Source organism: Gastrolobium bilobum, unplaced genomic scaffold, assembly GCF_033153095.1.
Source record: "Gastrolobium bilobum isolate Gb01-03AN ecotype WA unplaced genomic scaffold, APGP_CSIRO_Gbil_v1 utg9870, whole genome shotgun sequence".
Classification (NCBI taxonomy): domain Eukaryota; kingdom Viridiplantae; phylum Streptophyta; class Magnoliopsida; order Fabales; family Fabaceae; genus Gastrolobium; species Gastrolobium bilobum.
In genome coordinates, this window is record NW_026896550.1 from 19135 (window position 1) to 91223 (window position 72089).

The following is a 72089-nucleotide window of genomic DNA, read 5'->3' on the forward strand; positions in this document are numbered from 1 at the left end:
GGATACAAGGAAACATTTTTTGGGAAAAAATTTTTATTTCTGGTATTTGCCAGCGCTTAAATCTCAAAAAGTTACGTAAAATAAAAAAACAAAAATCACCTAATTCAGACAATTTTATCAAAAGTTATGATCTTTTAAAATTTTATGATAGAATTTTTAAATTTATGCCACATTTTATGAAATGATAGGCCATCATAATCATTGTCAATTGCAGTGAGTTTAGGCTAAACTCGCTGCCATTGATAGTGGTTTTGGTGACTTAAGGAAACGTGTTATGTGCCAAACCATACTCGCTATAATTGACAATAGGTTTGACGCCATGGCAGTTTGGCAAATTTTCTTAATAACACGACATTCTGGTATATTTTTTTGGAACCGTGGCACAGTGATCAAATTCCCTATAGTATTGTGTATTTGCCTAATCAGTTTCAAATTATATCCTTCAAGTTAAGAGACTTTTTTATTTATTTATTTAATGAACCTTATACTGATATTTATTAACTCTCTCTTACGTGAGCATTGTTTCATTTATGAATGCATCCTTTTGAAGTTTCGCAGCATCTTGTTTGGAATTCAACTCAATATATTACTCCTTTCATGGTTTGGATACTTTGAATGCTTTGAATTCTTAGAAAGGACTAGGAAATATGGCAATCTTTTCCGGACAATTTGTTGACTTTTACTGGAGAAAGGACAAAACAAGTGCACATGATTTTCATTTTTCAGCTATGACTTCATGTTGGTGTAACTAGTGTTACTAAGGGCTTAAGGGTTGATAGTATAAGTTTATATTATATGTTATGACATTTTCAGTTATTTGGTGTGACCATCGTATAGTATAAGCTTTATACAGCATAATTCCTTAATACATCAAAATGATGTATAACTTAATCCGGCTTAAGGAGGGTGGATTAGGCCTGATAAGGGATTGATGTATTAATATTGCTTACAATTACAATTTTCAAGAACTAATATATCATTTCAATATTAATATATTAAAATATTTTTTTTTAATATATTAATTTTTAAAATATTAAAGAATATTATCTTATACAATATCATACTAAACGCTGGATAGTATTAAAATTTAATCAGATCTTATACAATCAAATCTTATACTATCAGGCCTTATCCTATACTATGCACCAAACATGCCCTGATCAGCTAGATTAGCTGAACCAAAAAATCTAATCATTAATCGGTTTGGATAAATTAATTCATCGGTCATACATGCAACCCGGTCAAAAATCATTAAATAGGATTCAACAGTGGTAACCCGAAACTTGTTTTTGATACTTGTGGCAAAGTATCCACCATAATTGCACTCCTGAGATTTAAACTTGTTCACCTAAGAAAAGGAAAGTGAAATGCTAATCACTAAGTCATCATTTTGATTACATATTACTTCTTTTTTTTGGAGTTACCTAATCCTAATTATCTCTTTGAGACGAGTTGGCTCCCTCCGGTATCCCCACGAGCTTCGACTCTTTGAGCCGGCTATGGAACTAATCTGAAGCATGGGAGAACAGTGATGGCTAAAGATTCAGCCCCCTCCCCAAGACATATTACTTCTATTTATATATTAATTATATATCTTTGTTTAGACGATTCAACAAGTGACTCATTGATTAAACTCATTGACTCAATATCCCAAACAAATTGTTGACAGTTTCGGTAACATCGCGTGTTACTAGTTTTGTAAGTACTTTGTTAAAACAATCACAACTATATTTGAGGGTATGGTTACTCACCAACTTTCTTTTATTTAAAACTGATTAGAGATTTTTCTTTTATTGTTAAAAATAAGACAAAATGCTATTTTAACTAAATAACTTGATTCACTTTAGAATCACATTTTCCATATTTAAGTGAATTCCAGCAACATTTCTTAAAAATAATTATAGTAATAGTAGTAATAAAAGAACTTACCAACAAAATAAAATAACACTGTTCTTAAATAAAATTCAAAGTGCATAAAAAATAATAGGTTAAGCATAATGTAGTTTTCATCAAAAGGGAGAAAAGCACTATAACAGCACAACACTACCAGATCATCACATCAGAAAAAACACAGCTACTGAAATTCCCAAAGTGACCCAAAACTGCTGCTGCTTTTTTGTCATAATAGTAATTCTGGACCTGAGAAATATGCAAACCCTTCCTTCACTTTAAAATTCCATGCACGATTCTTTGCACACTGTAACCCTGGTCACCATCTCTCTGAAACCATAAGTTAGTGGTATATTTGAATAGGGAGAGAGCTAGGCATCTAAACATGAAGAAAAATAATAGTGAAATAGATTTAGCACTTCCTCAGCAGTAAAAGTGAGAGCCACCTTGATCTCTCCCACAATATTCTTGGTCCTTCACAACATTGAAAGCAGTCTCTAGAAGGCTACCCTCTTCAAACACTGCATCTAAAGGAATACTGCAGATAGAAATGAATGCATATTTAGTATGCCAAAAGTGCAAATGCCCCATTCTAACTAAAGAATTACTCATGGCACATGCAAATGCAAAATGAAAAATCAAATTAGCAACTAGCAAGGAAGAAAATTGCAACATTTTTTGGTCCATCAGAAATTCAGAATTAGGAACATTACTCTCCTCTCTTGAATTCCATCCTATCTTCAATGAAATTTGAATGGAAAAGCAAAATCTGTCCAAGCAAAATGTGCAAATTAAAGAAGAATTTAGAAAACTCTTTACTAAACCTGTCGTTATCCATTTTCCTTAGATTAAGTTCAGAACCACTGTCAGAAACAGTGAAAAGAAATCTCTCATTCCATTGTGGGTTGGATCCAGCACCAGGTATTCATAATACAGTAATCAAGCCACAGGAGAGAAAATGGTAAACGAGCAAATATAAAGTTAAGTTGGCCAGAAATGCACCTTGCACAGATCTACAGGCAAACTCAACCATTGCAGCAGAAGGTTGCCACCCATTCACCCAGCATAGCATTGTCCAGTGCTGTATTTCGAAAGTTGATGACATAATCAACTTTGAGATGGAAGAGTTTGGTGCTTCAATGGTGGAGCTCCTACAGGTACACAGCAAGTAGCTCCTACTCTCTTGCTAATTTTATAGGAAGGACCATATGACAATTTTAACACATACTAAAACTTGCTTAGTCAAAAATGTGAAGGACTAAAAATTAATGTTAAAAAGTTATGGAAACATACAATAACTGGTCATATCATCCTGAAACATAAAAGTTGAGATTCGAAAATTTGAATTTGAGTTCAGATAATACGATGTAGTAGTCTTTTTCGACAATACAATTTATAGCAACACCAGTAACCTTGACTTCTTGCATTTGCAAATATAACTAAACAAGTTTTGTTTTATGTAACCTGAAAGATGATTAATTTTGCATTGAACACTATTAGATTGCCATAACCATTTGAACATCAGACATCTGGAAACAAATTTCTAAACCCATTTTAACTCTCTAAGGTGATTCTCTCGGTGCAAATTAGGAGCAGTGGTGTTACTCATTGTTAAAGAATAATATAAACCATTAAAAAAGCTCTCACCCAACACCTTAAAGTTTTGGGTTGAAGTGGTTCTTTACATGGTATCAAAGCCTCAGTGACCACAAGGTCACGAGTTCGATCCTCACCGTCCTCCATTTGTGGAATTAATAAGCATAAGATAAACCAAAAATTGGGCTTATGCAATAATCCACGCTTCAAGCCTAAAGGGCTTTTACGTGAGGGTGTGTGTTAAAGAATAATATAAACCATTAAAAAGGCCCTTACCCAACACCTTAAGATTTTGGGTTGAAGTAATTCTTTACACTCATGAACCCCACAATGTGGAATTAAAGCCCAAAATTCAATTGCAGCCAAGCAAGTGAAGTGAGTGATTCAGCAACAACTGAACAATATCTCTAGGAATTGCCAATGAAATTATGAATGCTTTCTCAATAGGAGATACCCTAAATTCACAATGTCATAGGCACAGCAAAAGAATCACATTTTTAAAATTCAGAAGACATCCGTAAACAGTGTCTCCAGCCACCGATAAAGAAGTAATATATAATTTAACATCAATCCCTAAATTCATAGACATGTTAATTTGAGACACTTCTCCTTATAAGCTAAGTCTTAACAACCTCAAAACCTTCAAAATTATTACCCAAAGAAAATCTACAGACTCGGGCTATGAGTTCCCAAAGAAAACATCCAAGAATTTTCCCAATCTGCTAGCCCCAAAATTATTGTTGGAAAGATTCACAATGTAGGTGGTTTGGCAATTCAATATACAGTTTTCTTGAAATTTTTCCTCATCATCCTTCCTCAATCATGCTGATGAAAAAATATCAGGCCTTTTGTTCTTGTTCATTTCTATCACAACAAGATGGACCTTGCCTAGGCTAAGAATGGATCAATTATTAAATCTTGGAAAAGGACAAAGCAGGGCCCAGGTCAAAGAAGAGAACTATCAATGTTAACATTTCAATAGCTTCACAGTTACCCAAGTTTACTCTCAAGTCTCAACCATTAAAAAGCTTCAAAATTCAAATCATAACACCTTATGCTAGAAAATGCTCCATTTCAATCATGAAGAAAGTAATTGAATTAGGCGTGTAAAAAATGTTAAAGTTCTCAATTTTCTGTTCCAATATCCAGACCTGCAAGCTGTCTCCTCTCCATATATTCTAAATCAGGCTGCTATGAATGTTCATTACAAGAACAAAGAGCAATGAAGAGAAAAGTTTACCAAACTGAAAACCACTGAGGCCACCAAGAACTATTAGTCGCCAGTCACCAAAAAATGAAGCATAAATATCCTGTTCTCAAGATAATTAACTCCACTGTATCACATTATTGTTAACAGAAAATAATCTTGACTAACGTATTCTCTGCTTTCTGATCTAATGGAAGGACCGATGACAGATAATGGACTCCTCTTGAAGAGAAGTCCTCAGATAACCATGAATAATTTACCAAAAATCTCCACAAGAGCAAACACCATCTTTGAAATGGTGAAATCTATTTGTGTCTCTTACATAAATTTCTCTTCCTTCTAATCTGCTTATAAAATTTATAACAGCATGGCAATCATCACATATTCTTAAATTCTTAATCACTTGAAGAGGCTGTCCTGGACTTGTATTGAGTAGTCCTAATACTACTGCCAACTTCTCACTATGCCCACACAGTATCTGTTCCTTATCTTGCTCCTCCACATCTTGCAACACAAAGTTAGTCTTGGGGAAGTGACCAGACTTCTTCATCTCAATACTCAATTTATCCAACTTCTCCAAAACCTCTTTCATTTGTGGATGTGATTTGTCACCAGCAAGAAGCATGTGCACTTTGTGTCCAATCTCAATCCAACTACAGCCAGGGTTTTTCCTCAATCCCTTACCCTTCATCACATCACGTATTCTATTTACTTCATCCCACATGCCCTTTGAAGCATAGATATTGGACAGAAGAATGTAGTTCCCAGGGTTGTCTGGTTCTAACAGGAAAAGCTTCTCTGCAGCAATCTCACCTAAACTCAAATTATGGTGAACTCTACAAGAACTTAGCAAGGCTCCCCATATACAAGCATCAGGTTCAAATGGCATTTCCTTGATGATAGAATAAGCTTTTTCAAGTTTTCCTACACGACTGAGAAGTGTCACCATGCAAGCATAGTGTTCCATTGTAGCTTCAATGCCATGTTCTTTGGACATGCTATTAAAATAATGTGATCCCTCTTCTGTTAAGCCATTTTGGGTGCACGCAGATAACACACATGTAAAGGTAATCGAGTCAGGCTTCTGGCCACTTTGCTGCATCATATGAAACATCTCAATTGTTTCCTTAGCCTTTCCATGCATTGCATATCCCTTCATAACTGCATTCCAAGAAACCAAATTTGGGGCTAACATTTTGTCAAAACAATGCCGAGCTAAATGGATTCTTCCGCACTTGGCATACATATCTATCAATGCACTACCTACATACACATCATCAAAAATTCCCTTTCTAAGAGAAAAACAATGGATTTCCTTTCCATGCGTTAATGCTGAAATATTTCCACAAGCAGGAATCAAGCTTGGGATTGTTACAGCATTAGGCTCCACCCCATCAGCCTGCATATCTCTAAAAAGCTCCATAGCTTCCATGTCTTTCCCATTCTGGGAGCAGCTGGCTATTATTGATGTCCATGTCACAACATTCAATTCAATTTCTTGGGCCTTGAACTTCTTGAACACCTCCACTGCAGTGTCAACCTGACCATTACGTGATAAACCAGTAAGAAAAGCATTTAAAGAACCTATTTCCGTTTGATCAACTTCATCAAACACCCGAGACATCTCTGAAGCACAGCCACATTTTCCATACATGTCAAGCAGTGCACTGACCACAAACCTATCTAATCCCAGGCCCTGCTTGATAACATAACCATGAACCTGGGCGCCCATTACCACATCCTCCAAGTTCCCTATAGCAGGAAGAACACAAGAGACAGTAGACCCATCAGGCCAAAAGCCTTCTGAGAACATCATCTGAAACATCATCACTGCCTCAACATGTGACCCGTTATAACTGAACCCAGCAATCATACCATTCCATGACACCAAATTCGGTTCCACACCCTCATTTCTCATCTCAGAAAAGAGTTCTTTAGCCTTATCAACAAGCCCAAGGCGCGAGTAACCAGAGATCATAGCACTCCAAACAACCACATCCCTCTCCGGCATACTATCAAACAGCTTGTGGGCATCCTCAATTCGGTCACATTTCAAGTACATATGCACCAAAGAAGACATCACAATGGAATCAGAAGCAAACCCAGAAACAGAAACAAACCCATGAACCTGTCGCCCAGGTTTCAAAGCCTTCAACCCAGCACAAGCTTTGATAGCACTGGGGAGAAGAAACCCATCAGGGACCAGACCCCGAGAACCCATTTGAGAGAAAGCACCGAGAACGTGGTGGAATTGGTAGGATCTTGCAAAAGCGTGGATGACGGTGGAGAAAGAGAACAAGTTGGGTTGAGGGAGGGAAGAGAGTACGAGGTTGACTTCGGGGAAGCATAGGTTGTTTGCGTAGAGAGAAAGGAGCCTTGTGGTGAGGTGGGTATCGCCAAAGAGACCAAATTTGAGGATGTGGGCATGGGCTTGTCGTGCTTGTAACAGAGAAGCAGTGGTTGAGTTGAGGCATTGGGAGATGCTATGGTATATGGCGTGGAACATAGGTTTTCTCTTTCAATGCTGACTGTTACAATTTGAAGAACTCTGAAGTGTCTGTGTTGAAGAGGCAATTCTGCTATATGCCTTCACTTCACTTCATGCCTTATGTCTTGTATAGATGTTACATTAAGTGATTCAGAATTTTCTATTAGTTGTGTTAAAAAAAAAAAAAAAAATTCTATTAGTTGCTTGTAATTTTAACTTTATCTTAATTATAAATTTACATTTTTGAAATTATTATGTTTACAAAACAAAAAAGAAGAAGAAGAAAGAATCATGTTAGCAAGAAAGAAAGGATTGTTTTAACCGCTAACATGCAAGAGTGTGTGACATTTTAAAAGATGTAAAGTTATATTATTTTGAGAGAGAGATAAAAAAAGAAAGAAAGTTGACAAAAAAATAAAAAATATAAATTATGTCATTAAAAAGATAAATACTTTTCCCTTGATTTATTATAGAGAAATTAGTATTATTAAACTCATATCGATATGGATTCGGCCGGATACTACATAGGTTACTGATTTAGATTATTTATTTAACCATTTCAATTAAATTTATATAAATTTATATAATAATTGTAATAGTATAAACACTTTAACAAACACCTAGAGATAAGTGTTACATGTTTCCATAGTTAGATCCGAGTGTTACAAAAATAGTAAATCGAACCTCCAACCAATACGGTTTAGGTATTAGACTGATTATATATTTCATCCAGCATGAAATTGGCGAACCGGTTCTAAACCAAGTTCAATCGATATTAAATCAGCATCGATTTTTTTATTAAAAAAATAATTTTGTGAAATATTTGACAAAAATACTTGAAAAATATCACTAATAATAATTCAAACATAAAACATATAAATTATAACTTATAGCATTTATTATTAATCCAACTCTAATTATTAGTTAAAATGCTTCTAGTTTTATATTTATTGTATTTTATTATATATATTTAATTCATGCGATTGAACTAACAACTCACTGATTTACCGATCGAGTTAATGACCGGTTCAAATTTAATAATATTGTTACGTCGTCAATTTATTCCCATATGCATATTTTAAAATATTTTGGGCAACATTTCAAAAACTGACTCAATTGGAAAAATTCGAGCTGATTTAATATTGATTTGACCATGGTTGACAGGCGAATGCACAAAGAAGAGAGTGAGATGGATCAGGTTCATAAGAAGAAGAAGAAGAAAGTATAGGTGGTTTGAAAAAGAAAAAGCGGAGAGGATTGAAGAAAATATTAGACTACATAAAAGAGTTTAAAATAATATATATTGTTCAGTAAGGTAAGCTAATTTTTAGAGTAAATATCATTTTAGGTCCTTAACAAAAAATACAGTTTTCATTTTAGTCCTTTATAAAAAAAAATTAGTCAGTTGGTCTTTATAAAATTCAAAGTCAACCCATTTTAGTCTTTTTGAGGGACTAATATGGGTCTTTTTTGAATTTGTGAGGGACCACGATTTCAACTAAATGGGTCCACTTTGAATTTGTTAGGGACCTCGAGACTAGTTTTTTTTGTAAGGGACTAAAATGGGACCGTGTTTTTTGTTAGGGACCAAAAAAGGTATTTACTCTAATTTTTATGATCATTGGTTCTCTCAGTCAAAGCTTCAACGATTTTTATTAATATTGTTCATAGGGGCATTTGGTAAAGGATTTTTATTTTTTAGATTTCTGAAAAACTGATATTGGAAATCTTATTTAGCATAAGCATTGTAAATTTTTTTTTTAGAAAAAAAAAATTATCAGGAATTTATTTTGTGAAGGAAAATGTCATCCAAAAATACCGCCATAAGTCGGTATTCTTGGATTCCCAAGAGGTGAAATTTTTTTCATATTTTTTCAGACAAAAATACCTCTGCTCTACTCTCTTCATTCCAGATTTTTCAAACATTCTCGAATTTCTCTCTCTCTCTCCTTCATTCATGGCATTCCTTCTTCATCAAGTACCCCATTCTGGAACCAAAGCAGAGGATCTAACCACGTCTTTGTCGCTTCTGAAATGTATTCCTTCATTCTTGCTTTTGGGCGTTACTATGTGGGTAGTGTTCATGATTATTTCTAGTTTCCTTTTGCTCGAGATCTCTCACTTTTTTTATTTTCTCTCATCTCCGTTTTTCTTTCTTCAATTTGGTTTTTTATTTTAAATATTTTCATTTTGTGTATTTCTTACTTATCTGTTTTCTCTGTCCCTTTGTTGAATAACTTATTGTGGATAACTCTGCAGTTCATGTACTTTACAATCACCCTCTAAATTTTTTGTTTGAAATCCTCTCTTATGTGTCACATATTATCATATCACGTTGCTTTACATTTAAGTAATGCAAATATTTATTTTTTGATTCTCTTTTTTAGGATTTGGGTCTTCTGGAGGTGATTTATATGTAATTTGGGATTGGAATTCTTGCTCATGTTTTATGCCTTTTGTTAATTCCCTTTGGTTATATCTGCTTCTTGATTATTGCTTTTGTTCGCATGTTTTTTTTATGGTTAGTTTTGTAAAATCAGCCCACATTCCCAGGAATAATTGACAATCATCTTAAAAAATTAAAGTTAACTTCAGGTTATAATGGAGAAGGAGAAGGAGAGAAGAGAAAGGTCTAGGGATGGTTTATCGATTGAGGAAGAGGACCTGAGAGAGCGGAGTATTAAGAAACCAAAGGGTGTCCCCTTGGATGATGCCCTTATGGATGACTCTATGCAAGACAAGACCCAGGAAGAACAGGCGGTAAACCTGCCGAGTTTCCAGAAGAAAGGATTGAACTTCAAGGCTGTCGTCACAGGAGCTAGCAGAAGAGTTGTCTCCTACAAAGACAAACTACTTGTTCTCAATGGAGAGGGGAATGCCTCAGATACCAAGGATGAAGACTGAAGGACCATTCAAAGAAGGGAAGAAGAGGAGGATGACCCTATTGAGGAGGAAAACCAGGGAGAAGAAGATGACCCACTGTGTCCCACCTACCACTACTCCAAAGCAGACCAAAAAGAGGACGATAAGAAATGGAAATCAACCCTCATTGTCAAGCTGTTGGGACGTAAGATTAGCTCCAGATTCTTAGTGACGAGATTGCTTAAGATATGGAGACCTACGGGCACCTACGAAAGTATCGAGCTAGACAATGGATTTATTCTTTTCAAGTTTCATGATCAGAAGGACTACAACCATGTCCTCCATGAGGGCCCCTGGGTTATTGTGGATCACTATGTCATGGTTCAAAGGTGGAGGCTCCTCTTTGATCCTTATGATGAAACTTTCAAGAAAATGGCGGTATGGATCCGGATACCAGGTCTCTCCATCGAATTGTACTCCTCTAGACACTTATGGATGATAGATAGCATCTTTGGGAGACCGCTAACACTGGACCGCAACTCTTTACGAAAATCAAACGATGGTGAAGGAGAAACTACTGATAAAGCAAAATTTGCAAGGTTATGTGTTAAGATTGACTTAAGGAAAAGTCTGGTATCAAAGTTCAAGTTAGGGGGTAGAACCTTCTCATTAGGGTATGAACTATGAAGGGCTTCACTTGGTGTGCTTTGCATGCGGCCAATATGGCCACAGACAGGATAGGTGCATTGGTGGAGTCAGACAGGCAGAGAGCAAGGAAGCAAAGGAACATGGGACGAATGGAGTCACGGTTAGTAAGAAACAAGAGATGCCCCCTTCAAAGAAAAGGGAGGAGGAAGCCTTTGGTGGCTGGATGATGGTACAACGGTACCCCAAAGGACGGAAGACAAAGATTATCCCAGCGAAACCTGTGGAGGAAGAGAAGCTCCAGCTACCGGAGGCGCAACCGGATATGGTGGGGTCTGGTACGACGAGGACCATCGGTCAACCGAAATCCATCAGGCCTGACAACTTGGGAAGAGCGAAAGGAACTAGGAATCAAAAAGGAGCTTATGATATTCCTAGGTTTAGCCACCTGCCTAAAGTGAACCAGAAAAAGGATGTGTCAGGGAAAGGCAAAAAGGAGGGTAGCAAGTTTACTTTGGGGAATACGACAAAGGAGGGGCAGCACAGTGTAATACCCCTTGTATACCCGGTTTGTTAACATGTCATTGTATTAAACAACGCTTAATAAAAATGCGGAATAACTTTTTCTTTCCAATTATGACTTCATTAATATTACCAAGTTGATTACTTAATCCTTTTTCAAAAAACATCGTCTGTATGTAAATTGCAATAAAGCTAAATACACTGAATAACCTCAATATATAAATAAATGTGAGTATCTAAGTCACGGAACTACAACACATAGTCCAGACCATAATCCTGATACATTTATACGACTCAATACTAAAAATCAGACATAGTCAATCAATGTGGCATGGACAACCTCCATGCTCACCAAATAAGGCAACAAAGCCCAACAAGAGTCTCAACAACAACAACAACAAGATGATAATAAATATAAAGCAGGTCAGCATCCAAGCATAATCCAATCATATCATCATAACGCATAAATATCAACTCAGCTCTGGCCTCCTGCCGACCGAGGTCTCAACCCCCGAGTTACCTGAACCTGAAATATGTGCCCCAAACGTGGGGTGAGATCTCTAAAAAGAAATCTCAGTAAGACAAGGGATCCTCAAGAACTCTTCCTCCCCAAGCTCACTTACAAGTATAATATAAGTTCAAAAACAGTAATTTCAATGCATGTTCATGTTAAAGCATATATATCATGACAGTATAATCTTTTGCTCGACGAACTACTATAACTCATTAATCATGTGATGTATGCAAGTGCGGTTCAACTGGCCAGGGAACATGAAAGGGTTTATACTCGTCTGTTTCCTACCAACATGAGGGATGCCACCTCATGACTTGCACACCAGGGTTGCTACCTGATCGTACAAGTACTAACATCACATCCATACATTACATCAACAGGTATATTACACACCAGGGTTACTGCCTGATCGTGTAAATATCCAAGATCACATCCATACAGTACATCAACAGGTATATCCACATGTTTCAGGCATATATCAATGCATATATCATTTTTATAAAAGCATACCATGCATATAAATCACCCTTCCATGGAGGTCGGTGGAACAAGCAACAGATTAATTCGAGGATGCGAAAGCTTACCTCTTAAGCAATCAATCCAAACCAAGTCCACACAAGCTCAAGGCCCACAAACAGCACAATCACAATCTGTTTATACAATAAATACTCATTAATATTCATTGTCTAAGGTTCCATTAAGTGATTAGGGCTTTCCAACTTGTTTTAGGTGATTTCATGCAATTTCTGCAGGAGGTATTCGAATACTCCTCGATGAGTATTCGAATACTCCAAGTGTCCAGAAAATATCCAAATACTTTTACTTAAGTATCCGAATACCACAAGGTATCCAAATACTTTTCACACAGTATTCGAATACCACAAGGTATTCGAATACAATACCCTCAGTATCTGAATACTATACAATATTCGAATACTTCCTCACAGGTATTCGAATACTTTTCTTCCCAGAAAAGTATCCCAATACTCCTTCAAGGAGTATTCGATTACTGCTGATGAGTATTCGAATACTACACGAAAAGTATTCGAATACTTATCAGACAGAATGCAGAAATTCGAGCTGTCTTCTGCATAAATCCATTTTTAAGGGTCCTAAAGCGTTTTGGAGTCCAATGACTCCGTAAACAGATGTTCATTAACATATTTTAGACTTAGATTCTCAGTCCTTAACTCAATTGGTTCAAGTTTCACTTTTTAATGGATTAAACAAGCTAAAATCATGAAAATACAAAAGATGTGGTCATGGTATACCTCCAAGGCTCAAAACTCCGAAAATGGAACACACTAGGAGTCCTTGACATAACACTATGATTTTGCCACTTCAAAGCTACGAAAATGCACTTCAAGCTTGGACCTTTCTCTACCAAAATGGCACCTTGAAGTTCCAAAGTGCAAAGAATATGACTCCCTTACCCAAACTCAGAAACACAATACTAAAACCCCACAAACAGCAGCTTGTCTTCTCAGAAAAGTGATCTTTCTCACACCCTCAAGGTTGCTCTCAAGTGTCTATGAGGCTAGAAGTGAAGAATCCATCATAAAAGTGATGTCTTGAGGGATTTTATGAAGAAAAGGCAATGGCTTGGTGAAGGAGAAGGTGGCTGCCTCAAGAAGCTCAGAAAACTCACGCAAGGTTTATGATTTCTGACCTAGGATAATGTGCAAATGTGTAATTATAGTCTCATTAACTCAAACCACACTGTATTAGCATTAATAGCTACACTTATCATTTTAATCTCAAACTTGAGATTCTGAACCTAGCCATTTTTCTAAGATTTATCATATTTTTATTTTACGCAGCACTTTGCCGGTACGCGCTTTTACGTAGCCAGTATCAGTTCTGACACCAGTTCTCATTATTTTGACTCCAAACTTGTTATACTAGTCCTATATATTAATCTAGTAATACATACAACCTTTTCATAGTTTTCCGATATACTTCGTTGGTACGCATTTATACCGTGAGGCAGAACCGGTATCTGCACTTTTCGTCAAAAAAGCGACTTCCAACGTTATTAACCACTAACCATAATTGTTTAAGCTTTCTCATAATTATTAGGGTCAATTATGAAATTATCTCATTAATCTCATAATTAATTAATTAATTTCCTAAATTTACGGTGCAGATTCTTACACACAGCGCCAACGATTTGGGAAGGGAAACAGGTGTCAGTAGAGGCCTTCTGTCAGCATGGGGACAAAGGTGTCTGTGGGGCCCAAAGCCATGCATAATAGGAACCAAGCTTGCATGGAATTAGCTGCTATGATCAACCCTAGCACTCCCTCATCCTCTTCGAGCTTAGCCAAAAATAAGGAAAACTCAACAAGTAGTGAGGCTCAGAAAATGGAGATGGACAAGTCCACTGCGCAAGAAAGAGACCAAGATATCTTGAATATGATGAGATATGCTTCGACGGAACAGGATCAGGCAGCCCTTGACCAAGTTCTTACGATCATGGGAAACTCCATCCTCCCTTCTGTTTGACTAGTTGAGTCCGTTTGGACGAGTTGGTTACCTCTTTTATTTAGGTTTTCTATGACTAGTTGAGTTTGTTTGATTATTAGATACCGTGAGGCAGAACCGGTATCTGCACTTTTCGTCAGAAAAGTGACTTTCAACGTTATTAACCACTAACCATAATTGTTTAAGCCTTCTCATAATTATTAGGGTCAATTATGGAATTATCTCATTAATCTCATAATTAATTAATTAATTTCCTAAATTTACGGTGCAGATTCTTACACACAGCGCCAACAATTTGGGAAGGGAAACAGGTGTCAGTAGAGGCATGTCTGTCAGCATGGGGACATAGGCGTCTGTGGGGCCCAAAGCCATGCATAATAGGAACCAAGCTTGCATGGAATTAGCCGCTATGATCAACCCTAGCACTCCCTCATCCTCTTCGAGCTTAGCCAAAAATAAGGAAAACTCAACAAGTAGTGAGGCTCAGAACATGGAGATGGACAAGTCCACTGCGCAAGAAAGAGACCAAGATATCTTGAATATGATGAGATATGCTTCGACGGAACAGGATCAGGCAGCCCTTGACCAAGTTCTTACGATCATGGGAAACTCCACCCTCCCTTCTGTTTGACTAGTTGAGTCCGTTTGGACGAGTTGGTTACCTCCTTTATTTAGGTTTTCTATGACTAGTTGAGTTTGTTTGATTATTAGATACCGTGAGGCAGAACCGGTATCTGCACTTTTCGTCAGAAAAGTGACTTTCAACGTTATTAACCACTAACCATAATTGTTTAAGCCTTCTCATAATTATTAGGGTCAATTATGAAATTATCTCATTAATCTCATAATTAATTAATTAATTTCCTAAATTTACGGTGCAGATTCTTACACACAGCGCCAACAATTTGGGAAGGGAAACAGGTGTCAGTAGAGGCATGTCTGTCAGCATGGGGACATAGGCGTCTGTGGGGCCCAAAGCCATGCATAATAGGAACCAAGCTTGCATGGAATTAGCCGCTATGATCAACCCTAGCACTCCCTCATCCTCTTCGAGCTTAGCCAAAAATAAGGAAAACTCAACAAGTAGTGAGGCTCAGAACATGGAGATGGACAAGTCCAATGCGCAAGAAAGAGACCAAGCTATCTTGAATATGATGAGATATGCTTCGACGGAACAGGATCAGGCAGCCCTTGACCAAGTTCTTACGATCATGGGAAACTCCACCCTCCCTTCTGTTTGACTAGTTGAGTCCGTTTGGACGAGTTGGTTACCTCCTTTATTTAGGTTTTCTATGACTAGTTGAGTTTGTTTGATTATTAGATACCGTGAGGCAGCACCGGTATCTGCACTTTTCGTCAGAAAAGTGACTTTCAACGTTATTAACCACTAATCATAATTGTTTAAGCCTTCTGATAATTATTAGGGTCAATTATGAAATTATCTCATTAATCTCATAATTAATTAATTAATTTCCTAAATTTACGGTGCAGATTCTTACACACAACGCCAACAATTTGGGAAGGGAAACAGGTGTCAGTAGAGGCATGTCTGTCAGCATGGGGACATAGGCGTCTGTGGGGCCCAAAGCCATGCATAATAGGAACCAAGCTTGCATGGAATTAGCCGCTATGATCAACCCTAGCACTCCCTCATCATCTTCGAGCTTAGCCAAAAATAAGGAAAACTCAACAAGTAGTGAGGCTCAGAACATGGAGATGGACAAGTCCACTGCGCAAGAAAGAGACCAAGATATCTTGAATATGATGAGATATGCTTCGACGGAACAGGATCAGGCAGCCCTTGACCAAGTTCTTACGATCATGGGAAACTCCACCCTCCCTTCTGTTTGACTAGTTGAGTCCGTTTGGACGAGTTGGTTACCTCCTTTATTTAGGTTTTCTATGACTAGTTGAGTTTGTTTGATTATTAGATACCGTGAGGCAGAATCGGTATCTGCACTTTTCGTCAGAAAAGTGACTTTCAACGTTATTAACCACTAACCATAATTGTTTAAGCCTTCTCATAATTATTAGGGTCAATTATGGAATTATCTCATTAATCTCATAATTAATTAATTAATTTCCTAAATTTACGGTGCAGATTCTTACACACAGCGCCAACGATTTGGGAAGGGAAACAGGTGTCAGTAGAGGCATGTCTGTCAGCATGGGGACAAAGGCGTCTGTGGGGCCCAAAGCCATGCATAATAGGAACCAAGCTTGCGTGGAATTAGCCGTTATGATCAACCCTAGCACTCCCTCATCCTCTTCGAGCTTAGCCAAAAATAAGGAAAACTCTACAAGTAGTGAGGCTCAGAACATGGAGATGGACAAGTCCACTGCGCAAGAAAGAGACCAAGATATCTTGAATATAATGAGATATGCTTCGACGGGACAGGATCAGGCAGCCCTTGACCAAGTTCTTACGATCATGGGGAACTCCACCCTCCCTTCTGTTTGACTAGTTGAGTCCGTTTGGACGAGTTGGTTACCTCCTTTATTTAGGTTTTCTATGATTATTAGCTCCTGGAATTGTAGAGGGGTGGGTAAGAAGAGCCTTCCCCCCTTAATCTGTGACTTAAAAAGTAGATTTAGACTTAAGTTTTGTGTCTTTTGGAAACCCGCATTAGCGGGGATAGAGCTTTAAAAATTGTTAAGAAGTTAGGGTTCAATAAATTCTTCATGCAGAAGCCTGTGGGGTTCTCAGGGGGAATTTGGGTTTTATGGGATGACAATGAAGTGATTGTAGATATCCTTTGTCATAACCATCAACTTGTTCATACTAGAACCACGTTTTTGGACACTCAAAAATCGAATCTTGTGACCTTTGTGTACGGATGTCCTAGAAGAACTGAGAGACGCTTTCTTTGGCAGGAGTTGGATTACATTTCGTCCACGGTGGGAGAAGCTTGGGTAACGTTGGGGGATTTCAACTCGATCCTTCATGACCACGAGAAAAAGGGTGGAGCCCAGGAGTGTACAAGTAATGTTAGGGAGATGAGTCAGTGTTTGAAAGACTGCTCCCTTGAGGATATTGGCTTTAAGGGCCCAAATTTTACATGGTGAAAAGGTAGGCTGGAGGAGAAATTGGATAAGGCTGTGGCTAATGAGGCCTGGAGTTTAGCTTGGCCCAACAGCTATTTGGCCCACCTCCCATTTTTTCACTCGGACCACAGGCCCATATTGATTAGGGATAATTTTAATCAAGGGGACGTTGGGCAAGTTAAACCATTTTGTTTCTTAGTGGCCTGGCTGACTTTCAACGAGTTTAGGCCCATTGTTGACAAGTGCTGGCCCACGAACTGCAATTGGGAGGAAGCCTATCAGGGGTTCAAGAATGATGTGTCCAATTGGCACCAAAATTCCTTTAGAGCCCAAGTGAAAGAGAAAAATTGGATCTTTACTCATCTTGAGGGGATTGACTGCCACCTAAATCTCTATTTCTGTAGTAGCCTGGTGCGTCTGCAAAGGGAGCTATGGACTCAACTTGAATCGATCCTATTAAGGGAAGAACTAGAATGGTTCCAGAGGTCCTGCTGCAACTGGATCAAGTTAGGGGATAGAAACACGAGATATTTCCATGCAAATTTGGTGGCTGGGAGAAGGAGGAGCAGATTGAAGCTTTGAAGGATGATAGTGGGTCCTGGGTTACTGAAGATAACAAGCTCATCATCTTGGCTAAGGAGTACTACCAAAATCTTTATCACGAAGATGTCCCCTGTAGACAGGAGTTGCCCTTGAGAGGGATGTTCCTGGCCATTACCGATGCAGATCTGAGAAGAATAAGGGATCAACCTTCGAGTGAGGAGATCATAAATATTATCTTTTCTATGGGAAAATTGAAGGCTCCTGGGTCGGATGGGCTCAACGCGGCCTTCTTCCAATCACAATGGGAGTTGGTTGGCCCTTCTGTTTGTAATCTTGTCAAAGAGGTGTTCAACAACCCAGATATCGTCACTAGGCTCAACCAGACCCTGATCTGCCTCATCCCCAAAACTCTGGCTCCGAAGTCTATTAAGCAGTCTCGCCCCATCAGCTTGTGTAATGTTACTTATAAGACCATCACAAAGCTCCTGTCGTATAGACTGAAGTCCCACCTCACCAAACTGGTGTCCCCTAATCAATGCAGCTTTGTACAAGGCAGGCACAGTACTGACAATGTTATAATCGCTCAAGAGATCATTCACATGATGAGATCGAAGAAAGGGAAGTCTGGGTGGATGACCATTAAAATTGATCTCGAGAAAGCGTACAACCGTCTCAGTTCGGAGTTCATTCAGGATACCCTCAATGATGTTGGGCTGCCTCCTAAGATAGCTAACCTAATTGATTGTTGTGTCTTGTCCGCATCCATGAACCTGCTATGGAATGGCAAAGCGACATCTAACTTTCAACCCTCTAGAGGAATTAGGCAGGGGGATCCCATATCCCCCTACCTGTTTGTTCTCTGTATGGAACGTCTATCTCATCGGATCAATCATGCTACCCAATATAAGAATTGGAAACCGATCAAGCTCAGAAGAAATAGACCTCCTATCACGCACCTCTTCTTCGTTGATGACATCATTCTTTTAGGGGAAGCTTCTATGGAGCAAGCATTGAACATCAAAGCTGTCCTGGATTTATTCTGCTTGGCCTCGAGGCAGTTAGTTAGCCAGGAGAAGACCAGAATGTACTTATCTAAGAACGTTCGTTTCAACAGAGCTATAGAAATCAGCCATGCGATGGGCTTTGGGATGACTTTTGACTTGGGCAAATATCTGGGTATCCCTTTGCATCACTCTAGAGTTAGTAGAATGACATTCAACCATATTCTGGAGCGTGTTCAAAGAAAACTCAACTCCTGGAATGTCTCCTTTCTGTCCATGGGAGGAAGAACCACACTTGCCAGTTCTGTCTTAGCGGCTCTTCCAGCTTACTCGATGCAAACATCAGAGCTCCCCCTTTCAATATGCGATGAGGTGGACAAGACCACGAGAGGATTCGCTTGGGGATCGACGGCTATTAAAAGGAAGACCCACCTGGTTAGATGGGAGGCTATTTGCAAACTGTTAAAAGAAAGGGGGCTGAATTTGAAACATATGCGCTCTGTTAACAAATCCTTCATGATGAAGATAGGGCATGGGATTCTCACTGAGAAGGATGCCCTATGGGTGAGGATCCTGCGCAACAAATACAAATTGGGTAACGATCTCATCCCTGTCCCAAGGAAGACTACCAACTCATTTAATCTCTGGAAGGGAATCATGAAAGCTTGGCCTCAGCTTCTAGAGGGTTCGCGCATTCAACTTGGAGATGGGAAGAGTACACGATTCTGGCTGGACAATTGGGTTCCCAAAATGTGTAGTTTGTTGGATGTTGTTACAAAGCCTATCCCTAACTCTGACCTGGAGGAACCGGTTCATGCTTTTGTAGGCCGCGATGGTTGCTGGGGCTGGAATAGGCTGGACCACCTCCTGCCACCTCATATCACTGCCTGGATAGCGGGCATTGTTCCATCGAACGAGGTTGATGGAGATGACCGGGTTATTTGGGATGCCTCTAATGATGGGGATTTTTCTATTAAATTTGCCTACACGTTGCTCCACCCCTTTCTATTGCGGTCCCCAGGAGAAACTAGTCCATGGCTTGGGACTGGGAGGGCCCTCAAAGAATCAGAAACTTTCTCTGGCTCCTCATTGGTGAGAATCTGCTTACAAACGATGCGAGAAGTAGAAGACATATGGGAGATGGGAGGATCTGTCAGCGGTGCCATTTTCCTGTGGAGGATTGCCTACATATCTTTAGGAATTGTACTTGGTCTAGAGCTCTTTGGGTTAAAATGGTGGATGGGAACCTGAGGCCCCACTTCTTTAATTCAAATCTCCTGGAATGGTTGGAAAGTAATATCAAAAGGACGAAGGGTGGTCCAACTCAATCCAAGTGGAATATCCTCTTTGGCGTTACATGTTGGATGATTTGGCAAGAGAGGAACAACTTTGTCTTTAATGGTTGTAGTAAATCCCATGACTATGTTATAGCTAGAGCAAAGTCCTTCACGGAGAACATAGGTTTGGCTGAGAGAACTCTGTCTTGTGCGGGGATTGGTCCTAGCTGGAAGCAGGAGATTTTGATTAAATGGAGCTTTCCACTCGAGGGGTGGATTAAGTTGAACACCGATGGAGCCTGTAAATGGGACACAAGAAAGATGGGCTGTGGAGGTGTCATTAGAGATTGTAGTGGTACTTGGATTGTTGGATTCTCTAAGAATCTTGGTAAAGGCAATTCTCTGACTGCTGAGCTTTGGGGAGCTCTTACAGGGCTTGATATAGCCTGGAGGAAAGGATTTAAATCTGTTATTCTAGAGGGGGACTCTTCTACCATGATTAATCTTTTGACTAAAGGCTGTGAGGCCCATAAGCCTTGTTACAATCTGGTTTCAAGAATCTGAAACCTTGTTAACAGATCCTGGAATGTTTTCATCTCCCACTCTATGAGAGAAAGTAATAAGGTTGCGGATTGGATGGCCAATAAATCCCTGTCCCGAGACTGGGACACTGTGATGTTCGAAACCCCTCCCCAGGATTGCGCTATGCTGGTGTTGAACGATTCTATGGGTGTTTCATCACCCAGACTTGTCACTATGTAATTTGCTTTTATTTCCTTTTATTTCAAAAATAAAATAAAATTGACAATCAACCAAATATAGAATTAAGAAACTTGAGCCAACATTCATGGAAATATTTTGGCCTACTTGTAGAAAATAAGAATATGAAAGCTAAAAAATAAACCTTTTTTCACTATTGTTTCTTGTATGAATATACAATGTATATATAGAGAGCAAGTCACAATCTGCATCCATAAGAAATTTGTCTAAATCAAATAATTGTTTGACCTAAAATCACTCCATGATTTTCCTAAAATTACTCCATAATTTTCTAATTACAATAAAATCAATTGACGGTTTTCTAGAAACAATTAAAATTTTAAATATTTACAAATAATATTCCATAAATATTGCTCATGCCAACACTAAACAATTTTTTTAAAAATATTCTTGAAAAGTTTACTTTTTCAGTATATTCTCAAGAATCGTGATTTTAATGGACAATTTTTTTTCCCTGTATCAAACCCCTGCTTTTTGGGAAATGTGCAAGGATATGTTTAATTATGTTCTGTGTTTTTTTTAAAAAAAAAAAAAACTATTTTTTAAAATAGTTTATAAAATCTCAAAAGTTAAAGAACGAAAAAAGTTATTTGGTAAATTTGTTCTAAAAATAAAAAAAATACAAAACTGGTTTGACTAATAATATCCATGTAATTTACACAACCATGAGTCCATTACATTGGTTCTTGCATGGGACACGATGCAATCTGGAAGGCTTAGTTCTAAGGCTCCATTTCGATGTTTGTAAGAGCAGTGCTAAGCCACAATTTGTGCATCAAATAGTGAAAAACTTCTCTTGACAGTGCTAAATCTTTTGATGAAAGAAGAAGGATCGCCAACAATAAATTTCCATTTCTGTGCGTGGAAGAGATGGGGATGGCCAGATAAGCTATATAAACATTGGGAATTCTAAAATTTCAAACCCTAATACATTGACTTATAATTTAAAAAAATGTCATTAATGAAAACAATTGGTTCTCCGTGTTTTTATTGTTTAGAGAATAGAAAACTAAAATCAATAATAAAAGCATGTTGGAGTTGTTTTCTAATTTTTGTTTTTAAAAATTAAAAACAAATACTATTCTTAAAATCGTTTTCACAAAACACTTGTAATCAAACAATTTTTTTTTCTTTTTATTTTTAAAACTAAAAAACTGTTTTATAAAACAGAAATTGTTAAAAAATAATATAAACAATTAAAAAGACCCTCACTCAATACTTTAAAATTTTGGATTGAATTAGTTATTTATATAATATCAGAGCTCGTGTAATATCCACGTTTTAATTTTTGAGCTATTGTTAAAGCTAAGAACAGGGAAGCAATGGGTACATCTCAATTGCAGTTACGTTCTAGTTGTATTTGTGATTTTTTGCTTTACTTTTAGTGAATTTGAGTTTGCCATTTTGAAAAAATACTCAATTGAAACCATGGTTTCTTTTTCTTCCCCAGTTGAGCTAAAGAGTTTTTCCACAATAAATTTATATATTTCTTGCTTTCTCTTTATTATTTCTATTTTGAAAAATTACAATATTCTATTAAAAAATTGCTATTAAAAAAATTATTACTCAATTTAACCTCCCTTCTTAAGGACCACCAGCATCTTTTTTTTTTCTTTCACTTTTGGCAATATTTAAATCGTATAGAAAGGCAAGTTGATGTGCACTAAATACCCAATTGTCTCGTGCATCTTTTTATTATTATTATTAACTTTTTTTTTTTTGTGAAAGATTATTTTTAACCTTTATACACATGTACATGCACTTATTCAATCCCATATTCTTTATAAGAAAAAAATAAATTTATTATGAAATATCGATTTATTGTGCACTAAAAAATGTGTGTTTACTGTTTAGATGTATGAAATATCGATTTATTATTTATTATGTTAAAGGAAATAAATTTATTTTCTACACATATAAAATTATATGAAATTTATATTTTTTTTTTTTCTTCTTCTCATATGAATTTACATGGACTTCACATATTTTTATGTATATTTAAAAGATAAAATTTATCTCCTATTGTACCAATTTTTTTTTTTATCTCTTGTAATATAAATGAAATATTAAACCCAGAAAATATTATCTAAAAAAAGAAAAAAAAAGGAAAGATGAACTTTAAAATAATACAGGTTGCTTGCTTTGATTGGCTCAATATGTACGATTACATAAAGACGAGATTGAGATGCCTAAGGAATAAGGATGGTCTTTGCCAGAGGAATAAATTTTTGGTATTATTATTGTACTTGGATTCAGTGTATTTTATCAATGATAGCATTACACATTAGAGAAAAGAGAAAAAATTTGACAAAAAAAAATAGAATCTTAACTAACATGTAATATTTTTATTGGTGAGATATACTGAATCTTTAGTACAGCAATAGTACTAAAGATTTATTGATCCAATGTAATCTTTACTTCGATGTGATTTGTGAAATAAACAAAAAAAAGAAAAGAAAAAGTGCTGGCTAAAAAGCAAAAATGGAAGTGTACTCGTAACTTGTTGTTTACATAAAGTGAGTGCACATTTCGAAACATAGAGAGCGACTAGCTGCCTAATGATTTTGGCCCATCAACTTACATAATCCATCTCGAAATAAGATTGGATAAGTTGACTGTTTGGTTAGAATTTTTTGGTAATGGACCATTTTTTTACTACCATTCTAATAACTTTTACATATTATTATTTGTCTTTTTTCTTTCTTTCCTACAGTTGAAAATGTATGGTAAGTGATTATTCAATATCACATCGATCTATTACATATAAAAACTGTTTCTCTATTGTATTTTTAGTTACAAGAATTTCATCGTCTTTTTATTTTTTAAAAATTTATATTTGTTTTTGACTAATATATTAAAAGGAAAATATATTTCTTATCTTAAATTAGATAATTTTATTTTATGCATACACAAAAAATGAAGGTAGAACCCATTTTTTATATTTTTCTTTTCTTTAGTGTATATCACATATTTTTTTGTGTTTTGTATGAAACAAAATTGTCTCATTGAACGTAAGAAACATATTTTCCATATTAAAATCCATGTATAAATCATGAGTTCATTTTTTCTAAAGTTATTTTAGATAATTTTGTCTAATGTTCTTCGAAACGACGTCATTTTTGGACGAAAATCATTATATGTTTATAATTTTAATTTATTTCAGGGTTATAATAATTTTTAGTATTCTAATTTTTTAATTTTTTAACTCCAAAATGATGTCATTTCGATGAATATTAGACAAAGCTATCTAAAGTAATATTAGATATTTTTTCAATAAATCATTTACTATAAAAAAAAAATCTTTAAGAGGCTTCCAAAATCAACAACAATTTGTTACACATTTATGTAATTTCTATGGGAAAACAATTTCAAATCACATATGTCTATAACCAATAAGAAAATTTTGCCTCCATGACCGACGGTTGGAAACAATCAGGATATTCTCACTGGAAATATCATAGAGGGTGTTTGGTATAAGAGAAATTTTTTTTTATGTCCGAAAATTTCAATTTTCAAAAGTATAATTTGTATATTCAGTTTATGATAATATTCGAAAATTAAAAATTTTAAAAAATTTAGTTTGTCAAAAATCCAAAAAAATATCACGTACCAAACGCAACTTAGGTCTAAGCAGCACAAGATGATATCTTATCATGAATACTCGAACATTTTTATCAGTGGATGACAATGAGATGCGAGGGGACCCACTTTGTCAAGTAGATTCGAAGTGTCGGCATAATCGCAAAAGATGTGTCATTTCTAAAATCAAATGAATAAATTCGAATGAACTTGTAATATAAAATTTTTGTATTTTATATTTTTTGTATATAAACATTATATAAGTGGGTCAATATTTGTGAAATTTACTAACAAAAAAGTAATCATAAAATTTTCATATTACCAAATGACGTGAAATTTACGCAAGGATATTAATATGAAGAGTGCTCAAAACAGAAATCCAAGTAAATAAAGAAGCAACCATAAATTCATAATGCGACATGCGTGTCCCTTCTTTTTTACGTATTGAGAGATGCTTGATATAACTCATGCACAGTGCCCACCACTTCTCTACGCCACATTATTAGCTGTTTTTCTAGGACCAAAAAGTAATTGCCGTGTGTCATTTAATCCTCGTTATCTTATTATAAAATCACTCAGTAATTCATCGCTTTGTGATTAATTTGATTTGAAATGAGTTTCGGAACTAAGACTTTAAATTTCTTGTAACGATGATATTAAGAAGGATCGAATACATATTCATACTTGTATCAGTTCAGTTCTCTAACAGCAACTGAACTATCTCCTATGGTGATAACACTAATATAAGTTAATACTTCTCTTGTTTTATAAAAGATTAAATAGAGTGATAAAAACACTTAACTACTAAAGTAGTGCGCATTAAACAAGAACTTTTTCTTAAGTTGATAAATGTCAATTTCAGGATTTCTCCTTCAGAATTTCCCCACAGGGAAAGTTCTTCCTTCAATATATATATATACATATATATATATATATATATACACGACAAAAGTATTTCTACAGCCATTTTAGATAAGTTTATCTACAGCTATCATTTATAACTATGTTCTCCCGAGAGAACATAGTTATAACATTAAAAGTTACTTTTTTTTTTCTCTCTTCATTTGCTTTTCAGAACCTATTTGCTGACGTAGAGAAAAAGAAAAAAACAATTTTAATGTTATAACTATATTTTCCCGGAATAACATACTTGCAAAGAGTAGCTGGTGTTGCGAGAAATGTTTACCCTGTATCCTATAACTCCCTTATCCTATAACTAGTTATCTTTTTGATTCTTTTTTTTTCATAGTTCAGACTTCAGTGTTTGCTGAGAAGAAACCATCCAAAATGGTGATTACTTCAGCTGTCACAGACCCAGAAGAACAAGGACAAAGCTTACACTGTACTTTCGCTTCCAGATATATGTGTGAATCTGTTCCCAAGTAAGTCCCTTTTTCTTAAAACTTCACACTTAGTTGTTGATCATTTCTTTTGATGAAAGCATAGAGAATTAGAGATAAAAAAAAAAGTTCGCTTTCTTTTGAGATGATGTGGCTTCTCTGTTGTGATGAACATTTGTTGAATACAGGTTCAAGATGCCAGCGAGGTCTATACCAAAGGATGCAGCATATCAGATAATAAATGATGAGTTGATGCTGGATTGTACACCAAGGCTCAACTTGGCTTCCTTTGTGACCACTTGGATGGAGCCTGAGTGTGACAAGCTCATAATGGCTTCACTTAACAAGAACTATGTTGACATGGATGAGTATCCTGTCACCACTGAGCTTCAGGTCTTTCACTTCTTTGAGTAATTGGGTGCCTTTATATGATCATAAAGTTTAGGTCTTTGGAGATCTCACTGGGTGCCTTTATAAGATTGTTTGATGTATGTTTAGTTTTTTTAAAGTTATAGCATAATATTGTGAAAGGGTTTGATTATTAATGGGTAGATATTTTCTAAAAGAAAAGTACTGCTGATTTTTATGACATTTTCCCCTCAAAGTTTGGTATTTGTGATGGTTACTTCTTAGATCTTATGTGATTTGTGGTTAGATAAAGATTCGGTGTAGAATTTACAAAAAAAAAAAAAAGATTCGGTGTAGATTACAGTAATTAGAAAGATCATGGCATGACTATGTTCTGCATCTGAAGTGTACTAGTAAAATTGAAGATTGTGATATCATATGTGGATCATTTTATAATTAGTCTCCTTTAAAATAGTTTCATTTGTTCTATTCTGCAGAACCGGTGTGTTAATATAATAGCACATCTATTCAATGCACCTATAGGCGAAGATGAGGTTGCAGTAGGTGTGGGAACTGTGGGATCATCAGAGGCAATAATGTTAGCAGGTCTTGCTTTTAAAAGGAAATGGCAGACAAAGAGAAAAGGAGAAGGCAAACCATATGATAAGCCCAACATAGTTACTGGGTCTAATGTGCAGGTGGGTCTCAAGTTGTTTTTCATGCTATAAAGTTTTAAACAACTTATAATTAGTGTTAAATTCATGCTCATGTCATGGGAAATAGTCACCTCAGTTATTGACATGCCAGATTTTGTGCCTTTAGACCTCAATGTTTGATGTTTTTTAAATATGTTATATAGGTTTGTTGGGAAAAATTTGCAAGGTACTTTGAGGTTGAGCTGAAGGAAGTGAAACTCACAGAAGGATACTATGTGATGGACCCTGTGAAAGCAGTTGAAATGGTGGATGAGAACACCATCTGTGTTGCAGCCATTTTGGGGTCTACTATGACAGGAGAATTTGAGGATGTGAAGCTTCTTAATGAACTTCTTACTAAAAAGAATAAGGAGACAGGGTGGAATACTCCAATTCATGTTGATGCTGCCAGTGGGGGTTTTATTGCCCCATTTCTCTACCCTGATCTAGAGTGGGATTTCCGTTTGCCATTGGTGAAGAGCATCAATGTTAGTGGTCACAAGTATGGTCTTGTCTACCCTGGTGTTGGTTGGGTTGTGTGGAGGAGTAAAGATGATCTGCCAGATGATCTTGTTTTCCACATAAATTATCTTGGATCTGATCAGCCCACTTTCACATTGAATTTCTCCAAAGGTAATATATAAGTTGACACATGCCTTTGATTTTTTTTTTTTTTTTGCAATCAATATCTTTGTATCTGTAGGTTGTTTAGGTGTTATTAGTATATATGTCTTATCTTTGTCTAGAGTGTTATGTCTGATTGAATAATGCCCTCTTGTTTGAAGAAAGAATTATGTTTTATTGATAATTGAAGTAGAAGATTGCACATTATAATTTTGAATCTGCTTAAGAGCTACCTGAAATGTGTAGAATCTATGAGACCTCTGCAAGTCATTGATTGCTAGATTTGAAACACATTTATTTGGCTGCAGTTGGTTGAAAGCTATTTTTGTGAGGAAAATAATGTTTCAAAGAGAGTGATGTTGTACATTGAATAATGCTTTTGAATTCATGTCATTCAGAGATTACCAGAATTCCTAAGGATTGTTGCCAATTGCAATGAAGCATATATCATGGTTATAGTACAGACTTGGATTTCACTGAGTTGTTTATAGGCCTATCTGCCTATTGAAATATTTAGATTTTATGAGATGTCTGCAAGCTGTTGCTGGATTTCCAATGTATATTCTTCTATTAAAAAAAGATTTGCAACATATTTATTTGCATGCAGTTGGTTACTTGCTATTTTTGTGAGGAAAACTGTGTTGCAAAGAGTGTCATGTTGTGCAATGAATAATGTTTTTGAATTCATTAGTCCCTCAGATATTACCATACTTACAAAGGATAGTTGTCAATAGCAATGAAACCAGACATCATGGTTATAGTGCAGACTTGGAATTCATCAAGTTGTTGTATAGGGCTATGGAAATGCCTCAGGTTATATATTGAATGTACTAACCATATGTTCTTGCAAACAGATGTGTTTTAACCCCATCAAATTTGTCCGGATCATACATGAGATAAATGATTGAGTGAATTGATCTAATTCTTAAGTATGCAGATTAGATACATGTAATAAGCTTTGGGAAATAAATTAGTTAGAATTTTCCTAAGAAAAATGCTCATAAATTATTGTAGTGCAATTTGGTTTCTATTGCAATCATCTGAATGTTTTAGCATAATATTCATTTTTTTCTCTCACTGTTTTTTTGTATTTCTTGACAGGATCTAGTCAAATTATTGCTCAATATTACCAATTTATACGGCTTGGCTTCGAGGTAATCATGTTATCATCTTGATGCTGAAACTTAATTGGCAGAACTGCACACACATATAAATGGCCATACACTTGGGTTTAATTTAGTACTTTAGTGCCATTTTGTGCTATATCTGTTTTTCTTATACATTTGGTTATTTTTCCTTGCTTTTGTAAACAAAAGGGTTACAAAAACATCATGGAAAATTGCTTGGAGAATGCAAGATTTCTGAAAGAAGGAATTGAGCAAACTGGGCTGTTTAACATTATCTCCAAGGATATAGGTGTGCCACTTGTAGCATTCTCTTTGAAAGACAGTAGTCAACACACAGTGTTTGAGATATCAGACCATCTGAGAAAATATGGGTGGATAGTTCCGGCCTATACAATGCCACCAGATGCTCAACACATCGCGGTGCTCCGGGTGGTGATTCGGGAGGATTTCAGCCGCGGATTGGCTGAGAGACTTCTTTCTGACATAGACAAAGTTATGAAGATCTTGGACACACTTCCAAGCCCTCTATCCACCAAAGCTGCACATGTCACAGCTATCACTAGTGAGACAAGTGAGAAGGTTAAATGGAGTGAAATTGAGATTCAATCAGAGGTTGTCAAGTACTGGAAGCGACTTGTTGATGGAAGGAGAGTTGGTGCATGTTAGGCTTTACCAAATCTTTTCCTTTTGGTAGCCTTGTTGTGAGTTACTTTATCTATGTGCTCTGCCCTTATGTATATGAGGAACTAAGGATTATTATGTTGTTATCTTATTTCCTATGTGTATATGTAATGCTATATAGCCATAAGCTATATAAATGCATGATAGCTTCTAATAAGCTATATCAACAATGACTATAGCAATAGTCTTGTTGTGAGTTACTTTATCTATGCGCTTTGAGGTAATGTATGTGAGGAACTAAGGATTATTATGTTGTTATCTTCTTTCATATGTGTATGTAATGCTATATAGCAATAAGCTATATCAACACATGATGGATTCTAATATAGTCATTACTGTTCTTGTGTTGGGTAGATTGAATGATTTAGAGAAAACTTTCAGTCTCTTTTCTTAAGTGGGTAATTTAATCTTTAGTTCAAGTGAAGCATTTGAGATATCAAAATTATTTGAAATTTTTAAATGTTAATTAATAATGGGGTGCCCTTTGCAGAAAAAAAAAATTCTAGAATAGTAATGAGTTGATGTTTGGAAATAACTTGACACTTTGAGGACTGTCTCCAAATAGATGGAATTTTTTTTCCCTTAGGCACATAAAGTGATTTTGAATTTCAATTTGATTAAATTTCTATACGCCATTGTTATGGCTTTTGTGTATATGTATATTTTTTTATTGAAAATTATATATTCTGTGAACAATTTTGCTCCATCCAAATGTTAGATAGCTTCTCCTAAACGTGGTAATATCACTTTGAGATGTAGTTTTGCAAGTTGGATCACTTATTCAATCTAGTTCAAAACTAAATATAAGCCACTGCCCACAAAATCAATTAAGGAAATATGTTTAACAAAAAGTTTTTCAAAATGCATTCTCTTGCCCAAACTATATTCTTAGTATAATTTACCAATTCATTCTTATTAAAATAATATATTTAACCCTGAGGATCGACTCAAATGACAATATAAATCGAAGGGTGAATGAATTGTCAAAAAAAGTAGACTGAAATCGCTCTAAAAGAATAGTTAATATCATGGAATAAAAAAAAAATACATATCTAGCTATTTACAGAAAAATCCATTTATTAATTAAGTAATAATTCACTTAATACACATTTTTGGAAATTTAATTTCTCTCTTGCAACAAAATTTTTTTCAAAAATATTTTATATATATTTTTTCAAGGGATAGGATATTGTAACAACCAAATAATGTTACTATCAATATTACTACCAATCAATTTCACCATTAGATCGATTATGTTGATCCAACGGTTATATTTTTTTCCAGCTTTATATGGATATAATTTCTCATATTTAATATGAAAACATTAAATATGAAAAATCATAACCATACAAGGTGAAAATAAATATAAAATATGAGAAATTATATTTATATAAAAATAAAAATAAATATAATAGTTAGATCAACATAATCTATATAATCCTATAACGGTAAAATTTATTGATAATAATACGAATTGATTACAATATCCCTTTATCAAACCCAAAAATAATATCATTTTGGTATCTGTAATGTTATGTTTGCTGACAAAACATAACACGGCCCTGGCCCTGCCTTCTTTTCGTCTTCAAAACGACGCTGTCGTTGGGAAGCTACATCGTCTACTACACTAAGCTCCTTCACCTCTCCCTCTGTTCCTAATCAGTTCACAGAAAATCTACACATACCCAGATTTCAAATCTGCATCTTCTCCAACTTGTTTGTTTCCTGGTTTCTGAATTTCTTGCCACTCTTCTTTCAATGCCTTCAATTTCAAAAAGCAAAATAATGATGATGGGTGTGTTTCATAGGTACATAAATTCCCTTAAAAATCCTTCCTTTTCATCATTCACCTATCATTGTTATTATAGCTTCAGAAATAAAGCTCTTCCGCTAATTGAAACTACACTTCAATCATCGAGGTTTTCTGTCTTTCATTACTCTACTTGTTGTTGCCCAATGACATTATCACATGCTTCTTGTGTGCACTTGATTCAACCTTCATTGCCCATGAACTCTTTTCTTGCATGTCATTTTTCCATGCGCCATTATTGTTCAGAAACTGCTCCCATGAACCAAGATTTTGGTTGTAGTGTGAGTGATATTGTGGAAGGTAATGGTTTAGAAAGTGATGTTGTGGAGGGAAATGGTTTAGAAAGTGGTATTGATAAGGTGTACAACACTATAATGGATAGTTCACTTGGATTTAACAATTGGGAGAAATCTCTTGATCAATTGGGTATCCCATTGTCCACCCCTTTGGTTACTGGGGTGCTGCATAGGCTTAGATATGATGAGAAAATTGCATTTAGGTTTTTCACATGGGCTGGTCATCAAGAGAATTATTCACATGAGCCTTGTGCCTATAATGATATGATGGACATCCTATCTAGTACAAGGTACAAAGTAAAACAGTTTCGGATTGTTTGTGATATGTTGGAATATATGAAGAGGAATAACAAGAACAAGGTTCCGGTTGAAGTTCTATTGACGATTTTGAGAAAGTATACTGAGAAGTATCTGACTCATGTGCAGAAGTTTGCGAAGAAGAAGAGGATCAGAGTAAAGACGCAACCGGAAATAAATGCATTTAACTTGCTGCTGGATGCTCTGTGCAAGTGTTGCTTGGTTGAGGATGCTGAAGGTCTGTATAAGAGAGTGAGAAAAGTGATTAACCCTAATGCAGATACATATAATATATTGGTTTTCGGGTGGTGTAGGGTTAGAAACCCAACTAGAGGGATGAAACTGCTGGAAGAAATGGTTCAACTGGGTCATAGGCCTGACAATTTCACGTACAACACTGCCCTTGATACCTACTGCAAAGCTGGCATGGTAACAGAGGCAGTAGATCTTTTTGAGTTCATGAGAACAAAAGGTTCAACCATATCTTCTCCCACTGCCAAGACATACTCAATCATAATTGTGGCTCTTGTCCAAAATGATAGAATGGAGGAGTGTTTTAAACTTATGGGGCATATGATAAGTAGTGGTTGTCTTCCTGATGTCACAACATACAAGGATATAATTGAAGGAATGTGTTTGTGTGGAAAGATAGATGAAGCTTACAAGTTCTTGGAAGAGATGGGAAACAAAGGTTACCCACCTGATATTGTTACTTATAATTGTTTCCTCAAGGTCCTTTGCGACAATAAGAAATCTGAGGAAGCCCTTAAACTATATAGTAGAATGATTGAATTGAGTTGTATTCCTAGTGTTCAGACTTATAATATGCTGATTTCAATGTTTTTTGAGATGGATGATCCTGATGGGGCATTTGAGACTTGGCAGGAAATGGGCAAGAGGGGTTGCAAACCAGACACTGACACATACTGTGTGATGATTGAGGGGCTATTTAACTGCAATAAAACGGAAGATGCTTGTTTTCTTTTGGACGAAGTGATAAACAAGGAAATAAAATTGCCATATAGAAAGTTTGACTCCTTTCTGATGCAACTTTCAGCAATTGGTGATCTCCGTGCCATTCATAGGATCTCAGATCATATGAGGAAATTCTATAATCATTCTATGGCAAGACGTCATGCGCTAAGTCAGAAGCGCAAGAGCATGAGTTTGAGAGGGAAGTGATAGTAAGAAAATTCTTGATCGAGTTTGTGCTACTTGTCAGGAAAATTTGGAGGGGGCACAGTTAGGAGGGTTCTTCTCATGACAGGTTAGACAAATATTTCCTGTAACCATGACAACTAGTTGCAGCTTTGAATGTGTTATATTGGTCATGCTGCCTACGCCAATAATTTTTTCGTGAAAAAAAAAAATTGTAAGTCTTTGGACCTTTTCTGTTCTCATTTTTTGGTAGTTGAGAGAAATTTTGGTAGCTGTCATGACATTTTTGTTGTGCAATGTTGGTTAATTGATGCAGCAATAAGATGGAAAGATCCATGCATGTATTTTATGGCCATGTATAAGGGCAGAGGTTGCGAATGGCATGATGGTCAACTTTGTTATATGTTCAGAAATCTCTTAATCACTTCAGCACAAAAATAATGCCATTTATGATATTTTATCTACTATTTTGGGGGGCTACGCTTTGACTTTTTGAAGCATCATCTAGATGTGTCGTAGTAATGATGAATGAACCTTCACTTCAATAATGATCGCATATACTTTTTCCCTTCTAATTCTTTGGTCACATTCTATTTTCTTGTTTGCATTTCCCCTTTTCTTTTGATGTTTCTTTTGGTTATCAGGCCTTTTTTTTGTAGATCCAGTGATGGAAGGGTGTAGTTTCTTAATCATGTCAGGCAAGTGACTTAATATGAGAACATTCTCTATGAATGTTTTCAATATTTTATAAACCATGCCACAAAGATGTGCTTATATAGATTATATTATAATTGTTAGCTCAGGTTGTGGCCTTAGTTGAAAGCTGATGCTTATTTTGGGGATTTCTTTTTCCTTGGCCAGACAAAGATTTCAAGCGTCTAATTTGCCTACATTGAGCCCCATTTTTGAACTGTAAGAAAATTCAATTACTGTAGCAATGGAGCATTGCCACATTTGTACAATTATTTTTGAAACACTGTAGCAGTTGTATCTGGTATGGAAGAGAAGTAGAAAATATTAAAAAATGATAAGAAAAATATTGAAGATACACATTGGTTATTGTAGTTTTTTTTTTTTTTTTTCTTTCCCCCTTTTTTCTCTGAACTGACTTTTGGGGCATATATGTTGAAATTTCTCTCAGGCTCCAACTTCAAGTACCAGGCCTGATGATTAGAGTTGGCTACTTGGACAAGCATATACACTGGTGGTTGATGATGTGTATTTTTCTGTGCTGGAAAATATGTAAAATGGGACAGGTTCTATTTATAAATTTTTTTGTTTACAAATTTTTACAAACTACACTATCTTCTCCCAGGAGAACATAGTACAATTTGCAAAAATTTGTAAACGGATTCTTCTTCATGTAAAATACCAGTTTCTCTGTTTTTGGTTGATGATTAAAGTTTACCAGTTATGACATGTAAACTCTTATTATGACAACCATTCACTTATATATCAGAATGGTTGTCATAGTAAGAGTTTACCTCTCTGTATATAGAGAGATTGTTTGTGAACTGATTAATCATTTATGTCAAGAATATGTGGAAAAATGTTCACTTTTCAGTATTTTAGGTATTCAATATACTACTCACTATCATGTACAGCTATAAAAACAAAAAAGCATTTCATTCTGCCGTTGTCAATTCTGATTGCAGTCGTAGCTGAGAGCAACCAAATCTCACTTGAAAAATCCTTCCTGCGTGATAACTACGGGTGTTATTTATCTGCCATCTGGACTAAGTCTTAAAACTGTTATATTTGTATTAGTTTTTTTATTTTATTTTATTTTATTTATTTATTTAAAAAAAAACTGTGGTACAAATATAACAGTTTTGTTATGATAATTGGGAATCTATTACTCTGATCGCTTTACATTAATAATTTTATATTTTATTACATAAGAGTTTATTGAAATTTGAAGTGCGAATGATATGTTTATTTATTTATCTTTATTAAGAAATTTTATGAAATTTAATTATTTATTATTAGAACGGGAGCAGTTAGAATTAAACTCTAAATCATTTAATTGATATATCAATAGTTTTATATTATATTTTTTTAATAAAATTTATTGAAACTTGTTCACATTTATCTCATTTTTAATGTAAAAAGTCTATATTTGTCAATGATAGATGTGGTCAATTGGATAAAATTTGTATGAATAATTAGAGGTGTGAAATGGGCTAGTTTAATTAAAGTTTTTTTTTTCTTTTTCGAGTTTGCAAAAAATATTATTACTATATTCGGACTGATGGCTTATTGGTCCAATTAATGGTCACTAGTTGAGCAGGAAAATAAAACTTTCATAAGTGTGGCTCACTTGGAAGTTTATTTTATCTATTAACATATGATTTTGTCCTTTATATATTATAATTAAGGGAAAAATTACTCTTATGTTACATGTGATAAATTTTTCTCCTACACACCCTTCGATAACTGTGTCACTTTTTTTTTCAGGTGGTGGAACCCACAAGTTTATCTCTGTGATATGAGATAACTTATCTCTTTTAACATGAAATTAATAAAACCCTATAATTTATTCTATAATTGTAATGTTGTTATATACATAATTATTTTAATTTTGGTCGTCAATCATCACGCTGCTGATACAATATTATCGGTAAGAATTATAATACGCTAGGGGGCGTTTGGTAGAGGATATTTTTTTTTTACTGGGGAAACATAGGAAGGTGAATTTGAATGAAAAGTTTAAAAAAAGATGTGTGGTTCACCAAAATATTATCGAAAAAATTTATGTAAATTTGCAAAGTCTATGTTTGGTTGAATGTAAAATAGTGATGGAAAAATTGATTGAATTGAACAAAATACCCCCATTATCAATATTTTTTAAACAAACCACTACCTAAAACTGGGAGTCCAACATCAATAACTTGGTTTCCTTAAATATCACTTCTCCACCTATCCTAAAATACCACACCCATGTATTAAAAAAAAAAAAAAATCACACCCAAAGTGGTATTCGTGAATAGTTAGTTTGAGCAAAAAAACAACACAAATCTAATTGCCTGGGCTTCCTATTTAGCTAGTCTTTTTTTTTCTTTCAAAACTTGAACCAAACATGGTCTTTTTTAATACCCACCTACATTTTTCCATCAAACTCAAATGAAAACCTATACCAAACACACCCTAAAGTATAAGAACAAATTGAGCTGGTGGGTTCAAATCGCGTCTTAAGTAAATTTTTAAAAAATCTTTGAGGGTCAGGGAACGTGTCTTTTTTCTTGAAGGGAAATTAGTTTCATCCTTTTTCTAATGTCATAGCTTAATGTGCCCGTTGTTATAATGAGAAGCTAGTTTTTGGAGCCGTACTTCGAGAACAAGGTGGTTGTAGGAGGTTGAATGTAGATACATCCAGGTTATACAAAAAATAAAAATAAAATATAAGAAGAAATTAAAAATTGAGTTAGACATATAGGAATCAGAATATTATATATATTCGGATTATATATGTAATAACTATATTTATTTTGGTCCCCATATTATATAATAACTCTGTTAAATTCACGATATTATTAATAGTAACAAAAGGTAGGGAAGAAGTTAAAAATATAACCAACAACTATTGATTTAAGTTATAAGAAATCAAACCGTATTAAACAGGTTGGATACAAAAAAATGATTATACGTATAAAATTAAGAGAAACGTAACATGAGATAAAATTATCTTCTATAATCTCAAAACGATGTTTTTTTTTTTTAAAAAAAAATACAAAGTATTTTAGTAATTTTACTTTTCTTTTGTATCCAGTAATTTTACTAAAATGCCCTACATTTTTTTTTCAAAACTCTGAAAATGATATCATTTTGGGATTACAAGAGATCATTTTACCTTATATTGCAGTAGAAACGCTGAAACTAAATTTAAAATATTTTTCATAAAGATTAAATTAAAGATGAGTGTTGCATATAGAGACAAAAAATATATTTTAAAAAGTTTATACATTAATTAAATACTTAATTAATAGACATAAAAACTATAAATGAAATATTTTTATTGAATTAACATTATGTCATCTTCCCAATGTTCCCATAATTATTGAGTGAAATAAGCCTTCACAGAAAGTCAAATACTAATATCAGCGAAGGTCTTAGGGTTTGGTGAGAGTTGGGCTTTTTGAGTATTCTTTCCCTTCATTTTCCCGCTGTTTCTTTCTAATAGAGGTTTTCCCGCTCCAAACACACTCGACTCAATCTTGTTCAACTGAGCACTAGAGAGAGAGAGAGAGAGAGAGAGAGAAATGAATGCTTCAACTAGGAAAAAGGTTCAGAGGAAGTGCAAGATCAGAGGCTACAATCTCAAAGTTGAAGCTCTCGATGAGATCCTCTCCTTCGTTTCTCGATTCGAAGGCCCCGATGAAGACGAAGCTATCGATCTCCTCCTCGATCAACTCGAACAAGAATCTCGTAATTTTGTTTCTACCTAAATTGTTACTTCAATTTTTCGATTTCATTTCTGTATGCTAAAATAATGAAGAAAAAAAATGGCAGTGAAATCCACCATAATCGACAAGGAGCCGGTGCACCGTGTGGTGAGCCTGCTATTGGAAGCTGAGGCGACGGTGGAGGAAAATTCCGATGCGTCTGCCACCGCTGCTTCAGCCATTCGCGTCGTTGATGCATTCCTGATCCCCAAATATAAATACGATCCTATCAGAAAGCAATTCTATGAGTAGGCTTTTTGTTCCGCAAGTTTTCCGTTGTTCGATTTGGTTTTTTGGTCATGAAGAGTGGCAGGGATGTTCTTGTAACTGATTTGTGAATGCTATTGAAACCCTCTCTGGACTGACTTTTCCAGGCACACTAGCAGCTTACCTATTCATGGGGAAGCATCAGCAAAAACGGCCTTGTATAAGAATAGGTTTCTATTGTTGTTTCAGAGGCTCTCTCGTGATCAGCATTTTTCCAAGCGTGCTTTTGATTCTGAATTTTCACATTTCGGGAGCTGTGAGGTACTGTTGGATGCTCCGATTTGCTATAAGCTTCTAATTCATTAGTTTGTTATATATTACCAAGTGTTGAGAACTGTGCATTCAATGAATGAATTCCATGTGGTGTTATTGAGGAGGATTAAAATGTAATTTTATGATATGTTGTATTTGTCAGATATCTCCTATTCAATCTCTGGTTGGGCAAACAGGTAGAAGATGGGTAATGGGAGTAATATCTCAGCTTGAGGATGGGCATTTTTATTTGGAAGACCTTACCGCTTCAGTTGAAATCAATTTATCTAATGCTATATCCTTTTGTGTGTTGACAATTATTATTTTATTTTATTTTATTGTTGGAGCTCCATAATTGTACTAAAGGTTTTCAAGTAGTTTTTCTTGGGGATAAAACAATAATAAAGGAGAGCTGACATTGGACTTGCTTCAGCAAATTGAATTGTCTCTTCAAATGTCAATATTGTTACCCCTTTTGACATTTCTTTTTGTCTGAACTGTACTGATCAGTGTCTGGATATGGTTACTTGCAACTTGTTTGCCCAGTGAGCTGTCTTGCATGTCATGTTTTGGCTTCTTGCCTGTGGATTAGTTTTCTGCTTTGAAATCAATTTGTAAAAGAATTTTTCAGATTCTATAACTGGTTTGATGCTGTACAATAACTATATTCGAAAATTAAACGATGGATATGAGTATAAATTATTCATTAACTGTAAATTAAGTAGTGTCACTTCCTTCGTGACAAGCTTACATGAATATGGAATAAGTTACATAACTTGCCCACGAGGTTTTCAAATAATTTATTATTATCCCACTTACATTTTCGTTTCTGGCTTTGTTCTTGAGTGATGAGGAACAATAACATCAGCTGTGTTGGGTACATCCAAATTATGGGTATAGTTTAGGCCTTGTTGGTTTGATAATCTAAGTCATTGAAGGACTTTGGTACAAAGTGCTTAAAATACATTTGTTCTATCTTCATGCTTTTTTTGCTAACTTTTATGTTATAGCTCATATAACATCTCAAATTTGTTATAAGCATGGATGTATTGTCATCAGTTTCTTTGACTAGCAATACAAGATAACTACAGGATTCTTTTTAGAGAATACCATAGTTGTGGCTGAAGGCGAGATGCTTGTGGAGGGTATTTTTCAGGTTCTTGTTAGCATACCCTTCTCTATATGTGCTTCATGTGCTCTTTATTTTGTAAAACCAATGTCAGTTATTTCATTTGTATCCGTTTCTATTCAGAAAGTCAATTTATTCAGGATGAAGATTACTAGAGATATATTCGCAACTTGCAACTTTTATGACTTCTAATTTGATTTGTATATGCTTTTATGACAAAGTTAATTTATTCATGATGAAGAACACTAAAGATTTAAACGCAGCTTTATGACTTCCAAGTTTGGTTTTACTTTACATGTCTTGCCGATCCAACAAGGAACATCGTGCTTGCCCTTAAAAAAGAAACCTGAACTCAATACTTGCTGAATTAAACTAATAATAGTGGAAATACCTTTTTTAGATGCAATATGTTAAAGTTATCTTAATTAAACTAACTGGTGCACCTTTTTCTGTAGGTTTTAACATGTGGATTTCCCCCATTGGAGGATAGAAATAAGTCACTTAAACAACTTGCAGGGCATGACTTTTTTGGTGGTGGTATTTTTACAAAAGAGGAAACTGTATGCTTAATATTCCCCTCCTCTTATTCTGCAGCCACATTTTTATTATTATTAAGAAACCTGAAGTTTGTCTGGTGTGTAGTCCAATGAAATTTATTTTTCCTATACTTCTGCAATAATAGATCAGACTGGAAGAAATGGAGAAAAGAGCAGTCAATGACATGTTTGTTATACTATCTGATATTTGGGTCGACAATGAAGAGGTATTTTGAAATGTGAATTTGTTTTATTTTTTCCTTCCCTTCCCCTGTACCTTGTTATTGAAATTAGCTTGATATAATCTTGATGCTGTTTCTCCGTAGAGAAGGCTTTGGGAAAGCTAGAGACTGTTCTGGATGGTTTTGAGAGTGTGGAAGTAGTTCCTTCCTTATTTGTTTTCATGGGAAACTTTTCTTCTCACCCATGTAACCTTTCATTTCACTCTTATTCGAGCCTCAGGTGAGTTCCACTTGCGATGTTTATATTTCATTCATTAACAGTGATAACTAAAAGTCTGAAATTAGGAAAGCACGTCTGCAATCAGAATCGCATTACTGAATGTGTCATTCTAATTAGAATAATTAAGAGTAGACCCTCGGATATATTATTTAACATGATCATGTTATGTGAGAGGATCATAACCATTCATGAACAAATTAACAGTGATGATAGATGAGAGAGAAAAAAAATGTTAGAATAGAAAGCGGCAAAATCATCACCATTGATTTGACCATGAATGGTTAGGATCCTCTCACGTGACATGACAATGTTAAATAACAGATTAGAGGATCCACTCATAGTTCTAGCAAACAACATTATCATTATTTATTGCTTAAAAAATGAAATTTAATTGTTGTGAGGATAAAAATTATTAGTAATCTCAATATACAGGATGCAGTTTGGCAAGCTAGGCCAAATGATTGCTTCCCATTCACGGCTAAAAGAGAACAGTCGATTTCTGTTTATTCCAGGTCCTGATGATGCAGGTATTTGACTACATTGATAATTACTTTCGCTTCCCTCTTTCTTCCATATGCGTGATACATCACTTTCAGCAATTTTTTCCAGGTCCATCAACGGTTCTTCCTAGGTGTGCTCTACCAAAATATTTAACTGAGGAGCTCCAAAAGCATATTCCCAATGCCATATTTTCAAGCAACCCTTGCAGGTTAACGTTAATTTAAATAGGATTGTACGAGACATCTTCATCAGCTGTACATTTGTGTGCTTTCAAGTTGCTATGGAAGCTAATAGTTTCTGATTTTTCGTACATTACCTGTTTGGCTACAGGATCAAATTCTATACCCAAGAAATTGTATTTTTCCGCCAGGATCTGCTATATCGAATGCGTCGTTCTTGTTTAATGCCTCCTTCTAAGGAAGAAACTGATGATCCTTTTCAGCATGTAATTGTCCTTTTTTTGTGTGTTTTCTGCTTTATTAATGTATAAATTTTTGTTTTTAGAATCTAAAACTAATGGATTTTGGGTTTAAATTGCAGCTTGTTGCTACCATAACCCATCAGAGTCATCTTTGCCCACTCCCTCTAACTGTACAACCCATCATCTGGAATTATGACCATTGTCTTTATCTTTATCCAACTCCACACGCGGTACTGCTTGTATTTGAATTTTTCTTTCTTTTGGGGGTAAAGATATATGAATCATATTTACCGATATAAATTGCTGTTTTTCACACTGACAAACTTTATGTTTTGAAAAAGGAAAAACAAAGATTGAAAAAGGAAAACCAAATTTACATCTCTGGGTAGCCTTAATTCAAATGATATATGATTTGTAAAACTTGATTCTGTGCTAAATTTTTACTGGACACAGTTTGTTCAAGGCAGCCATGCAATAGCTAGTGGTTTGTATTTTTTCCGTCTGTACCATCAAAATTACAACAATCCTTGTATTTTCATTTTCTATTATACTTGTATCTTCGATAGCTCTTAGTTTGTAATCTGCGCTCACCATGCATGATGGGGTGACAGTAATCTGGCCTTGAACAGATGACACATTAAATTTCACATCTCAAAGGCCCCCGAAAGAATGTTCTGGTGGTGATTTTGCTATAATCTTTTGATGCAGATAGTTTTGGGAGACAGAAGTCAGCAGAAGGCATTCAAGTACACAGGAATCACTTGTTTTAATCCTGGGTCTTTCTCAATTGACAGCACCTTTGTGGCTTACCGTCCTTGCTCTCAGGAAGTTGAATTGTCAGCCTTGTAAAATGAGGATAGTTTCTGTTGGTTTGTGATCCTCTAACCATGAGCCATCTCAGAAATGATGGCTTCACGATTCTTTTATTAGATATACACGGCAAAGAATGGAGCTGGAAATGTGGTACTACTATCTTTTCCTATCGGGAGGATTGAAATTGTAGCTGTTACTGTATTATATAATTTAATTACCTAGTCAACAAGTGAGAAATTTTGTATAGTAGGAATCTGCTAGTTTAGATGAGGCAGTTTATTTTTTATTTGGATAATATTTGTAGGTGCATCCTACATAAAATATCTGTTTCCTTTGAATAGTTACTAAACTACGATAAGTTATTGAAATATATTCCAAGGGTTTCATGATTCTGATACAACCCCATGTCTATCATCGGAAATGATTCAGAGGATCCCATTCTCTCAACCTTATTGGTGCTGAATCAGCAGCTGGCTGCCTGGCCTAACCAAATGTGTGAAGGATTCTGTTATGGAAAACGGTTTGGGAAGCATGATAAAAAACAGTGGCATGCCAAAAGGGGGTTATCTTTGGGCATTAGGTCTTTAGGCTCTTGGGAGAGATCAGAGACCTGGTTTTCTATTTCTGTAATTTGTGAACACTTCGTTCTTGTTCTTACATTCATCTTGTAATTTCAGTTTTGTTTCTTATCTTAAAAACAATTTCCTAGCTGTTTCCACTTAATATTCTGCATTGTTGAGTTTGGCAGTTACAGATTCACTCATAGGAATGTCACATACCAAGGATGGCTACCTTAACAGATTCATCAAGTTCCACTACAAAATTAGAATTCTCAAACTTTCTAGTCTGTATTTATTATGTATTGACTTGTAGTTTGGAAGTTATTGTCATTTCAATATCAGTCGTAGAATGATAATTTTAGTGAGTTACTAACTACTAAGGTACCCAAGTTTGTACCGCTGTTTTGGTGAGTAGTGTTGATCCTCATGACAAGTGTTTGAAGTTTCATGAAGAATAACCAACAAACAAAAGTTGTTTTTACAATTTATTAGAGTACTGATGTCTCCAATACATAAGAAAAGAACATAGGTACTGAAATAATCCCCATTTGGGTGATGCAGCTGTTATCGAAGTTTCGGCTGGCTGCGTCTTCTCTCATGCCTATTTAAGGCAGGAAGACATGTTTATACCATTTTTAGGCCAAACCCTTTCTCTGTCTTCCACATTCTCAATGTCTGTAGTTTTTTTTTTTTTTTTAATGAGAATTCAAATTCCAATTACATTACATTTCTGCGAATTTCTTATTCTCTTAGACTGGTTTCTAATTTTAAAAATGGATAAGAAACCTTATATGTTATCAGGAACTTTTATTGAGTAAACATCCAAGTTCATTCCTAGAGACATTAATTCATTATAATGCCAAAAAAAACCCTCCTCGATTTTTTGGGAACGACATAGGATAGTTATTTATGGTTCTTTAACGACTAAAAAATAAAGTTGTTACATTTTTTAGACACTACTGCATCCATTGCCAAATTTCTCATGTACAAAATTGGAGATATAGTCACCTTTATTTATCTATTCATACTTTCTACTTCCATTTTGTATTCGTCTCAAAGGGTAAAATCTCAACATTCATTTATTCAAGACATGCCAAGCCAATGACACAGAAAAGCTTTACTTCTATAATAAATTTGCACATAAAAGTTGGTATAAAATGATAAATCTAATTGTCAATATGGATAAATCTAACTGCTTCATAACTAAAAAGAAACAAAAAAGCAAATAAAAATGAAAAGAAAAATCCTCAATTGCTGAAAGCATGATGGCAATGGAACGTCTTCATAGTGTGCCTTCAAAAAAATAGTGAAGAGTAAGAAGAATTCCATGTTTAAGGATCCAGTGCGGTAACATGTTCCCCCTATCACTGACATGAAACAACTTGCCAGCGATCTTGTCAGCGACGTTGTTGATGCATAGCCAAAGGTAGAAAGCAAACACTTTATACCTCCAGCCAAGTGAAGCAAGGCTCAAAGCTGTTGGAGAGAAAAACAATCCAAACTTTCTTGATTACTTCAAATGAGTGTGACAGGAATATAATGCAGATCACTGAATGGAGCACCGATCTTCAATTCACAAATGGCACCCCAGACATAACTTGTTGAGCATATTCTTCATACTTTGCTCCAAAAAATTGCCTCAAAAAGTACTCTTCATAAGGTATTCTTTTAGCAAAAAAGCGCCAGACAACAACTGCAAATGCAATGGTTGATATGGGATTACAGAGCATTATTTGAGTGCCAACAGACCAAATGAGGAAACCACAGTACCCCGGATGACGAACAAATCTATATATACCATGAGTGATCAGCTGGTGATGCTCATCATGATAAACCTTTATAAGATGAGTAAAGGCTTGCCCAGCTGTTATAATTGCCATCTTCCTTATAACTTCCCCAATCACAACCATTGCCAGGCCCAAATCACTGATCACCCAGTATTCCTTTAGCTCAGGGAATAACACAATCTCAATAATGTATTCCAGCAACGAAAAGATCATTGCAAAAAGATAGTTTTTGCTAATCAAAAAGGACTTCAGAGTTACCCTTGATCTCCCATGAATAACAAGTGCTAGAAAATATTCAGAACCGTGAAAGAATATTATTGCAAGGAACATAGAAGATAACTGTCTGCAAGCAGTGTAGCTGAGAATTTCTGTCATTTTTGCCAAATAAAGTCAATAAGTCTCTTTCTTTTTGCAGTTTGGTTAGTTTGAATGTAATTTGCTATGCCACAGAAAGATTTGGCAGATGATACTATCTGAGGTACAATTCAGACCTGAAAAAGATGCCGAATAATGCAAAATTAGTACTGGAAATTGCATTCCGTCACCTAGAAAATGCTTCAAAAAAGACATCTGCAAAAATATGTATAAGGGTAGATCAAAACAATTGAGCATAAGTCTATTATGAAATGAAGAAAAGTATTATTGATTATCTGAATCAAAGAGATGCGAAGGAGCTGATATATATGATCAGCTTATACAAAAGAGTCATCAACTAACTAATCAAAGAACAGAAATAACTGAACTAACTAACTTTACATATTAGTTAAATAACAGAAAATATAACTAACTAATGCTGTGATATAATTAACACTGATATCCCCCCTCAAGTTGGAAGGTGAATGTCAATGAGGCCCAACTTGGACATAATGGAATGGAACGGTGCTGGAAGTAATGGTTTTGTGAGAATGTCAGCAAGCTGTGCCTTGGTAGAAATAGGCAGCAAATGGATTAAGCCAATGTTAACTTTTTCTCGAATAACACGACAATCCAACTCAATGTGTTTACTCCTTTCATGAAAACTTGGATTATGTGTGAGGTATATGGCGGATCGGCTGTCACAGTAGACAGATGCTGGCTTAGAGAAAGCAATACCAAGATCATGGAGTAAATATTTGATCCATTGAATTTCACAAGAGATGTTGACCAACGCACGGTACTCAGCTTCTGTGGAAGATCTAGAAACTGTTGTTTGTTTCTTAGATTTCCATGAAACAAGTGCTTGACCCAGAAAAACACAGATGCCAGAAACAGATCTGCGAGTATCCAAGCAACAGCCCCAGTCAGCATCAGCGAATCCAGATAACAGGAGATCATTGTGAGATGGGAAGAATAGACCTTTCCCAGGAGAATTCTTAATGTAACGTAGAACTCTCATAGCAGCCTGCATGTGTGGTTCCATAGGATTGGAGACATATTGACTGAGTTGCTGGACCACAAAAGAAAGATCTGGTCGTGTTGTTGTGAGATAGAGAAGTCTCCCAACAAGTCGACGGTAAGTAGAGGGATCAGAGTAAGGGGAACCTTGGATGCGTTGAAGCTTTTTGGAAGGATCCATGGGAGTGGTACAAGGTTTGCAACCAAGGAGGCCACTATCAGCTAAGAGCTCCATAGCATATTTTCTCTGATTCATCACTAATCCTTTGGATGATCGAGAAACTTCAAGGCCAAGAAAAAAACGAAGACAGCCAAGGTTTTTAATACGGAAACGATTATCCAATTGTTGTTTGACATTGGAAATCTCTGACAAGTCATTTCCAGCAAGAACTATGTCATCTACATAGACAAGGAGGGCAGTGAACGAAGATTTAGACTTCTTGATGAATAAGGAATGATCAGCACTTGAAGAATGATACCCAAGATCAGTAAGAGCAGAAGACAATTTGGAAAACCACTGACGACTTGCTTGTTTTAAACCATAGAGGGACTTTGTCAATTTGCATACTTGATTCGGTTGGGAACTAGAAATGCCAGGAGGAAGGATCATGTATACTTCTTCATGTAATTCTCCATGGAGAAAAGCATTGTTCACGTCCAATTGTTCTAAGTGCCAATTTTGAGCTACAACAAGGGTGAGTAAAATTCGAACAGTGGTTAGTTTAGCAACAGGGGAATATGTATCGAAAAAGTCAACACCTTCAAGTTGTGTATAACCTTTCGCTACAAGCCTCGCCTTATACCGTTCTATACTACCATCTGCTTTATGTTTAATTTTGTAAACCCATTTACAACCAATGGGTTGTTTGCCATGAGGGAGGTCAGTTAGAAGCCATGTTTTGTTCATCTCTAAGGCTGAAATTTCTGCATCCATAGCCTGACGCCAACAATCATGCTTAACTGCTTCTGTATATGTTTTGGGTTCAACCATGGTGCTAATGTTGAGGAAATAAGTGGCATATGTAGGTGCGCAACGGGTAAAAGACATAAAGGAAGAGATGGGGTAAGGAGTTGTGTGTTTAGAAGAAATACCTGAGAAAGATGTTGTCATAGCCTTGGATGAGGATAGATTGCAGTAATAGTCCCGAAGGTAAGAAGGAGGGCATCGTGCACGTGAGCCTCTTGTGGCATTTTGGTTAGGAGGATTGATATCATCATTCAAAATGTGAATAGATGATTCAGATGTGGTAGGATGACTCATGGACAATATCAAATCAGTATGATGTGATGACAGATTGAAAGGATCATTGTTAGTATGTACAGGATATACAATTTTATCAACAGAATTATCATTGGGATTAGAAAAGGGAAATAGAAGTTCATGAAAAACAACATTTCGTGAAACAGAGATTTTGTGTGAGGTAAGTTCGAGAGTGACATACCCTTTTGTGCCTTCCTTATATCCTAGGAATACACACTTTGAAGCACGAGGAGAAAATTTGGATCTGTGACTGATTAAGGTGCTGGAAAAACATAAGCATCCAAATACTTTTAATCAGTTAGGATTGGTGGTGTTCCATATAGAACCTCATATGGAGTACGGTTGTTTAAAATGGGAGTTGATATGCGGTTTATGAGATGAATGGCATGTGATATACTATATGACCAGAATTGAATTGGTAAGCTGGCTTGAAAAAGGAGAGCTCTAGCAACATTTAAAATATGTTGGTGCTTACGTTCAACGATTGCATTTTGTTCAGGAGTTTCTACACAAGATGTTTGATGATTGATGCCTTTGATTTGATAATATGAAGACATTGCAAATTCTTTTCCATTATCACTGCGAACAGTTTTTATTCTGATATGGAATTGAGTTTCTATCATTGTAATGAAATGTTGTAAATGTCCGCGGGTTTCATTTTTCCCTCGCATGAATATTGTCCAAGTGAATCGAGAAAAATCATCCACTATTGTTAAAAAATAAGAGAAACCATGAATGCTAGGAACTGCATATGGTCCCCATATATCTACATGTATCAATTCAAAGGCATGTTTAGATTGAGTAATACTGGAAGCAAAAGGAAGTTTCTTTTGTTTTGCATAGTGACAAATATCACAAGCAGTTACATGATTCTTAGGAATGAAAGGGAAACTATTTGACATATTGTTTTGAGTGGACTTAGACAAGTGTCCTAGACGTAGGTGCCATATGGCAGAGTTATCAGATGTGCAAACATTGTATGAAGCTTTCAGAGTACGCTTGGGAACATCAATGATGTATAATCCATCCTCTTCCTTAGCTATACCAATCATTTTCCTGGTATTCATCTGGACAAGAAGACACTCTGAGTTAAGGAAAACTATTGAACATGATAAAGTATTCAGAAGCTTACCGACAGATATTAAATTTACATGGAATTCAGGTACAAACAACACATCATGTAATATAAGTGTATCTGTCAAACGTATAGTTCCAGAAGATGTGGCAAATATCTTGGAACCATTTGGAAGGGTTATGGGAATTGGTTTAATTTGGGATAAGGAATCAAAATGGGAAGATAGATGGGTTATATGATCTGTTGCACCAGTATCAATAATCCATCGGATTTACCTGTTGGAGCAGTAAAGGCATTGTTAATGGATGTTGATGTTTGTATATGATGGGAAGCATGCGTTCCAATGTTTGTATCTCCCATCTTTGATTGAATTAGCTCGAGGATTCTTTGATACTGAGTATCAGAAAAGACATCAGCTTCTTTTACACTTTCTTCAGAATGCTGGATATCATCTTGTGTAACAAGGTTTACATTTCTTGATGTGATGGTGCTTCTTTGCTTGAACCCAGGTGGATAACCATGTTTCTCAAAACAGGTTTCCACGGTATGATTGGTCCTTCCACAGTGAGTGCAGAGTTTAGTTCCTCGCCCTCTGGCATAGCCATTTCGACCTCTGCCACGATTACTGTTATTATCTCCACCACGATTGAAGTATCTTTGTGTGGGAACGTTATTATCTCCACCAAGATTGGAGTATCTCTGTGTGGAAACATTGAGTAGCAACTTTGGATCTTCAGGAAAATTAGTGACATGCGAATCAACTTTAATCTGTCTTTCCTGTTGAGTAACTAAGGAAAAGATCTCATTCACTGTTGGAAGGGGTCGCATTAGCATGATCTGTGACCTATAACATTCGAGAATTGTTCATTCAATCCTCTAAGAAACCTTATGGCACAGTCTCTTTCCTTTCCATCTCGTATACGATTGGACAGTCCACAATTACATGGAATAGCACAAAGACATCTAGGGAGAGGCTGCAAAGTCTCAAGTTCATCCCATAGTGCCTTTAATTGAGTAAAGAAATCAGAAACTGACCTTTCTCCTTGTTGGATGCGATAGATCTCTTCTTGAAGATCTGTTATACGAAAAATGTCAGCTTGAGCAAATCTTTGTTGAAGATCTCTCCAAGCATCTACTGCATTTTCAATCCACATGATTGATTGAACAATTGATTCACTCACTGAGCGATGAATCCATGAAAGTATCATTGTATTGCATCTTTGCCATGCATCATACATTGGATTATCTTGATCAGGAATGGCCATGGTGCCATCTACAAAACAGAGTTTATTCTTCGATCGAAGGGACATTTTCATTGCCCTCGACCAAGAATGAAAATTCTTCCCATTCAGCAAGGAAGAAACAAGAACAGTTGAAGGATTTTCTCCAGCATGAAGAAAGTATGGATTTGCTGGATTGGTCAAGTAATCAGGAAGAATATTTGCCATCGGAGAAGGAAGAGAGGAGAAAAAGAAATTGAAAGAATACGAAAGAAATTGTTAGATGAATACCAGAGCTCAAATGTTGAGCTCTGATACCATATTATGAAATGAAGAAAAGTATTATTGATTATCTGAATCAAAGAGATGCGAAGGAGCTGATATATATGATCAGCTTATACAAAAGAGTCATCAACTAACTAATCAAAGAACAGAAATAACTGAACTAACTAACTTTACATATTAGTTAAATAACAGAAAATATAACTAACTAATGCTGTGATATAATTAACACTGATAAAGTCTCAAGCAAACAAAAATTTAGGGGCATGTATTTGCTAACATAATCATACATTCTGATATGTAGTGCAATGCAAAAATTAAAAATAAGGTTCCACATTCAGAATACTGACATAGAAATTCATTTGAAGGAGGGTTACTGTTAAGCACTTTATAGATTTACAGCAGAAGGAAAGAGAAGAGAGAAGACGAAAGGAAGAAGAGGGCAGAGGAGAGTAGGAGAAGGAGAAGATTTATGAAGAAAACAGAACTTGCTTGCACTATGTGACCAGGGATTCTAATTTATATAGCCTGATACAGTTTACAATTGGTAGGGTATCTAATCTAATCCTAATTTGAAATAACTGTTTCACTAATGCTACAATGGCTGATAATATAAGATAACTAATCCTAGTGCAACTAAAATAATGTAACTAATTTTAAACAACTAAGGATAAACTAATCTAACTAAACAACTAGGATAAGGATAAAATAAACTAACTATAAAGATAAACTAAACTAAATGAGATAAAAAAATTTATTATTTAACATAAAAGTTATTGCAATTACCCATAGATTGACAAGGTAAATAAATTGTAACAATAACAACCAACCATATTCCGCAAGGAGGGGTTCACTACATAGATCAAACGATGCCACTGGGTTCTATCAAAAATCAAATTGTCAATAAACCTAATTAGAGCAATAAATCCATTTAACTCAGCCTATGTCATGCTTTGTTGCCAATCTTCACATCGGCAATCCCAAATCCAGATAAAACGAGATGGTTGTATTAGGCAGTAGGCAGCCAACTTAGAACTTGGTCAAACATTTATGACAAGCCAAATAAATTATCTTCCAATTTTTAGTAGCCCTATGTTCCACCCCACTTCTTCAAATTTTAAAATGTCTTTTAACTTGATAGCAGGTTTGTCACACATAATTTGGAAGAGTAATTGAATCCTCAACCAGATCAACTACAAGTTCATGTTTAGTATGCCAAGACAACTGAAATAAATAACCAGAACCTACTATATCTTCTTCCTCTTGGAGTGTGATAGCAAACATTAACAAAACTCTCAGGGTCCCAAAAAACTTGACTTGCAATAACTAGTCCCCAAATTTCAGAAACCAGCTTTAGCAAAAAATAAAAATAAAATAAAATAAAATTACCCTTGTATAGTATAGTTACTAATTAGCCACGATGATACATAAGATCAATTGAACAAATGCACCCACAAATTATAAGTATGATAACAAGAACTCCAATGAGGTTAATGAATTCAAGAAATGATCAATTATGATCACTGCACAGTGAATAAACTATGCTTCCTTCCCAGTAGTTTAATTGATTGAAATTAAAAAAAAAAAAAAAAAAGGTACCAATATAACAACTACCAAAACAACAACAAAAAAAGAAAGAAAATTCAGCTACTCATTAAATCGAAGCTTCTATATGACTCTATCAGTTATAATTCACAATTTCTACAACACCAAAATCAAAGCAGAGTTAATAGAATTGCAAGGAACAAAAACATCGTACCGTATCGCATGAAAATGTTGTTCGAAACGAAACCAGGAAGGAATCGTAACGTTGTCGTGTGTTATAGATGAGTAACGCTGGCGAGTGTGGAGAAATGCACGCAAACTGCAACTCAAAACCCTAACACGAAAACTCCCATTCATTTAAAACGCAGAGTTTCAAAATCCCTCTTGTCGTATGGATATATTTATAAAATATTATATTATTTTAAAAATTATTTAATATTTTATTGATATATGTAAAAATTAATGTAATGCACATTTAAAATATGAGTTTTACTTTTCTCAGCAGTTTAGACAGAAAGCAATTTTTCCGATGAGACAAAAAAGCGGGACCAATTGGATTTTTTTTTTTTAAACAAGAAATGGTTTCGAAAATCGAAGTAAGGAGAGTAGGAAATAACAAACTTTCTGTAACATAATTTTCGGTATTATTTTTCTCAATGTTAAACGAGAGCAATCTTCTGTACATAGATCATTTGACTTTGGAGTAACTCTTATTTTCTATCTTAGTCGTTGATTTTCATCAATCCAACAATTATAATTTAAGAAGTTAGATTAATTAATTATTTATTAATTACACTATAAATTACAATCGTTGATTTTCTTCTATCAACGACTAAGATGAAGTTACTTGGGGTCAAAAAAATCCTCTCCTAATTTTTTATATTATTTTTCTCTTGTTACGTAAGAAAAATCTTCTCATACATAGATAAAGTGTAATGTGAGTTTCACTTTGTGTTTTCTCTCTCTATTTAATAGGACCCATATTGCACTTTGTGTATGCATGATAAAATTTCTCTCTTATGTAACATGAGAAAAATCATAAGAATTGATATTTGTTCTTTTAAAGGACATAAAATTATGTTATTTTAAGTGAGAAAAAATATACACCATAGAAATTATGAGGGAGAAAGTGAGAGATTTTAAAAAATAAAATAAAATACACTAATTTTAACTAAAATGGTCATCCAAAATAATACCTGATCGGGCCAAATACAGTAATGGCTGGCCAATGTGTACTGGGCCAAATCACACACGGTTGATGTAGAAGGCCTTTGGGGTGATCTGCTTTCTGGGCTTGAGGTAGTAGTAGATGATGTGAAGACTTTGACTCTCTTTTGGAGCGATGATTCGGACTGGGGATACCTCTCCGACGCTCAAGTTAGTATCAATAGTAGGAGTATGTGTATTCTTACTGAATTAGATGATTATACTTGAGCAAGTACCCTCTGTTTATACAGTGGTTGTAATGCCGCCTTGTGAAGGTGGTATGGCCTCTGATTAGCCGTTTTTGGGCTACAAGTTCTGATGTGCCTTAATAGCCTTATCTCTCAATGTCAGACTACTTTCATAGACTAGTGGCAAGCTGATGCTGTCCTTTGTCTGTTTGTTTGATATCGCGGTGGACCTTTGTTAGTTCCTGTGTTGGCTTCCTTATCTCTGAAGTTATATCAAATGGCGGTTTTGTGCGCGATGGTGGCATCGCGCCGCGCCATGTTTAGGCGCGATGTGATTCAATGCGCCTCATACTGAGCTTTAAGGGTTTTGGGTCTTGTCCTTATGTACAAGGGTGTTGTAAATAGTAATTATGTAGTCATTTATTAGTAATTATGTAGTCATTTATTTGTATTAAATAGTAATTATGTAGTCATTTATTAGTAATTATGTAGTCATTTATTTGTATTTATTTAGTCCGTTACTTGTATATTGGGCCAAGCTCATTAGGTCAAAATTAGGTCAAGAAGTCTCTATAAATAGATATCCCTATGTACAGATTAAAATACGATTCAATAATATTTCAAATACCCTTTTATTTCAAGTTGGTATCAGAGCTCTCGATCCTGAGGGCTCTGCTTCCGCGCCTATTGTCTTTAGAACACGAACCTTTTATTCTTTTTGTCTCTCGCTGCCATCAGCCGCCACCGGATTTTTTTTCCGGGGACCTCTTGGACCGAGAAGATCTCTGTTATACTGGATCTCTGTTACTGTTCATCGTCTCCATTATTCTTCATCACAAGACAGCATCTGTTCACCACAATTGGACCTTTTTCCCGGTGGTTTTTCAACTCCGAACAGACCCAGAAAGAACCGCGCTCACCGGACGACGTTCCTCCAAAAATTTCAGACCGGACGGCCACCGGACGCACCCACACGCGCTGCCCCTTCAACCGCGAGTGAAGCCCACGCGCAGCCAATCTCACCGGCGCGTGGCGACGCGTGAGATCATTTTTCCGGATCGGACCACCGCGATCTTGATCGTCTCTTCATCCTCTTTCTGGATCTGTGTTCCTCTCTTTGATCGGACATCGTTTGGTATTTATTTGTGATTTTTTGGCTTCTTGGAGCTTTTCTTTGACCATTTTCTGTGCAGTATGGCCTCTTCTCAAAGGAGTTCTTTTTCAAAATTTTATGATGGTACCTCTTCTAGACCTAAGAGAGATGATCGATGGTGTTCTTATTGTAAAAGAACATGTCATATCAAGGATTTATGCTTTCGCCTTTATGGAAAGCAATCTGTCTTAGAAAAGATGGCAAAGTTGCGTGGTCAAGCGCATTTTACTTCCTCTGAAATAACTCCTACACCTAATAAGACCCAACCTGCATTTCGTCCAGATGAGTTGGAACGGCTCCGAACCATTCTTGATTCTATGAGTAAGCCATCTGATACTAGTGCTTTGACTATGACTGGTATGAGCTTCAAAACTTATTCTTTCCTTTCTTCATGTAATGATTTTAAACATTCTTGGGTTGTTGATTCTGGTGCTACTGATCATATGGCTTGTTGTGCTGACTCCTTTACCTCTTATCATCCTACCATTGGAACTCATACAATAGCCGTAGCTGATGGCTCTCATACATCAGTTGCAGGATCTGGTGACATAAACTTACAGCAGTCCTTACATCTTAAAGATGTTCTTCATGTTCCTAAACTCTCCACGAATCTTCTTTCTATTCATGAAATTACAAAAGATTTGAATTGTACTGTAACCTTCTATCCTACCCATTGTGTTTTTCAGGATCTCGCCACGGGGAAGACGATTGGTAGTGCTAAAGAGCAAGGTGGGCTGTACTATCTGGTGTCACAATCTCCTGCAAATAAAGTAACAAATCACATCTTGATGTCTCATGGTCAATCAACTGCTGATTCTTTGATTTGGCTTCATCATAAGCGCTTAGGTCATCCTCCATTTAGTTTACTCAAATCTTTATTTCCGTCATTGTTTTTGTCTAAGTCTGTTGAGTCTTTTCATTGTGATGTTTGTGAATTTGCTAAGGATCATCGTGTGTCTTTTCCTTCTAGTATTACTAAGAGTGTTGAACCTTTTGATCTTATTCATTCTGATGTTTGGGGTCCCTCTAAAGTCCCTCATGGTTCTGGAAATAGATGGTTTGTTTCTTTTATTGATGATTGCACTCGTGTAACTTGGGTGTACTTAATGCGTGAAAAGTCTGAGGTACCACAACTGTTCTTTCAATTTTATAAAATGATTGAGACCCAGTTTGGTAAAAAACTCAAGAGACTAAGAACAGATAATGGTACTGAATATGTTAATCATAGCTTTTCCCAATTTATAAGAAATAACGGTATGATTCATGAACTTACTTGTGTTGACACCCCCCAACAGAATGGGGTTGCTGAAAGAAAAAATCGTCACCTTCTTGAAGTGGCTCGTGCATTAATGTTTCAGACACATGTACCCAAATACTATTGGGGAGATGCTATTCTTACTGCAGCATTCTTGATCAACCGTTTACCCACTCGGGTACTTGACCATGTAAGTCCTATTCACTCTATGACTTCTTTTTTCCCTTCTATTCCAACTATGATGAGTCTTCCTCCACGAGTGTTTGGGTGTGTTGCTTTTGTTCATGTTCATAAACATCATCGCAGTAAGTTGGACCCTAGGGCTATTAAATGTGTTTTTCTTGGTTATGTTCCTGATAAGAAGGGCTACAAGTGCTATCACCCTAGTAGTAGGAAATTTTTTGTTTTATGGATGTTACATTTCAGGAATCTGAGTCCTTTTTCCAAGGTCCTCATCTTCAGGGGGAGAATCCTTCACCAGAAATCTCATCACCTCCCTTCTTTGAGTGTGAATCATCAGTGTCTACTCCTTTACCTATGTCAGTGTATCCTTCACCTGGTCCTGTTCCTCCTGTGTCTGATCCTTTTGTGAGTAATCCTCCTGTGACTGATTCTCCTGTGATTGATACATCAAGTACACCAGAGATACGAAAGATTATGACACCTGAAAGAAGGAAACAGCCCACATTGTCTCAGCAGCAACCTCAATCGTCTGAACCACTGGTAAGTCCTGAATCTCATATTTCTGATCATGATGTTAATACTTCTGATGACTTACCCATTACTACTGATTCTGATGATTTACCCATTGCTCTTAGAAAAGGAAAAAGAGCTTGTCCCAAGAAATCTTGTCCCTCATGTCCCTCTTGTACTCAATACCCTATCTCCCAGTTTGTTTCCTCTGCTAATCTTTCTGTGCAGCACAAAATCTTTGTTTCAGCACTAGACTCTATTGCAATCCCAAAATCAGTACATGAAGCCTTGAAAGATAGGAATTGGGCTCAAGCCATGCAAGAGGAGATGAATGCATTGGAGAAAAATAAAACATGGGAGGTTATTGATAGACCTACTGGAAAGAAAGCAGTAGGGTGCAGATGGGTTTATGCCCTGAAATATAATTCTGATGGAACTCTTGAGAGATACAAAGCTCGATTAGTTGCCAAAGGCTACTCTCAAACCTATGGCATTGATTATGAAGAAACATTTGCTCCAGTTGCAAAGATGAATACGGTGAGAGTTTTGTTATCCCTTGCTGCCCATTACAATTGGGATATAAACCAATTTGATGTGAAGAATGCTTTCCTCAATGGTGAGTTAGAAGAAGAAGTCTACATGGAAATTCCGCCTGGTTTTGATTCTGTGAAGGGAGAAAATAAAGTTTGTAAATTAAAAAAGGCCTTGTATGGATTGAAGAAGTCACCTCGTGCCTGGTTTGGAAAGTTTACTAAGGTTATGATGACCTTAGGATATAAACAAAGTCAAGGAGATCACACTCTTTTTTTCAAGCACTCCCAAAATGGGAAGCTTACTGTGCTCCTTGTATATGTTGATGATATTATTATCACAGGTGATGATTTTGTGGAGAGACAGATTCTGCAAACACGGCTTGCCTCTGAGTTTAAAGTCAAAGACCTTGGGAAACTGAGATATTTCCTAGGGATAGAAGTAGCTCATTCGAGCAAAGGAATCTTTATCATCCAGAGGAAATATGTTCTTGATCTTCTCAAAGAAGCAGGAAAGCTCGGGTGTAAACCCTCTAATACTCCTATTGAGCAGAATCACAAGATGGGTTATGAAGAGGAGAGTCCTCCAGTTGATAAAGGACAATATCAACGGCTAGTTGGGAAATTGATATATTTGGCCCATACTAGACCAGACTTAGCTTATGTTGTTAGTGTTGTCAGTCAGTTTATGCACGATCCAAAGGAGAAACATATGCAGGCAATGGAGAGAATTCTTCAGTATCTGAAAGGTACTCCTGGTATAGGGTTGTTATTCCGACGTGATGGCAATCTATCTTTAGAAGTCTACACAGATGCTGATTATGCTGGATCCGTGACTGACCGTCGTTCTACCACTGGTTATTGCATGTTTCTTTGTGGTAACTTGGTGACATGGAGAAGTAAGAAACAAGATGTGGTCGCCAGATCAAGTGCAGAAGCTGAATTTCGAGCTATGGCTCAAGGCATTTGTGAGTTACTGTGGCTGAAAATTGTACTTGATGATCTAAAAATAAAATGTGAGGGACCTATGAAGCTGCTATGTGATAATAAGTCCGCTATTTGTATAGCTCATAATCCAGTTCAACATGATCGGACTAAACATATTGAGGTCGACCGCCATTTCATCAAAGAGAAACTTGATAGCGGGTTGATTACCACTCCATACATTCCCACTGGGCGTCAATTAGCTGATCTATTGACAAAGGGGCTTCCTTCAGATAGATTTCAAGAACTTGCTAGCAAGCTGGGAATGATAAATATCTATTTCTCAGCTTGAGGGGGAGTGTTGTAAATAGTAATTATGTAGTCATTTATTAGTAATTATGTAGTCATTTATTTGTATTAAATAGTAATTATGTAGTCATTTATTAGTAATTATGTAGTCATTTATTAGTAATTATGTAGTCATTTATTTGTATTTATTTAGTCCGTTACTTGTATATTGGGCCAAGCCCATTAGGTCAAAATTAGGTCAAGAAGTCTCTATAAATAGAGATCCCTATGTACAGATTAAAATACGATTCAATAATATTTCAAATACCCTTTTATTTCAAGTGCCTTTAATGGGTTTATCGTATTTTATCCAGATCAATACCCTAAAACAAATAAGAACTTATTATTTACTCATAGTTAAGAGAAATGGATGAATACGTAAAGATATAACGATAAAATATCAAAATTGAAAGATAAATAACCAAAAGGTAAAGTAGCTGATAGTAAAAGTTTAAAATTAAAGGATGAAAAACCGAGAGCAGGAGTTAGAAAAGTAAAGACACAAGATGGAAATAAAGATGAGCTGAATTAATATTGAAGTTTTGTTGTGAGCAAATTTTTAGTGTAACGTAGCTCCTCTCTTAAAAAAAAATTGAAATATGGGTCAAAATAACCATAAATCTGAATTTTATGGTATCGTGTTAAAATTTTATTTAGCATGGTGCTATATCTGAATTAGATGCATTATTAGTGTAAGATTTATTGATAGTATTATTAAGAGAAAAATTATATTTACAAACTTTTTATTTACAAATTACACTAAATATGACTGGTCATACTTTAATCAAAAGTGTATGTATGACCAGTCATACTTAGTGTAATTTGTAAAAAAAAATTATAAATGAATCATTCTCTGTCACCTAATATTGTTTTGGCATATTTAATTTTGAAAATAATTAAACATCTTATGTAGTAATTATGTTTCCCAAACATCATTAATAATATAACAATGCATGATTGAATGATAATATATTAACTGATTAGATTAATAGAACCTGACCTAATCACGTACGGTTGAGTCCGATTCAAGTTATGATATTGTTGCAAGTGAAAACCCTTGATGTTCAAGTGAGATGATATTTGAGGTTGGAGATGATATGCCGCAAGTCAAATGATTTGATTGGAATAGAGGGGATAGGTATCTCCAAGACACTCAAACACTGAAATCATTATATGAATGATTAAGTTTTGTTTTTTTAGAAAGATAATCCTAAATAAGTATTTGCCTCTTTATGTTTAAAGTGTGGCATGACCTACTTGTATGTTTATATGACCATCTTTATATGTTTATATGACTTTCTTGATGTGCCATTTGATTGATTCATTTGTGAGGCCTTCGCAACTCTCTTCTTACTTAGTGGGCTACGTGATTGAGGCTTAACTGGAAACTTGGCCCTGTCATTCCATTATTAGCTGAGTAATTAAGGTGGTGATCAATTTGAGTTAATATAATAATTCGGAGGGATGGCATATATATAAACATCCTATGCATTTCTTAATAGTTGAAATTCGTTTCAAAGCATAAAATGAAGTGTTTTTATTGGATGCAACAGAAAATAGCTTCAGTTTGAGAGCAAGTAGGATAATTAAAGTACATTATCAGTTTTCAGTCAAAGGTAATGTGATGAATTTGTTTTTGTTTTTGTTTCTGCTCGGATATGATAGGAATTAGAGAGAAATCCCATCAAAAGGAACCTTCCAATATATTGTCTACACTTTCTTTTGAATTCAGTGTAATTGAATTTTGGCTTCTATAAGAATCAGAATAAGAAATACCACAGGAAATAGTAAATTCATTAATATTCCCTCATTCACCTTATGGGATTTAATAATTTCTTACTTTCGTGTCCAGGGTAGCATTAATTCAATTTCGAATTCCTAACATGGAAAATTATGTTTGGTGAGTGGACTAATTCTAACGACTATCTCTGTATCTGATATCATCATTAAGTGATGCAAAAGACTGTAGAATAATAATTCACTATATGGGGCTGTTGCAAAGAAATAAGCTCTTAATGAATCCAATTTATATATGATAAAATGTTGAAATCATCCTAGACCTAGACTTCGGGGATCATTGCATCACTGAACACTTAAGCCGAACGATATGGTCATAATGGAGTTTTATATTCCACATGCTAATGATAAATTTCACTACTTGTACAACAAAAGAAAAGGTTTTGTTAACTGCACATCATATACAACAGTGGGAGCACCATGTATCTATATGGAAATCCATATCTTGCTGATGATTGCATTATATTAAGTTGTCCCCATCTCACTTTTTGTTGGATAATTGGCTATTTAACTTCAGTGTTACCAAATTTTATTTTTCTGATTAAATGCAAAAAATTGAAATAATCATACATTCCCTGTATCAAAAAGATTACCATACACCAAACTCCTTTGACACAGGTGGTAAGGAGGCTGAACTCCTTAACCAGATGTTTCGAGTTTGAACCCAGGAAATGAGAAAAAAGAGTTTGGAAGAGCCGTCCGTCCCAGGAAAGGGTCCGACAGTGCTCGATGAAGATTAGTCTTCGATTACAGCAGGAGGATACCTTTGAGATTATTCAAAAAAAAAAAAAAAACAAACAAACAAAAAGATTACCATACACACAACTCTGAGGCTAAAATTGAAGGCATATAGTTTCCAGTGAAAATATTAAAGGCGTTACATTCCCTTCAACTGAATGTAAACCTGCCATGGAGGCTACAGCGACATTAACATCTCTGTCCTATACCTAATACCCTTAAGCTTATAAGTGAGTTGCACACAAAAGTAGTGCATTCGATCTCAATTTCACTCACAAGCTAATCTAAAATAGTATTGATTAGTAATTAAATCTAAAATTAAGATATTGGTAAAAGAAATGAAGCGCTATAGCCTTGAAACATCTGTTTCTTCTTATAACCGGAATGTCACATATTCGAATATGAAAAACAACCTCGTTATAAATAAAAAAAACTACAAAGATAATATTGCATATAATTGACAATCACCATATTACCCTCAAGCCATAAGGAAATACTAAAAATGGGAAGCAGGCAAATTGATGGCCAACTAGTGATTTAGGATAAGATAGGTGGGTATACCATAATTATTGGGTGGAGAGATAAAAAAAAAGTAATTCCCTATAACATTTGAAAAGTTGGTTTTCACTTTTCAACAACTTGTACAGTTGACAGGTGAATTATAACTTCCTAGAAAAGAAGCCCTTAGCAAGTAGAAGGCTCTGAGAAGCTAATTGTCTTGATTATTCAAAACCAATCAGAATTTCTTCATCTTCAATGTTTATAATATTGATTTAATCAACTTTCTTAGGGGACAAGGAAGATGGTATATTCTCTAGTGGCATGTCATATCAATTTAAGCTTCCACCCAATTGAAGTGCTTAAAATTATTCTCTTCTAAACAATTCACCAAAAGGCTCAACATAGAGTACTTAGTTGATCAACTAGCATGGATCTTTCATGGAAGCTTCACCATTTAAGCATAACAATCTACATTGACCTGATTTTAGTGTTTTTTAATTGGTTGGAATGAAAGAGGAAGCACAAGAAAGAGGGGTTAGCTATGTATCTAGTTGTTATGTTTGTTGATGAGTTATCTTCCTTGTTAGGAGAGACTAACACAAGAAATTCCTACAATTATATTTCAAAAACATATGCAAGTACAGGAGAGTTGAAGTTCTGGTACTACCAAAATTACTAATTCTGGGAAGCAGTAAAATAAATTGGTGCCGTTTATAAGAAAAGTAGGTAAAACGGGTGAACAGTCATTACATGAAAGTTGAGACTTTCATGTGATCTCTCTAGTTGTTGTGCTACCACATATTATCTATGCATTCTAGCTTAATTGAAAATAATTCAGCATCATACACCTCCAACACGAGAATAGATTCTCTGAAGTTAAAATTCTAAAGAAGCTTACATATATATATCTTTACAAACATTAAATAGGTATAAGTCCTAGTGAAAAATGTCATTTTATTAAAATTTGTGAATATTTATGGAGAGATATATACACACGGATTTTTCACATGTCAAATTCATGTGAAATTTTATTTTTTTGATTCCCCAACTTGTTCATCGGGTATTCAATTAATGTAGTTTGAGCATTATTGGATCCTTATAACATTTAGCTTTCCCAATATCATTTTTTAAATTCTCAGGACACAAACTCGAAACATCTGCGAACAAGTTCGTTATCACTTAAATTAATAATTATTATTTGTTCATATGCAATTTAGAGGATTTATTCGCCTCCTACTAAAATATAATTTATATTTATAGTACTAGAGTAATTATATTGCATACCGTAATTGATATCAAACTTTTATGAAGACCATGTAATAAGCAAAGAACAACATGAACTTCTTGTGCTACCTTAGTCTTGAGAGGGTCACAATTGAAGAAAACGGCTGAGTTAGCAGTGACACTTACCAATATTGAGATAGATGGTGGGTGAAAGATTTCGCTCACTTTTTAAACAAGCAATAATTGTTCAACTATAGGGAGAAAGTTAGGCCAATAGTCAATGGATTGATTTCTGCTTTCATTAAATATAACGGAATATTTACTAACACTTTAAATCATCAGGTGTGGGCAAAAGGACATTTTATATAAAATTACTGATTATTATTTTGCTTTCGTTAACTCATTACAATAATACTACTCTTTCAACCCAAAAAAAAAAAAAAAACTACTCTCACTCTCTCACACACCTCAGATACGCAGACACACGTTATTTTTTAAAAAAAAAATGCGTATCGCTGACACGTTTCGACATGCGTCCGATATGCATGCGGTCAACATTGTAGGTAGGGGTGTAAATGGGCCAGGCTGACCCAGCCCAGCCTACGGCCCGGCCTACATTGAGTCTAGCCCAGGCCCGGCCTTTCAGAAAAGTAGAGTAGGCTTAGGCTTATAAAAAAGTTTTTTTAATAAATAGGCCATAGGCCAATTTTGTCAAACTCGGCCTACAGCCTTGTAGGCTGGCCTATTTAATTTATTAAAATAAAATAATAAAATAATATTTATTTTATGTGGCAAAGACACAAAGTACAAAATACCAATATCTCTTACTTTTTGTGCTATTTTATTTTATGAAACGAAAACTTGTCTAATGTCTCCAAATTTTACATGTTGTTGCAGCTTAATACCATGGAGCAATGGGTACCTTGCTGGATTATGATGTTACTAAAGAAGATATTTCAATAATACTCTTTTTTCCATTGTCTTGATGTTGTTTTAAAGATTTTTAGATGAATGACATTCTTTTGTAGACTTTATTTCAGCATCCAGTAATTGTATTTTTCTTATTTTTTCCATTTCTTTGACTTTATTCCTCTATGATATACATTCTAGAGCTGAGGTATTATGTTGACTCTTTATTATTTGTCACTTTTTCCTTATGAGAAGTACTAGTGCATGCATAAATGGAACTTTCTTTGCTTTATACAATTATTTTTTTTGCTTAGTATATATAGTAGGAGGCCTACAAGGCCTGTAGGCCATGTCAGGCTTTCTTATTTTTGAAAATGGGTCGGGCTTGGCCTACAAATAAAGCCTTTAATAGGCCAGATAGGCTGAATTTTTTTTGACGTAGGCTTGGACCAGGATGGCCAAAGCCCAGCCCATTTACACCCCTAATTGTAGGACACGTAGTCAATTCTCCGACACACTCCGACACGTTTTTTCGACAAGCAGTCAATTTTTTTTGACACGTGGTTAACGTTCCAACACGCTTCGACAAGTTTTTTTTTTTAGTCTTAATTTTATTTTATTAACTAAAAATAAAAAAATCATTTATAAATCAATTTTTTTCTGTGATGAAATTTGACATGAAAAATTAACAAAGTACGAAAAATCATTATTTTTTATATTTATGTCATGAAATTTGAATATTTGATTGGTTATATAACTTATTATGGACTGTTATATGTGTTAAATATAAATTATATTATATATATATTAAAAATATTATTTAATATCAAAACGTGTCCCAACGTGTCGAAATATATCATTTTTTAGAATTAACATGTCGGCGTGTCGTGTTGTGTCTCGTGTTAGTGTCCGTGCATCATTCTACAGTTCTACACATATTACCCTTTAATTGATTAATTACAAACATTAAACAAATAATTTACGACTATCAATTTGTGGAAGGAATTGTAATCAATTATATGTAGTACGATGGTTAATATATATTTACATTGTTGACCAAATACGTTTCATAATTTGTTAATAAAATTGACTAGAGGTGAGTTGTTTGACAGTATATGTGAATATCATTATTCAACTAATCAACTTATTGACATGCTTTCCCAAAGTTGAAAGGTAGATTTCCTAGCTCTTAAGCCAATTAACGCTTATTATCGTTTTGAACATTAATTGAAAAGTAATCTAAATAAAATATTTAAGAGTTGTTAGAACCTGGTCATCAACAAAAGGGATTTATTATGAATACTAAGACATTCTCATCTCTTGCGTAACATCAATCACTTCCTAACCGAATTTGAGCAACTATTTATGCAGGTTAGAATCTTTCACTTGATCATGTAGCATATTTTTCCATTGTGGGTCACACATAATATATAGTCAAGTGCATGTAATGAGATTCATGTATGCAAAACAAATTTAATCTTAAATATTACAGTTCAGTCAAATAATTCTTGTAAGTTATCCGCTAAGGTTTGTTAGATTGAGAGCTCTTATTATATAGATCATTCAATCTTATTAAATTCAATGTTGATTGAAATTCGTGTCTTGATAATTAGGAAATTCATATTTAAATATTAATGTACAAATTCACCATAAAAAGTTATTTTACAATTCTAAACAATTAATAATTAAGCATATTGTAAAGAACCACTTCAACCCAAAACTTTAAAGTGTCAGGTGAGAGCCTTTTCAATAGTTTATATTATTCTCTAACATATATCATTAATACATATCTTTAAAAGCTTATGCAAAATTAATATAAAAGATTTCGACAAGTTTATATTGGTTGAATTTTGAAAATATTATTAGATATTTTAATTGTGTAAACCTTTTTTTAAGTGTATAACGTTTTAAATAAGCGTCTAAATGTCAATTATTTAGGATAAGAAAGTAGCTTTTGTGACAAACAATTTTGTTTTGTAGCACAAGCATTCAAGTTGTTATTGAAAAGACTGCAATAAAATGATAAAATTTTGTCGATAAATGTAGTATTAAAGAAAATTGTGGCAATTAGATAAAATCGCTATTACTCGATAGCAACTTAGTACTAAAATCGCCTTAAATAATTAGCCTACATCGCTTTCATTTTTTATTTTATTTTTTGGAAACACGTCGCTTGCATTTTGTAATTGTCTAGTTAAACACTTCTCATGTCTTTTTCTGTTGTAGTTTTAAGTTAATTTGCTTGCATGTTTTATAATAACTCTCACCAATAAAATCAGTAACTAGAGATTTTCCATAAAAGATATTAATTAGATCAGAAATCTAATTATCTAATTTAATTCACTTTTTAGAATGAAAGTGTAATTAATTAAAGTTCAGGGGTAAAATAATAATTTTGCCAATTCATCAGTAAATTTAGCAGTGATAAGTAAAATCCATAATTAGGAGTTATTCCATGAAATAAGAGAACTATTAAATAAAAAATCTAATATTCTAATTTAAGTCATTTTTCAGATTAAAGTGAAAGTACAGAAAATTCAGGGTTAAAACAATAATTGTACAAATTACCTGAAAATTATGCAGTATTCAGTGAATATCAATATTATGAAAATTATCAATCAGAACATAAGTTAGATATATATATCAAGTCATTTGGCTAAAACAGAAAGTTATGCAAGAAGGATAGTATGGTAATTTCACAAATCACTTATGTTGACTTTGGTCAATCTTCATTAAACCATTTTAATCAAGTCATTAATCATAAAACATAAGGCCATCTTCGATCATCTTCGTCTCCAAACCGAGGTTGTCATGGTTAGTGACCTTGGAATTCTACTTTGAGCTAGAGCCATGGAAATAATTAGATGTCTTCATGAGAAATGCTTAGGATTGTAGGAACATAACCTACAAACAAGTTTCCATTGGTAACCATTATATGTAGAGATTTATTCTTTGGAAAGTTTAGAGAAATTTGAGTGTTTTTGATGTTTGAGGTGTTTTGGGGTCACTTCAAGCTTGGAGAATCACTTCCTCATCCATCTAAGACCTTTGGTGGTAAGAGAACTCAATTTAATCTCATTTTCATGGAGATTTGAAATTCTAGGTTGAGTATGAATAGCATTATGCGAACTTGTCATGTAGAGATAGTTTTGGATGATGAAATTGATGTTGTTTGATCATGTACTTGTGTTCCAAGTGATATATAACTTGGTTGAAGAGCACATGATGGAGCATGTGTAGGGTCAAGTCATAGGTTCTTGATTTATGAACAAAGAGGGTAAATCATGATTAATTGGATTGTCATGTTGTTTAAGCCAAAACTTATGTAGCATGTGTTAAAATTAATATTTGATCATGTTTCCACTTTTACATTAGGTTGTTCTGTGTGAAACTTGGTTGATCAAGTCAGTTTTAGTGTAAATGATCAGTCAAAAAATAGTTTCACGAAGTCTGCATCTAGTAAACTTCTGACAATGTGGTTAATTCCCTTTGTGTTCCACTATACTCCATTGGAGTAGTGGTTACATTGATATAGTTATGCATATAGAATTAGAGCATGACATAATGCATTTCAGTGAATCAGTTGAATGACATGTATGTTTATCAGTATGTTCTATGGCCATTAGAATTTCATGTACGATTACTTTCCTTGGGGCTTAAGCATATGAGACGTAGCCTACGGGAAATCTCATGGAAGTATCAAGTTTGTAGAAACTTTCCTTGGATTCACCCTTCAGGAAATCCATTGGGGTGCAGATACCTAAGAGACTCGGCCTTCAGGAAATCTCTTGGAGGTTCCATCAGCACAGTTATGTCAGAATACCATGTATGATGTTATGTATGTATGTATGCATTTACTGCTTGTGCACTGTAAGTGAACTATAGGGGTGGAGTGACCCTCCAAGGACATTTAGTTTACTGAGATTTTATCTTACCCTGCGTTATGGGGATATATGTCAGGTACCTCCACAGATGGAGTAGGAGCATTACTTTGCATGGATCCAGTTTGAGCATGGTGTACACCATATAGAGACTTATTACTATTTGTTATAAATATAATCAGATTATGTAGACATTTCAAGATATATGCATTATATCATTTTACAGTTCAGTTACACGCTTTTGTATAAGTCTTATGTACATTTGTTCAAAAACTTTATACTAGGCATTTGAAATCTCAATCATTATGATGAATATGTATTTGAGATTATTATCATGGGTAATGAATATATATGTAATGTTTAAGTCATTTCTCGAATTACAAGTTATACATGATTATGGATATATGTATTTTTGATACGATACTTGGATTATAAGATATGTAATATATGAAGATATGTCAAGACATGGCTAAGTGATGGAGGAAGCTTAGTGTATGAATGCATTGGAAATATTAGTTAGTTTGTTTGGTATACAAGTTATGTCATGTGCAAGTTTAAACCTAAGAAATGGCCAAGTAATGTTAAGACATATAATGATTAAGTTTGTATGATTCATGATGATGAGCATGATGAAATGAGATTGAGACATTAAGATTGATAAAGAACCATTATGAATAATGTAAGAAATTGGTTTATCAGGTCTCAAGAGAGTTTTGGAAGTGTCTCAACATAATTAAGTAAATGCTGTCATTTTTTAGTTTGCCCAGCAGGGAATTGATTCCCATAGGTTAGGAATCGATTCCTAAGTAACATGGGACATGATTCAGTTACTGTCTAAGATTTTTAGGAGTTGGAAATCGATTTCCACCATGAAGGAATCGATTCCCTCAAGGGAGGTAAATTTAGATAGATTACACATAGTACAGCATAATGCCCATATCTTGATCTAGAGATCTCCAAATTAAGTAAGGTTTGAACCTATGTGAATCTAACACATGAGCTAAAAACTTACGAAATCTTCAAGCCATTGGTTGAGTAGATTAACCCCAATTTACATATGAAGTCACTACCCCTATTTTCAGAAGTCTGATTTAAAGCAGTTAGCTTGCGACAAACATATATTGACTTATACAGATCCAATTGAGGCTTATGATGTGCCATTGGAAAGCTCAAGATGTCTAGTTTAAAATAGTAAGATATTAAAATGTATGTTGTAGATTAGCATCCCCAGTTTTAGAAAATGCAATGATAGTCTAGCGAGCAGTGCAAAAAAAAAAATTGAGATGCATGATATTTCAAGCATTAATTTACAGTGAATGAATTCTACACCCTTTAGGTTCATGGTATTACCATTTAAGGGATTGTAGGCTAGTATAATACGCTTACAAATGATGTATGTGTTATGATTATTGTATTTGAGTTTAATGAACACAGAAATCAATGTTTATCAGAAAACAAAAAATAAAAAATTTATCTGTTATTTTAATCAATTATTGTGAATGTAATTGCATTTAATAACATATGTCATGATAATAAATCGGTTCTAAAGGGAGGTGTTACACGTTTCCCCAACTAGCTACCTCAACAACATGCTAATTAGTAATTAGCTAATCAAGATATATATTACGTTATACGATTTGTACACTATTTCACTAAGGCCTATCTTAATGTATATATTTAGTTAGCTACATTGTACTTCATTAGTTATTATATAGTAAATGGACAAATAGGGTAATTTGACTTCAAAAATTCATATAAAAAAGTTGCAAGTGCGATAACAGTGTTACTCTCTAATTTTTTTTCACTGACATGACATTACTGTGAGATTAATCTCGTGAACATATGTAGTTGGGACTAATTACTTACTAGGTACTCCTTCCAACGAGTACCTGCTCTAAGGTTTAAATTTTAATATTTCATTTACAATTTCTGCTTATAGACCATCCTAATATCACATGGATAGCACCTTGCATAAAAGTGTAGTCCAAATTAAAAAAAATTAAGTATCATTTGGATATGGGTCAAAAGGAACATTAATTAGGAAAATTGAAAAGTAAATGATTTCCACCCCTAGGGAAATTACCACTGAGCTTAGAAATAAAGGAAATTAAACTTTATTATGCTTCATGTGGCGATGTGGTTTCTGTTCAAATTAATTTTGAATTAATTATGTTTATGAGTCAGAAGTTGATTTGGAAAATGTGTCTTTTCATCGCCGAACGAATGTGTTGTTTCGTCGTCGAACAGGTGTCATTTAAGTCGTGTATTTCGGGAAAATTATTGTATTAAAGATGATGGATTTAAATTTTGTGTTTTTCATAGAAGTTATAGATCTTTCTCTTTTCTTTCCAATGAGACCAAAATCACATCAATCGAAAGAGTCTAGTTCAAGTAATGCCCAAAATATGGAAATAACACACTTGCTCTAGCCAAGGGCGTTTTAGTGCCTTCAACATATTTCATGGTTCTGTAGCGCGCTCCAATTAGTCAAATTTCTCATTTTAGTGCACTATAGCACCCAGTTGCGACCCAAGATGTATTTAGGGTCCAAAACAAGGATTCATTCGCTATAAAAGCTATTCTTAAGAGGATATTGAAAGTTCTAGAAATCTTTGACATCGGGAAGCACGTTTGCTCAGATTTTCATGCTTTTGAGAGCGAGAGACTAGTCAGAGAAAGGATTAAGCTAGAATTCGTGAAGATTCATCGCGCATTTATATCAATGAAGTTTAGAGAAGCCTTTACTATTTCTAGTGTTCTTGTTTTTACCATGTATGGCTAGTTTTATTATAATCACGGATAGATGGAATCCAATTGAATCTTTGTGTTTCTGAATTAATCTTTATGCAATCTTTCATTTTTATATTGAATGAATTGTCTATTTTTCATGCCTTATATGAGTTCTTTATCTTATAGATTGATTTAGGATTCATGTATATGACAATAGGAATGTAAATATATGAATCAGGATTGGAAATTCATCATTATTTTGTGATATACGCATTATGCAATCTTTATGATTCTTGATTTTAATGCTTAATTTCTCTCAAGAGCATCGTGGAAATATAATTCTTTAATGAGAGTAAAGGGTTAGGATATTAAAGAATTAAGGCTTAGTTAATTTGGGGGAATCGATTGTAATATTTAAATGGCGTCTAATTAAGGTTTTTAATTAAAGGGTTCGCTTTTTCTGCAGTTACTGCAGATAAGTTATCTGCAGTAAGCCCAATACGACGTCGTTTTGAGACGAAAATCATGGTGTTTTTGTAATTTTAATTTATTTCAGAATTTTAAATCTTTATAATTATAATTTTCTAATCTTTCAATCCCAAAATGACGTCGTTTTGGAAGTAAATGCAGATAACTTATCTGCATTAACTGCAGAAATATTTTTCTGTCAATTAAAAACATAAATAGGAGATTGGGGGGAATTTTATTCCTGGTTGTGCTTTATTGATTGTTCAAATCCTTATTATTGCATTCTTGCTTTATTTTAATTTAGTTCATATCTCTTATTCGAGTTGTCCAACTGTGAAATAATGAATTATTGTTTGTAATCTAATTCTAAGGGAAATAATACTCATTCTTATTACTTTATTATTTGTGCACCGATGTAGTTAACAAGTTTTTTTTTTCTATATATATCACTTGTGTCTTTTCCTCTTTTCGGCCACTGCTTCTTGAGGTCGATAAGATACCCAATAATATAAAATAATACAATCACTGCACACCAAAAATAAAATAAAAAATACAACCATATAAAACCACACGTGTATCCATTGACAATTTGACTAAAGTGCATGCGCTTAGTTTTTTACCTATACGTACACATACACTCGGCATTTATTATAACACAAAAAAATTTCATCTTGTTTAATGTTTTATGTAATTACAAGGTTAAAAACGTTACTTTTTCAGAGAATATTCTCTTTCCACCATATAAATTAAAAATTTGTTATGAGATTGATTTTAATTTCACTGGACGAATTTATTGTGGAAATGACATTAAATTTATGCTTCATTAATATTTGTTTTTTTAAACCGCCATCTATAAATACAACTAAAATCTATGGCCAAAAGTTGTTACATATGTTTTAACCTCGAAATTTAATTATACCCCCTTTCTCCTAAACATCTTCCCATATATATATATATATATATATATATATATATATATATATATATATATATATATATATATATATGAGGCAGGATCCTTTGACACCGGTGTCAAATTTAAAGTTTGACACCTCATCTAAGAGTCGTTAGATCAAAAAAGATCAATGGTGTCACATGCTTGCAAATCAAAGTCGTTGATCTTTTTTGATCTAACGGCTCTCAGATAAGGTGTCAAACTTCAAATTTGATACCGATGTCAAAAGATCATGCCTCTATATATATATATATATATATATATATATATATAACCCCCAGATATAAACATGTTTTGTCCTTACGTCAGTGTGCATTTTTGTTCATATATTTGTTGATATTTCACTACTTTTATACATTTATCTAAGAAAATGGATAGAATACGCAATATAATTTTCTAAAATAACACTTGATATTATCATGCAATTACACTTTATAATTTTATTAATTTATACACACTCTCTCTTTTTTAAATTTGTTTAAAAACATAAAGATAAAAAAAGTAAAAATCTGCGTAGGTTTTTTTAATCAGCAAAAGGGACCCATCTAGAAGGTAATCATTTATATAATAGAAGCACTTGTTGTATTTTCTTTTGCTTTTGTCATTAGGGAATTGGGAGACAAACAAGTGGTAGACACGATGTTTGACTCAAAAGGAAATAGTTTTTAAAAGTTGGAGGATAGAATAGTTTGCAGTCCACGTGCAGTTGTAAGGATTGTAAGCTAATTAATGTTGTTAGTTACGCCTGAAAACTAATCCAATCAAAACCTAAAACATATCTATCCCTCTATGTACAACTTCCAAATATATAGTCTAACAAGAATACCAAACTCTACCCTCAACGATTCATTTTTTAAAGTAGTTCCTTCAATTTGATAATTTGCATGTAACACAAACATATATATATGCCAAAACGACTCTTCTTAATTTAGTAAATATTATGTGTCATGCAAGTTGATTTTTTCTGTTTAAGCAATTGAACATGTGCATGCACTACTTATTTATTTAATTTTTCTAAAAGCAATTGATGTCAATTGGCTGCTTGTTCATATACAAAAACGCTAGCAAAGTGTTTTACGTTTTATGGTTAGTTGATGTCACATACAAGACATTCTCACCATTTGGCAAAAAAAAAAAAAAAAAACCATATATAGTTTCAATGAAATTTCATTAGTAAATACATAAGATATGGAAAATGAGCACGCTTGGTGGGTTATAAGTAGACGTTGTAGGTTAGAAACTTGGAAAGACGTTGAAAGCAGAACCAAACTCGTTCCTCTAAGCAACCTCTTTTTCTTTCCCACACATCACAAGTATTTATATATATAAATATATAATAAAGTTGTATTATATCTACTATTTGTATGTGTGTTACTTATTAGAGGGTTTGTTAGCCAAAACGTTTGCATCGATCGCAGGTGCAAGGTCTTTCTAATCCCTCCCACTCTCTAACGGAAAACACTTTCTCATCTTCCCCTACCATATATTCTATTCTTGTGTCTCTTTCCACTCCCTTGTCTTCATTGTTAGTTTGTTTCCTTTGCCTCCTCTTAACTCTTTGCTCTAATATAATTCTTTACCCATCATAGCTTGGAGTTCATATATAGTTTATATATAGCATATTAAGGGAAAGGAAGATATATATTGATCAAGCTAGAGGGAGAGAACAAAGGGTAGGGAAATTATTAATTAACCCTATTCTTGAATTAGGGTTTTCTCTTCTTTCTTTGTTGTGTGTTTTCTCTTGTGCTTGTTTTTAGTTTTTAGGAAGAGATCCATAATATGTGTAGTAGAGGCCATTGGAGGCCAGCTGAAGATGAGAAACTTCGGGAGTTGGTGGAACGCTTTGGACC

The 72089-nt window shown here is 34.8% G+C and overlaps 6 protein-coding genes across 10 annotated transcripts in view; 4 read left to right on the forward strand and 2 right to left on the reverse strand.

Moving 5' to 3' along the window:
• Positions 1-2021: 2021 nt before the first annotated feature.
• Positions 2022-7209, reverse strand: LOC133300492 (pentatricopeptide repeat-containing protein At1g20230). 2 transcript variants are annotated; one of them, XM_061500053.1, is made up of 3 exons: positions 2893-7209; positions 2337-2428; positions 2022-2220 (listed from the first exon to the last, which is right to left on the reverse strand). In XM_061500053.1, the coding sequence occupies exon 1, from the start codon at positions 7197-7199 to the stop codon at positions 4950-4952; it is 2250 nt and encodes a 749-aa protein (XP_061356037.1). In that variant the 5' UTR covers positions 7200-7209; the 3' UTR covers positions 2022-2220; positions 2337-2428; positions 2893-4949. The 2 variants fall into 2 exon arrangements, with proteins under 2 accessions (XP_061356037.1, XP_061356036.1); XM_061500052.1 differs by having other exon boundaries at positions 2022-2428.
• An 18359-nt stretch (positions 7210-25568) lies between these two features.
• LOC133300499 (glutamate decarboxylase-like) lies at positions 25569-29572 on the forward strand. The gene is made up of 6 exons (XM_061500063.1): positions 25569-25815; positions 25962-26166; positions 26619-26819; positions 26981-27449; positions 28542-28594; positions 28757-29572. Exons 1-6 carry the CDS (start codon positions 25721-25723, stop codon positions 29231-29233), a joined length of 1500 nt encoding a protein of 499 aa, XP_061356047.1. The 5' UTR covers positions 25569-25720; the 3' UTR covers positions 29234-29572.
• Positions 29573-30853: 1281 nt separating this feature from the next.
• LOC133300496 (pentatricopeptide repeat-containing protein At1g73400, mitochondrial) lies at positions 30854-34408 on the forward strand. Of its 3 annotated transcripts, XM_061500057.1 has the most exons (3): positions 30854-33502; positions 33608-33721; positions 33951-34408. In XM_061500057.1, the coding sequence occupies exon 1, from the start codon at positions 31007-31009 to the stop codon at positions 32831-32833; it is 1827 nt and encodes a 608-aa protein (XP_061356041.1). In that variant the 5' UTR covers positions 30854-31006; the 3' UTR covers positions 32834-33502; positions 33608-33721; positions 33951-34408. The 3 variants fall into 3 exon arrangements, with proteins under 3 accessions (XP_061356041.1, XP_061356042.1, XP_061356043.1); XM_061500058.1 differs by having other exon boundaries at positions 33608-34408; XM_061500059.1 differs by lacking the exon at positions 33608-33721 and having other exon boundaries at positions 30854-32918.
• Positions 34409-37011: 2603 nt separating this feature from the next.
• LOC133300495 (DNA polymerase epsilon subunit B) lies at positions 37012-42198 on the forward strand. Its single transcript, XM_061500055.1, has 13 exons — positions 37012-37234; positions 37319-37499; positions 37626-37779; positions 37934-38065; positions 38849-38926; positions 39355-39459; positions 39582-39662; positions 39767-39897; positions 40330-40424; positions 40507-40606; positions 40729-40843; positions 40939-41049; positions 41528-42198. The coding sequence occupies exons 1-13, from the start codon at positions 37069-37071 to the stop codon at positions 41666-41668; spliced, it is 1590 nt and encodes a 529-aa protein (XP_061356039.1). The 5' UTR covers positions 37012-37068; the 3' UTR covers positions 41669-42198.
• Positions 42199-43258: 1060 nt separating this feature from the next.
• LOC133300497 (protein-S-isoprenylcysteine O-methyltransferase A-like) lies at positions 43259-51088 on the reverse strand. Of its 2 annotated transcripts, XM_061500060.1 has the most exons (3): positions 50951-51088; positions 44471-44549; positions 43259-44347 (listed from the first exon to the last, which is right to left on the reverse strand). In XM_061500060.1, exons 2-3 carry the CDS (start codon positions 44547-44549, stop codon positions 43761-43763), a joined length of 666 nt encoding a protein of 221 aa, XP_061356044.1. In that variant the 5' UTR covers positions 50951-51088; the 3' UTR covers positions 43259-43760. The 2 variants fall into 2 exon arrangements, with proteins under 2 accessions (XP_061356044.1, XP_061356045.1); XM_061500061.1 differs by lacking the exon at positions 44471-44549 and having other exon boundaries at positions 43261-44470.
• Positions 51089-72018: 20930 nt separating this feature from the next.
• LOC133300500 (transcription factor MYB52-like) overlaps positions 72019-72089 on the forward strand; it is a 2299-nt gene continuing 2228 nt past the window's right edge. The window contains exon 1 of the mRNA XM_061500064.1: positions 72019-72089. This exon is cut by the window's right edge and continues 44 nt beyond it. Coding sequence (XP_061356048.1) covers positions 72019-72089 — 71 coding nt within the window.

Coding starts and splice junctions, on each gene's coding strand:
- LOC133300497 (XM_061500060.1), bottom strand. CDS start 44,549: ATGTCTTTTTTGAAGCATTTTCTAGGTGACGGAATGCAATTTCCAGTA. Junction 44,348..44,470: donor TTATTCGGCATCTTTTTCAG/GTCTGAATTGTA, acceptor CAAAAATGACAG/AAATTCTCAGCTACACTGCT.
- LOC133300492 (XM_061500053.1), bottom strand. CDS start 7,199: ATGTTCCACGCCATATACCATAGCATCTCCCAATGCCTCAACTCAACC.
- LOC133300499 (XM_061500063.1), top strand. CDS start 25,721: ATGGTGATTACTTCAGCTGTCACAGACCCAGAAGAACAAGGACAAAGC. Junction 25,816..25,961: donor ATGTGTGAATCTGTTCCCAA/GTAAGTCCCTTT, acceptor TGTTGAATACAG/GTTCAAGATGCCAGCGAGGT. Junction 26,167..26,618: donor CTGTCACCACTGAGCTTCAG/GTCTTTCACTTC, acceptor TCTATTCTGCAG/AACCGGTGTGTTAATATAAT.
- LOC133300495 (XM_061500055.1), top strand. CDS start 37,069: ATGAATGCTTCAACTAGGAAAAAGGTTCAGAGGAAGTGCAAGATCAGA. Junction 40,425..40,506: donor TCCAGGTCCTGATGATGCAG/GTATTTGACTAC, acceptor AATTTTTTCCAG/GTCCATCAACGGTTCTTCCT. Junction 41,050..41,527: donor TTTATCCAACTCCACACGCG/GTACTGCTTGTA, acceptor CTTTTGATGCAG/ATAGTTTTGGGAGACAGAAG.
- LOC133300496 (XM_061500058.1), top strand. CDS start 31,007: ATGCCTTCAATTTCAAAAAGCAAAATAATGATGATGGGTGTGTTTCAT.